A 72089-nucleotide genomic window follows, 5' to 3' on the forward strand; every position below is an offset into this window, starting at 1 on the left:
AAAAGAATATTTTCATGACCTCAGGTAGAGATTGATTCCTTAATGCCAGCAAATTCATCCATGAATATTTATTGAGTGCCTGCTATGTAACAAGCACTCTTTCAAGTGATCGAAATATATCAGTGAACAAAACAGAAAAATGCTTTTGTGGAGCTTACCTGCTAGCTGGTATAATTTGGCATTACTTTGTAGGCATATCTGTCTAGATGCATACAGGATAGTTTATTTTTTATTGGAATTCAGAAATTTCATCTGAAATTAAGTATACATCTTTTATTTTATGAATGAGTGAGCATGTTATATCTTAAGACAGGTTTTGGGCTTTTGGAAATTTTCTCCTAGTTATTTCCTTGATTGTTGATTTTACTCCATCGGCTCCATCCCCTCCTTCCTTTCCTTCTGGAATGCCTGTATTTTCCCCTCCATGTCTCTTACTTTTTCTTGCCCAAGTCTGTATATTTGCTGAAAAAGCAAAGAACTGTGCATGGCCAACTTGAGAGATTCTCCTAGAATGTTTTGCAGAAAGACAATGGATATTGTTTATCCAATCAGTGATTTGGTTTTGATGTTGTGTTTTACACCTTAGGGATTAAGGGATTCAAGAAAATACTCCTATCTCTTCCCACTCTTGGTTAAGAACCAACCAAGATTTCCCCATAAAATTTGCCCACTCTGTTTTATTGTTATTATTTCGAATAATTCTTATTTTCTTGCACATTGCTTTTCTTCAGTAGCAATCTGTTCATGTTTTAACACAACAGGATTTTCTCAGCTCTCACTGATGCTACGGATTTTTTTTTCTACGTTCTCCCATTTCTGCCCTGTTTCCTACTGGGCATTTGATCTGGTTTCTCATATTTGTTCCCTTTCTTCAAGCTCTGATATTTTCCACATTACTTGCTTCCTTTGTATGCTCATGGTTATGAGAGATGATTTGATAAGTCACTGTCCTTAGCTGATGTAGGTTCTCATGGAGTTCTGCCTCCTTCTCAGTGAACAGTAGATTGGGCGTCATCTTAGGAAGGTTATAAGGAATGGCACAGGTCAACCGGCCAGCCCATACTCTTAAGTAAGGTAAGACCCATGGAGACATGAGGCAGAGCTCTTTCCACAGGGGCCAAATACTGGAGGCTCCAAAGTGAGGGCCTCTCAGCATGGTTTCTTGAAAGCTTTCCTTCAAGGTAGGTTAGTTGCCTTCCACCTTACTCTGAACAGACACACAGGAATCCCAAATTTTAGAAAGAACTTTTGCTCTCTTTTGTGTGACAGGATTGTAGATTCTTACTGAAGGTTATCTTATTTGAATTTTTTGACACACAAAATTAGAGAGAATCGAAGATGTATTGCCATATTCCCAGAACCCTCCTGAGTGCAATGTTGAATCTTTTCTTCTTCTTCTTTCTTTCTTTCTTTATTTGGCTGGGTTGGGTCTTCGTTGCTGCACACGGGCTTTCTCTAGTTGCGGTGAGTGGGGCTACTCTTCGTTGCGGTGCGTGGACTTGTCATTTCTCATTGCGGTGGCTTCTCTTGTTACAGAGCACAGGCTCTAGGCACATGGGCTTTAGTAGTTGTGGCACGCAGGCTCAGCTGTTGTGGCTTGTGGGCTCTAGAGCGCAGGCTCAGTAGTCGTGGCGCACGGGCTTTGTTGCTCCACAGCATGTGGGATCTTCCCAGACCAGGGCTCAAACCTGTATCCCCTGCATTGGCAGGCGGATTCTAAACCACTGCACCACCAGGGAAGTCCTCCTGTTATTATTTTATAATGGACTTCCTTTTTGCTACGTGACCTTGTATGGTCCCAAGATAGATAGAAATATCAGGTGCAATCCTAGCACTGAGGATACAGTGATGATCAAGATATTCCTTGCTATCACTTGAGTTTAAGTTGAACAAGCATAATAACAAAAGAAACAATCAGTAAAATAAAAAGACAACTTATGGAACAGGAAAAAATATTTGCAAATCACCTATCTGATAAGGGGTAATATCCAAAATATATAAGGAACTCATACAACTCAATAGCAAAAAACAAAAACAAAAACAATCCCATTAAAAAGGACTTGGGCAAAGGACTTAAAAGACATTTTTCCCAAGAAAATATACAAATGGACAACAGGTAATGAAAAGATGCTCAACATCACTAATCATAAGGAGATGCAATGAGATAATACCTTACATCAATTGGGTTGGCTATTATCAAAAAGACAAGAGATAAGTGTTGACAGGATGTGAATAAAAGAAACCCTTGTGTACTGTTAGTGGGAATGTACATTAGTACAGCCACGATGGAAAACAGCATGGAGGTTCCTCAAAGATTAAAAAAGAAATAGAATTACCATATGATCCAGAAGTACCACTTCTGGGTATATATCTGAAGAAAATAAAATACTATCTCAAAAAGATATCTGCACCGCCACATTCATAGCAGCATTATTTACAATAGCCAAGAAATAAAAACAACCTAAATGTCCACTGACGAATGAATAAAGCAAATGGGTTTTTATTTCTATTCATTGGCCCAATTTTCTACCTTGCACCAATATCACGCTTTCATAATTACTATAGTTTTATAATAAGTCTTGATATTTGATATAGCAAGTCTTCCCACATTGGTCGAATTCTTTAAGAGTGTTGTGGTTATTTTCAGCAATTTACATTTCACTATAAATTTTTAATTAAACTTATCAAGTTCTACAAAATGGCCTGTTAGGATATTAATGAGATTGCATTGAATCTGTAGAAAAATTGGGGGAGATAATTAAATTCTTCAATTAAATTCTTAATATTATTGAGTTTTCCAATAGAAGAACATAGTTTATTCTTCCATTATTTAGATCTTCTTCAGTTTCTCTTAGGGATTCCTTCTGGTTTCCTGTGTAGAAGTTTCTCTATATCCTTTACTGGATTTATTCTTAGCTATGTGATTTTTCTCTCCTATTGTAAATGCTGTTTTAATAAAACCATGTCTATTTTATAAAGAAATACAGTGGAATTTTGTATATTGACTTTGTAATTTGCAATCTTTTTGTACTTACTAATTCTAATTATTTATCAATGGATTCTTTTGGATTTTTATACATATTCAGTCACTAATCCACAAATAATGATTATATTCGGTTGGCCAAAAAGTTCGTTTGGGTTTTCCGTAACAGCTTATGGAAAAACCCAAACGAACTTTTTGGCCAACCCAATATAATTTTTTTCTAACTCTCATGCTATATATTTCTTTTTCTTGCCTTAATACAAGTTATTAATGTAAAGAATCATTTCTAAATCCATATTCTCTTTCATGAGGGCTGTCTGTGGCTTTGTATGGCCATGTCCATCAGTGTTTCCTAACAAAAAACAATGGAATTATTCATCTGCAAAAGGAATTTGGATACACTTGGAAACAAGAGAACATTTTCTTACAGGAAAGATTTCCTTGTAGAAACAGTACCTACAGTGGAATCTAAGAATGGTTAATATGTAGAGGAGGGAAACAAAGAGGTTGACTATTCCAGACAAAGCAAGTGCTTGGAAGTGGGTGTAAGAAAAGAGAACTTTCATTTGAGGAACTGAAAGAATGCCAGTGTAGGACCATATTGAGGGACAGTTGGTGGGTCATGAGATGGGGCTGGGGAATTATTATCAGCAAGTTCATATGACTGAGCATCTCCTAAGCCAAGAATTTGAGTATATCCCTGGCCAGAGGTCTCCATTATTGGCTGGACATTTTAACACTCTGTTTATGTTGAATGATTTTTTCCTTATTTCTTGTGAAAAATATTGAAACAAAAATATAGGGATATACAATTATTTTAAAAGTTCACCTTATGCAGTAAGATACTATTCTTGTGACTGTAACAAGTGAAAAAATGCTTGAAAAATTCCCATGAAAAATCTTCATTCAAAAATTGTGCCAACTTGGTGCTTGACGTTACTAGTAAAAATTTAAGGGGACCGCCCATTAAACATGACTCAATTGAAGTAACTGAATTGTGAGTTATGAGTGAACATCAATAAGAGGACCAATAATTTCTGTAATAAGAGTGAATGAAAGAAGGCTATGTAAACCTCCCCTTTTAAATGTACACATCAGTGTCCATCCCCCCCTACAAAAATAGGAGGATATGGTCTGTTTGGAATTATGAAGAATAATTAATCTCATAACGTTAAAGTTTTTAAGTGAAACAAAGGGAAAAAAGTAAAGTGATTACATCAAGATTAGGGCCCAGAATAGATCTTCCTCAGGAAGGTTGTTTAAACAGATATCTGAAAGCTAAGAATTAATAAAAACAGGAAGTAAGATGAGTATTTTTACCATGCGGAAAAACATATGCGAAAGCTGAAGGGTGAGAGAAAGAGTGGCACATTGAAGCAGGGGGATAATTTCAGTGTGCCTGCTACTTGGCATGCAAAAAGGGAGGTAGAATGGTTGAAGATAGGATGGAAATATGCACTGAGATGGCACAAGAAGGCTTAAGAATTGGGTTATGGAGTATGAACTTCAACTTTTCATTCTAAAGTCAATGGGGAAATGCTATGAACTGATTTGTGTTTGGAAGATCACACTGGCCACAGTGTGGACAGTGAATTGGTAGGAAAGATCTTCAATGAGGCTGACCAGTGAACAAGTTATTCTGATGGTCTAGGCAAGAGATTATCTTGGTTAGGAGGCAAAGGGGATGGAGAAAAATAATCTGATTCATGAGATAACCAGGATGTAAATTAAAGAGAACTTGGTGACTGATTGGATGGGATCAGAGAGAGGTAAGAGAGAGGGAGAAGACAGAGATGAAGGCTTCTAGGTTCCTGGCTGGGGCAACAGAGTCATTTCTGTGACAGGGAACAGAAAACACAGATTGGGGGCATAGACTGCAGATCAGAGATAATGAACTTAGTTGGAGGCACTGAGTTTGAGGTGCCTGAAGGATGCTTAAATAGTGATGTCCAATAGACATTACCATGTCTGGAGTTCAGGATATTGGTTTTGCTTGTTTGGGTGATGCTATGGGAGCAATTAAGATTTCTCATGGTCACTATACAGAGGGGGAAGGACAGAGGGTCTACCTGGGTCACAGCGTTGATGAACTCCACTAGGAATATGAGAAATAAAGGACAGGGAGCCTCTCTACTAACTCCATCCTGTTGACATTTACTTGTGTTTAATCTCCTTAAGCTCCAAAATACAAATTTAAAAACTCTCCTTAGAGCTATCAGTTCTTCATGTATTGCCCATTTCACTCCTTCTCTTCACATACAAACTTCTCAAAATAGTGGTCTACACCCACTTTCTCCATTTCTTCCCAACTCACTCACTCCTCACTCTGCTGTATTCAGGACCCCATTCCTACCAACCCACCTCCACAGTTCTTCACAAGGTAACCAGTGACTTTTTATTTTCAGTCCTCATACTATTTGATCTCTAAGCAGCCTTCTGCACTGCTGTCCACTCTTCCCCCTCAATGTATTTTCTTCCTTTGGCTGTTGTAGCACTATCTCAACTGCATTTCCTCTTATTTCATTGGCTCTTCCAGTTGTTTTGAGCAATAATAATGAACACAATCATTCACTGGAGAATTGCTAGTATCTCATTTTATTTTTCACATCAAACTGAGGCTAAGGATGGTATGTGATGGAGCCCAGATTTGGACATAAGTCTGTTTCCTGATAGAGCCCCACATTTAAACAACCATTCTACACTGTCTCATTTGGGGGCGGGGGGCAGGAGAGCCATTATTAGCAGCCCGAGGGATAAGGAGTTGGCTTATTAGGGAGAGAAGTGTGAACTAAGGAGCAGCCGTAGTGCAGTGGCAGGAGCTCAGATTCAAGGTAAGTTAGGTCTTTGGTTCATCATCCTCAGTCAGTGCCCAAGTAGCCACGAGGCTGCAATTCGCCTACATTACCATAAGGGGGCAGCATCAAGAAGCGAGAGGCAGTGCCTGAGCACAGGGCTGGATCCCCTTGGATAGTGCGTCTGAGAGTGAGCAGGCGTATTCACGTCTGTGTGCTTTTAGGTGTGCGCCCACGCCTCCATTCCAGTAGCTCCTTTCTTCCAGTGCAGGTCATCCCTCACCTCCACTGCATTCCCCTTACCTCTAATCTCCTAAGGTGGCCTTAGACTAGTAACAGAGTGCAGCCCCCCGGGGTAGGAGTCTGGGTTCAGATTTACTTGGGCGCCTGAGCGGAGCGGTGTTCCCAGGGAGCCTGGAGTAGTTCACTGTTCATCATCCCTCACGCTCCCTAGGGCCCCCAGGGAAGCTATATAAGGGCAGCTGCCTGGGGCGGAAGCATTGTTGGTGAGTGTGCCAGGCTTAGTCCAGGGTGGGGAGGAAAGAGGAGGGGAGGGGAGGGGAGTCTTGCCTGGGCCCTGGGAAGTTCGCGGAGACCCAGGCAGGGAGGGTGCATTACCTGAGGAAGCCTGGTCTTTGCTCAGACAGCCTTGTTACTTGGAGATGTCTGCCAGCGGGCACTCTTCCTGATTACAACGTCTGGATCCCAGACCTGGTTCAGTGACCTTCCCAAAGAGGAGTTTCTTCAAACCACTGTGCGGCTCATTCCAAACTTTGTCTATCCCTTGTGCCAGGAAGGACTCCCCAGTTCCAGCTGCCCACCTTTCACTGAAAAAACAAGGCAAGGGGGATCAATTTAGTGGGAGAAAAATACTTGTGTGTGTGTGTGGTGGTGACTGGTAATGAAGAAACAAACTGAGAAGCTGGGCTGGAAAGTTACGTGGGAGCCACATTGGGAAGGGCTTTGAATGTAGACTGTGGAATTCCACCTCGATCTTGAAGGCTATGGGAGTCACCTGGAACTTGCTAAACAGGAGCCTGACATGTCCAGTTTTGCCATTTAGATGGCAACCATGTAGAAGGTGGATTGAAGTGTCTGGGTCTGGAAGCAGGGAGGTGAGTTAGGAAGTTCTTTTCATAATCAGAGCAGAGTGGGTGATATAATGAGGTTGGTAGGGAGGGAGGATGTGTTAAATAAAAGGAAAGGCACAGTTGATTACTTGGAAAAACAAAATCACAGTGGAAGAGAAAGAGCAGAGAAATCAAGATGGGACAAGCTTCCCTGACCAGGATGACTCGGGTGACCCATTGGTACCATTCAGAGGGGTCCTATTTGGGACAAGATGAATGTGAGGCCCTTAGGCTATCCAAGTAGAACTATGAAGAGGCAGCAGGTTATATGGGTTTGCATCTCAGGACAGAGGCTTAGAACAGAGTGGTCTGTGTAGAGAAAGGAAATTGAGCTTGGGGTGTTCTGTGCTCCCCAGGGAGGGTAGTGGAGGAAGGAGGATGTGTTGTGGATATCACAGAGCACTGGTGGCAACACAGACTGATTTTCTCTTCATGTCTCAGCTGTATCTCGTTTCCATGTCACAGCCCAGCCAAGCATAATCTGGGACTGACTCTCATGTGGGCCTTGAGAGATCCCAATGAAAGACTATATTCCATTCTTTGTTGGGGGCTGGAAATGATAGTCTTTCTTCACTCCTATCTCCCCACCTCCCAGAAGAGCAGAAAGCTTTTCCCCAATTTTTCTGATTAAAAAAAAAAAAAAAGTCACCTGGCGAGAAGGGATTTATTGTTTTTTAACCAGATTTCTGGACCCTTCCCCTGGAAAATCTGATTCTCTGGGCCTGGACTAGGACCTGGAGAGATAGTGTTTTCAATAACCACTTCAGATGGTTCTATCAAGGAATTTTAAGAAATGGTACTCAGGCTGAAACACAAACCTATCTCTTGAAATCTAGGCTCAGACTGACCCTCTGCTTCCCATCCTAAAATCAGATTAGAGTGAGTCTTAAAGGAAACCACAGACTGAACCTCAAACTCTGAACTCAGACAGACCCTAGCCCTAACACGCACTAGAAAAGCTGGGATCTGGAAGGATCTGTGTAAGCCTGGCAGTTGTGTTGTGGAAGTGGCCAAGAGCGGTGTCTGTGGTCAGAAACATCAGCTCTGGAAATGAAGAGCTGTTGCACATGTGTTCTGAGTGGGCTTCACACACTGAGATTAATGGGACCCCCAGGGAGGTATGTCTGTGAAGAATTAGAGCAGAAGGAGGCTGGAGTTCAGGATTACCAGAAGCACTTAGGCCTTGTTTGCTGCCCTCACTGTTTCAGTGTCCTTTCCTAATAAGTCCTTTCTCTCCTCTGAGCCATGACTGAGTGATGTTTCTCCTTTTCCCTTTCACAGACCCTGGACTTGGGATGCAGAAACCTTGATTCTTGGTTCCTGCCATGACGACACCAAATGGAACTCTGGTCTACCCAGCATACTTCCTGCTGGTGGGCATCCCTGGCCTGGCGCCTAATGTCCACTTTAGTCTGGCTTTCCCACTGTGTTGTATGTATGCCTTGGCCACCCTGGGCAACCTGGCCATTGTCCTCATCATCCGTGTGGAAAGGTGCCTGCATGAGCCCATGTACCTCTTTCTGGCCGTGCTTTCTAACATTGACCTAGTCCTCTCCTCCGTTACTATGCCCAAGATGGCCAGCCTCTTCCTGATGGGCGTCCAGAAAGTTGAGTTCAACGTCTGTCTGGCCCAGCTGTTCTTTATCCATGCTCTGTCAGCCATGGAGTCAGCTGTCCTGCTGGCCATGGCATTTGACCACGTTGTGGCCATCTGCCACCCACGGCGGCATGCTTCTGTGCTCACGGGGCCTACGGTCACCAAGATCTGACTAGCTGCCCTGACCAGAGGATTTGTATTCTTCTTCCCCCTGCCCTTCATCCTGAAGCAGTTGTCGTACTGCCAAACACACCCTGTCACACACTCCTTCCGTCTGCCCCAAGATATTATGAAGCTGTCCTGTACTGCCACCATGGTCAGTGTGGTGTACGGGCTCTTCATCATCCTCGCGGTCATGGACGTCGACTCTCTCTTCCCTGGCTTCCCCTGTATCCTCATTCTGAGGGCTGTGTTGGAGCTGTCCTCTCGGGGGGCAGCACTCAAGGCTTTCAACACCTGCATCTCCCATCTCTGTGCTGTGCTGGTCTTCTATGTGCCCCTCATCGGGCTCTCGGTGGTACACAGGCTGGGTGGTGCCACTTCCCTTCTCCATGTGATTACGGCTAATATCTGTCTATCTACTACTACCACCCATGGTTAACCCTATAGTCTATGGAGCCAAAACCAAGGAGATTCATTCACGGGTCCTCCATATGTTCTTACAGGATGGCAGATGAGCAGGATAACCTCTTCAGTGTCCTCAGTCTCCACCAAAGATGGCAGGATTTGGGTCCTGTTGAACATCTTGGAGATTGGAACATCCAACCCACTGGGATGTCTGCTCCCAGTTACTTAAATAGACCTTGAATTTCTGTCTCCAGGAATGTGTCAATACAGAAGGACTTATGACAGTTTGGACAGGACATCCTGGAGAATGATCACCCTGGTCTCTCCGCTATGGTGGCCTTGCTGTATTCCTCTCTCCCAACTAGAAAATACACCCAATACTGACATGAGAAGGCTGTAAATGACATACCTTATGATTCATTCCAGTCTTGATATATGATTTTAATTATTTTGCTTCCATGTATCCATGTCAGTGAATCTGTGTTAGCTATAAAGCTTCTTTCTTGGACCCCAAAGTGGTTACACAGCCCCATTTTTAGGGGTTAATGAAGGTATTTGGGTGATAGTAATTGGAGGGAGGGAGATGGTAGCAAGTGAAGAAACAGCTCACATGAAATGTTACTTTTCTGTATGCATGTGAGTGTATTTGTGTGGAATCTGCCAATGTCAATGTCATCTACATGGTTCTATTGGAGACTGTTTTTCCTTAAGGGTGATGTTTATCCTGGTTGTGGCTGTGAGTGTGTTTATGTGACTATATGTATTTTTAGTGTGTGCATGTGAGTACATAGAACATGTGCCAGTTGTGTTTTGGTCTGTGTGATAGTTGTGTCCTGGTGTGTATACACTACATACATAATGTCTCTGTACGTTTATTATGTTTATGTGGCCTCTGTTAGTTGGTATGTGACGTGCATCTATGTGAGAATGATGGACAATATCTTTATGTGTATCTGATGAGAATGCCGCCTCTTTTTTCCTTCGTATCTGTAATATGTAAATGTACAGTGTAAAATGTTACATATTTGTAACAATGTGGAATATATACTATGCATGAGTGTGTGGAATGTGTAGTGTTGGGATGCTGTGCCTTTTGGCATGTGTGGTGTTTATCTTTGGGCGTATATCTGTTGTGCATCGTATTTGTGATATGAAATCCATTTGTGTAATATATATGTCTTTAGTCATATGTAGGTGGAATATAATGTCTGAAGGATATGTGAGAAAAAAAGATATGTGTACAAGGGGGCGTGTGTGTGTATGCATTGTTTGTGATTATTGTGTTTTAGGGAGTATTTCCTTTGTGCACTGGGTATGGATTATATGACACAAGAGTGGGTATAACTTCTGTGTTCCTGGGCACTGACTGAAGAATGTGTGTGTATATCAGGGTGGAGGTAGGAAGTTGAAGTAATTTCCATATTTGGGAGCCATGACTCAAAGAGGCCCAGTTTCTTGGCCTGGGCTCAGCCTGGGATTATGTTTCAGTCTCTGGGACTGATAGGATAGCACAGTGGTTATCTTCTCAATAGGCAGACCACACCTTCTTCATCCTGACCACAAGGATTTCAGGTCCTTCTGTGACTTCTTCCCATCTTTCCTCCCACCCTTCAGGAGGTACTGACCTCCCTAAATTGCTGGCCTTCAATAGCAAATCACATATCTTCCCCTCTCCCTTGGCTTTCTTGCTAATCTACTAAACATGTTTAAGTGTCCTTGATTGTAGGGAGTTTCTTTTAATCCCTTTGGGGAATCAGTGAACAAGGATAGGGGTTGGGTGTGAAGGAGAGCAATAGGAGACATTGTGAAGACTCCGTCACCACCCCCCAGCGGTCTCTCCCCCCAGGTGGACTCACTTAACTTCCAGCTCTTGAAATTTGTTAGGTCAAAAACGTTCACATTGAAGAATTATAGGCAGAAAACAATGTACGCTCATTTGAGGCAGAAGAAAGAATACTGAAGTACGACTTACAAGGTTAAAATCCTGGAAATATCATAAAGTGACATACTGTATAACCTCTCTGGATTTTGTTTCCTCTTCTGTATAATGAGAAACTACAATAACAGTGATGTTGTAAAGCTTAAACCCTATGAACGTCCTTTGTAAACTTCAAAGTGTTGTAAACATGCAAGAAATGATCATATTCATGGTTGTCTCACTGTACAGCTTTAGGAAACACTGTCCACACCATGGTCCACGTGAATGGTGCTCCCGTAGTGTGCAGTGCATCACCAGTTTTGCCACATGTGGCTGTCCTGACTTATTGTTATTAAAACAACTCTTTGTCTCTTAATAAAGTGTTTTCACAAAGCTTCAGACAAGTTAACATTTATTTTCCTGTGCTGGTGTCTGATTTACAAATGATGCTCAAATTTACAAATGAAATTCAAAGACAGCACAACCTTGCCAAGAAATTCCTTTAGACATGGTAGATAACTGTATCAGGAAAAGAGACATTGTGGGGTTGGAATTAGATGCAATAGACGTTAGGATCACTAGCTTTAATATTTGGGCAAGTTACTTAGCCTACTGCACCTCAGTAATTTTTGGAAACTCTAAGTGCTGTAAAAAGGAGATATAATGTAGCTCCTGTTGGGTGGTTGTGGGGATTAAATAGGATAATAGGTGTGAAAACACATGGAAAATAGAAAGTAATCAATACACATTGGTGGCAACAGTTTTAATAACAAAACTGATAAAATGAGATATGTTTATTCCATTACAGGGAATTTTCAAAGTACAGCAGACTTCACCTTTCATAACGACCTGTTGTGTCAAGGCCAGGAGCTAGTCCCTTATCCAGGTTACAGTATCACTGGCTTTAGATTAACTCATGGCCTTCTTTCTCAGGAGATCTTGGGAAATCTCTGTTCCTCCAGAATCTCTTTACTTGGATAACTGTGGGTGACTGGGGTAATTGTTGCTTGTTGGAAAAGTCGGCTAATTGCCAGACTAAATTAAGGGCTTCCCCTAGGCTCCCGCAGAATCTGTGTTTCCCTCTGTCATAAAACTTAAAACTTTGTATTCCAACTGGATGTTTATCGCTCTGTCATAGAGCTTAGTTTTTTTTTTTTAATTTTTATTTATTTATTTATGGCTGTGTTGGGTCTTCATTTCTGTGCGAGGGCTTTCTCTAGTTGTGGCAAGCGGGGGCCAATCTTCATCGCGGTGCGCGGGCCTCTCACTATCACGGCCTCGCTTGTTGAGGAGCACAGGCTCCTGTCACGCAGGCTCAGTAGTTGTGGCTCATGGGCCCAGTTGCTCCGTGGCATGTGGGATCCTCCCAGACCAGGGCTCGAACCCGTGTGCCCTGCATTGGCAGGCAGACTCTCAACCACTGTGCCACCAGGGAAGCCTTAAATAGTTTTATGATAGCTGTTTATCTTCCATCATAGAACTGAAATATACATATACATAGCTGTCTGTCTCCCTTGAGGACAAGGACTAGTTTTCTTTGTCTCTGGGGCCTGACATATAATGTGCTCAATGGCTGTTTGGCTGGGACCCCTCGGAGAGAAGGAGAGGGTGAGTGAGTTCCGGTTTACCTAAGATAAATAAATTCACTTATCCCTCCCCAGCCCTCCCCTTCCCCACCCCATCCACGCTCATCTCTTTTTCCTGTCTCTATAAATTATAGTCCTTAGTTTGACCTGTGCTACTTTATAAAGTCAACAAAGTACTTTCCCCACCCATTAATGATCAATTATGATCTAAAACCAACATTATACTATAGATAATATTTGGTTAATTATTCCCCACTATGGAGGCAGGATCCTTCTGTATTCTCTACTCAACGCCCTGTGAATCTTGAAGTTTTCTAGTCTGGCTGGTGGAAACAGTCACTCTCCTTGGCCCTATGTGAACACTGGGTGGTGGTGCTACCTCTAATCTTTCCAGGTGGCTCTGTCCCAGCTTTAGGTAGCTTGTTCACATGCATGTGGGCTCAGTACTCAGCTGGAATCTTGCAGAGGGCCCTCTACATGTCTCTGGAGTTCTCTCTCTGTGTAGATCTCTCACCTCCAATACCTGGTCTTCAAATTCTAGCTAGCTGGAGCTTCGGGACTCTCAGCTCCACGTCCCTAACTTAAGGTGTCCTCTGGATTCTGCCTGGGTTCTCCTTCCCTGGGCTGCAGCAGGGAACCTCTCTCAAGGCAGTAAGTTGGGGAAACCCCAGGTTTACCTCATTTGTTTCCTATGCTGCAGAGCTCATTGTCCTTCATTGCCTGATATCCAGTATCTTGCAAACTATAGTTTTATGTATATTGTCCATTTTAGGTTCCTTCAGGTGGATGTTACTTCCTGTTATTCTGTCTTGGCCAGAAGTAGAAGTCCCTGGGGTCTTTTTAAGTCTTTTTAAGTCTTCACACTGTCTAAGTCTAGGGGAGGTTGAAGGAGGCAGCAGAGATGGCTCCAGGGTGATGGCAGTGAGTGTCAGGCTGCAGGTTTACAGGTACTTGGAGATCATGTAATCACTAGTTTTGATGCGGTCTGAGTTGGAATGGCCTGATTTGACATTGTCTAATTTTGCATAGTTTAAATCAGCATGCCCTGTGTTGTGAATTTAAACTTGTAGTTGTGAAACTGATGAGTAAAACATAAGGAGAAACCAACTAAATTTTACTTTGTTTTATTAATAGACTTTTAAAAAACATTTAAATATGCGAGGTATTTCGTTTTACATTCAAACTGTTCTCTAACTCTCTAAAATGTTCTCTCACTATTTTTGCCCTTAAGAGAGAAACAGATGGCATTAGTCTTATATGGCTGGGGTTGGAGGTAGGGGAGGGTTAAGGCAACATCCTCCTTCCTCAACAAGAAGCTCAGGAACTCAAGGCCAGGGAGTGGAAGGCAGAGGCATGGTCCCCAGGGATCCCTGTTATGCGTTAGCTAGAGACAGTCCCCAGAGCTTGGGGAACAAAGAAGATGCAGCCCTAGAGCTCTGGGGAAAGGCAGGTGGGTCCATTGGGATCCAGGCCCAGCAAGGACCCAAGCAGGCACCACCAATGGAAAGAAGGTCAGAGAAAGCTTCAGGAAGGCGATGAGTTGGCACTTAATCTTGGGGTCCCCCTGGAAGTATATCCTGCTTTTCCTCTGGTTGAGTTTGATCAGCCTGGTAAGAAACTTGGAGAAAGCTCCTCGCAAAGGCCATGGCCACACACATGAGTTTCTTCTAGCCTTTCCTCACTCATTCACCCTGTCTAACCTCACATGGGAGCTGGCAGAAATATCCCAGCTGGCACAGGGCCCATCTGGGGAGGATTCTAGAGACCCCTCTACCCACTGCCCCTCCTTCCCCATACTCCAAGCGCACCTTCCCAGAACACAGAAGCCAAGAAGGACACCAGTCCCACAGTTGGCTACGAGGGGTACCTGCTGATAGACCCTCTGGCAGCACCCTGCCCCCCAGCAGGGAGAAGCCCAAGGAGGAAAGAGGTATGACAGAATAAATAAGCCTGACGTGGGAGGCTCAAAGGAGGGGGCGGAGACAGAGAGAGGGCTACTCTTCAGTGCAGCCTGCCAGACTGCTTCTGGAAGTGTCCTGGAGAAAAGGGCACACGTTCCTTCAGCACAGTTGAGGTGAGTGCAGGAGACTGGGGGTGAGTCCGGGTGTGTGGGTTTCTTGCAGCTAGGGGTCCCTCATTAGACCTGCTGAGTGAATGAGAAACCAGGCCTGGAAGAACCAGAAGTCCAGGGGTAGGACCGGGGATGTAAAGGAGGCCCCTGACTCAAAGGACAGACAGACTTAGCAATTTCTATGTTCGTGTGGTGAAGGGAAGCATGGGTGGTGTTGGATGTTTCCTTTGCAGTTTCCAAGAAATTTTCTAGTGATCGGTTTACTGGGGTGCCCATCTAGAGCCTGGTGGGAATTGGCCTAAATGAAAGTGATGGGGGCAGAGAACAGATGGGGCTGGGACTGAGCTAGAGTTTGATTGGGGTTCAGTGTGAGAACACAGCCAGTCCCACTCAGGTCGTTAGTGTGGTCAAAGCTCACTTTGTGATCAGGGGTCAGAGTATAGCTCTGTTTGGGTTGTGGGCTCTGAATGGGGTCCAGGCTCATATTGTACTTTGCATCAGGAGTCAGCCTGTGGCTGAAATTGGGACTTAGCAATCTTCCCGGGGCTCTGATCCTGACCCAGTCTGTGTCTAGGATCAGGGTTCAGTCTTCAGCCCATTTAAAAAGTGGATTTTGTGTCCACACTGCGACTTCCCCTGCCTTGCACTCGTTTAAACTCCCACCCGCCTCCTCCCACTGAACCACTTGCACCTTTTCAAACAGGATGTGTTCTCTTTCTCTCTGGGTCTTTGCGTTAGCCAGAATGCACTTTTGAAAACAAATTCGATCAGGTCTATTGCTTAACTTCCCCCAAGTCACTCAGAATTAAATCAAAGCTCCTTGCCATGTCCTGCATCCCCTACATGATTTGGCCCCTGCCCTCCTCTCTGACCTCATCTCTTACAACTCTCCTGTGCACTTGATACTTGGGACACCTTGACCTTCTTCCTTCTGGGAACCCCCAAAGCAGAAGACCTTTTTCTCTTGCCTCCTTTGCCTGAAACACTCTTTGCCTCGATCTTAGAATGGCTGGTGTTTTCTCATCACCCAGCTCTCAGCTCATATATCACTGCCTCAGAGAGGCCTTCACTGACCCGCTGTCTCAAATAAGGGTGCCCTGCCTCTGTCCTTTTCTATCCATCACTCTGTCTTATCTTCAGTGCACTTATCTTTACCTGAAATGTTCTTGCTTATTTGTTTACCTTCTGTTATGGCTCTCCTAGTGCTTGAGCTCCATGAGAGCAGTGATCTTTTCTGTTTTATCCACTGTTTTATCTCCAGTTTTGGGCACATAGTAGGCGCCCAATGTGTTTTGTCGTCTCACTGAATGCTGCTGTCCCCATGCCCCCAACCCTGCCTGGTTAACTGTGACTGGCCCTGCAAGTCTTGGCTCAGATGTCACCTCCTCAGGGAAGCCCTCTGAGCCTGATGACTTGGTGAGCTATTGTCTGCTTTGTTCCCGAGGCTTTTGTACTTACCCCTGTCCTAGCATTTATCACAACATGTTATGATAGCTGCGTATTTGTCTTAATGTCTCCCCACCACTGGAGGGCTGAACCATGACTTGTTTACTCTGTATTTCAGTATCTCCAGCGCTTAGCACGGAGTCTGACATAGTTGTTCAGTCGATAGTTTTTGAAAAAAAAAAAGAAATCAGTGTATCAATCAAAGTCCCAGATCAGGCTTTTTCACTGCATGTAGGCAACACTCAGAGAAGCTCAGAAGGGCCCTGATAACTAGGTCAAACCTTGAAGGTGTGTGGGAATCTTATTGGCTCTGGTTCTACCTGGGATATGGATGAGCAGGGCCCTGGACCCCTGGAGCTTGCCTGGGGGTGATTTTGGAGGGCCAGGCTGACTTGAGTGAGGAGAGTGGGAATGGGAGCCCCACACTGCTTTTTGTGAGTCAGAAATTGCAATCTCTCATCTTTCCAATCTCCTCGTGGCCATTCTAAAAAGAATGGCCAAGGTCCTATAAGGGTTCATCTGCATTATCAAATCCAAGCAAGGTATGAGGGACAGAAGATGCAGATGATTTGGGGTGGATATGATTCTGGGGCCAGCACCCTCATGGAGTGTTAAGAGAAGGGCTCCCTCTCCATGAATTGAGTGATGAGCTCTGATCATCCTCGCCAGCCACAGCGTCACCCCTGAGGTCTGCCTTCCCTCTCTGGGCCTGGGAGTAAGAGCCAGAGGTTCCCAGGTATTCCTGGGCTTCCCTCCAAGGACATTTTCTTCCAGGTGTTCCCACAGAGGCTGGCAGGGGCACCAGAGGCCCCTACCCCACTGCTCTAGGCATGGAACAGTCTGTGTGTTTAGCCACTGAACCTAAGTGGGGAGAGCTGGTCAGGTGTTCTGAGTCTTAGAGAGGCCTTCTGGACCAAATTTTGGATTCTTTGGAGATTAACATTGAAATAATCCTTAAAAACCATTGGTTTATTCAAAAGGAAACTGGGAAAGGGGCAGGGCAGTAGCTTGGCCTATTGGAAAGCACATGGATTTGATGCTGAGAGCTCTAACTAACCCTCAACATCCTTATCTGTCAAATGGGATTAATGTTACCTGCCTGACAGGTTGATGAGAGGCCTGTATTGTTTGAGAAGAAAGTACTCAGTAGAGGATAAACCTTTTTACTTTCCACTGTGGGCCCTTCCCAAGTCACAGCCAGAGGAGTTGGGGCTGAAAAGGGGAGAGCGCCCAAGTCCCAGTCCAGGAGGGTCCTCCTTACTGCCCTCTTGGTTTCCCTTCCAAGAGTCTAGCTGGGCCAGTTGTCCTACTTTCCAAGCCCTTCTTCTACCCTGCCTCTTGGGCAGATTTTATTTGTTTTCAGAAGGTGCAACACAATTAAAGCCGGTTAAAGGGGAAAATGTACGGGTGTTGGAATTGAACAGTCTAGGTCAAGTATCTCTTTTACCAGTCAACTACTAAACCCTCTGGGAATATTATTTAACTTCTTGGGGACTCAGTTTTCGCACCTATAATGTAGAAATGATACATAGAAGTCCTATTATGCAGAATTGCTCCTGGGTTAGATAATATTTATATAGTGTCTGGCATTTTGTAGGCATTCAGTGATTTCTGTTATAGTCATAAAAACAATAGAATCAATGCTGGCAGTGACCTCATTGTTCTTATGGGTCTGTATCCCTGACTGCTTTTCCACGCGTCTCTGAGATGGAAGGCATTCAGAGAGCTCTGGGAAAGAATGTGAGGATGGGCTGGTATGGGGGCTGAGCTGGCACTGGGGGACAGAGTCCTAGAGGCTAGGGGGAAGGAATGGAGAGGACTGAAGACTTCAATGTAGATTTCTACTCTGTATCACTGGAGGCTCCTTATCCCCCATCCTCAAGAAAGGGCTAAGATGTTCTTCACAGTTCTCCAAGAAACATTCCTGAGACTTGCTAAAATACTGTGACTTTTGAGAGAAAATCTCAAGCACAGGGCTACTCCCTGGGGGCTAAGGCAGTGCAGGCTTTCTAAAAAAGAAAAAGACCCCTTTCTTTGTTTATTTTTCCTTGATTATGTTTTGTTTTCAAAATAGAGTGATTTAGCTCCAGTTTCCTTCAGTGCTTCCAAATGTTATCTGAGTGTGTGCTATGGTTCTAATTGTTAACAGCTGCTCAGGCTGGCAGTCAGTTGGCAGGACTGTGGGAGGTTAGGGTGCTTCAGGGCTGGACAGTCTGAAGGGTGATGCTTGGGTCCTCCGGTTGGCTCCCCTCTCTATTCCTTCATTTCTCTCCTGCTGCCACCTTCTGAGGTCCATCCTGATTTGACCTCCAGTGAGAACAGCCCACTTCATGCTGTGGAGGTGACTCCCTTCCAGGCCAGCTGAATCTCAGTGCTTCAACTTTGTGCTTCAGTGCTTCAGTATCTTCATCTCAGTGCTTAGTCTTTGCCATTGTGAGAGACTGGCTGCTAGTTAGTATGTGTGTGTGTATAAGTGTGTGCTTGGGGCGAAGCGGCAGTTAAGGTGATAGATGGAGAGGGGATAGAAAGTTTTTGGAAACTTCAGACATTTTCAGAGACCTTATTCCCCATTTTTATGGAAACATGAAAAAAAGTGCTTTGTACACTGTGATGCTGTTTTATGACATCTTTTGACATTCCTGACCTCATTAATTTTGCAGCAGCACAATGAGGTTATTAATGTCCTCTGCGTTTACTGAGACCCGAGACTCTCATTTCTAGTCCCAGGGTTCTGCTCAACACATCACTTTACCCTCCTAGGTAATAGGGTTGAATGTGCCAACCCATGACTCTTCCGCAGTATGTTTCCTAAGGCAGCACATTTTTATCCTGGGAATTGCCCAGGTTTACCTTGTCTGTCCATGTAAAATTTCTGGATGGTATTGATATCTGACCCTCTGGAGCACTAGAGCCTTTTTGCTAATGTCTCCAGTCAGGGATCCTAGGTCACTCCCTCTCTTGGGCACAGACTATGCTGCATGCCCACTTTGCATTTATTTAGAGCCAAGGCTTTGCACTTGCCCTGTTCTCCACATGCCCATTCTCATGCCCTCTGGCTCCCTGGGTAAGAAAGGTCTTTTCTGTTTGACTCTAAAGTTTCTTGTTCTGAACTTATTACCACCCTGCCCTGACCTTCCAAACAGTCTTCATTTCTTCTCAAAAATCTCTATAGTTCAGACAAATGGCAGTCTTTCTTACCCCCTTGGCTGTGCTACCCTTGTTAGACACTTATTGAGGAATTCTTCTTTTGATAAAACTCCTTTTTATTTTCAACAAACATTAACTAAACACTAATTAATCAATATGATAGGGTCCCTGACATTAAGGAATTAATAATTTAGTGGGAAATAAACATAGCAATAATTCCAGTTCAGGATGGTAAATGCATAAAAAGAGCCCTAAACAAAGTTCTTTGGGAGTACAGAGCAGGAAACATTTAATCATACCCAAGGGAAAGAGGCTTAGGAAAGTGCATAGGAAAGAGACAGTAAACCAGGATGTGGAAGATAAGATTTTGCCCAGTGAGAACTTAAGGAGGGAGATCTGGGAGGACCATGACAAAGGGAAGAGAAGTAAAAAAGACAAGCAGACACAGAGGCATGGGATCAATGCTACATTTATGAAATGGCATGTATTCCAGTGTGCCTGGAGCATAGGGACCATGGTGAAGAGTGGTGAGAGAGAAACTAGGGCCAAATGCTGAAAGACAGAGCTTTGTCCCGCCCTAGTAGTTTAGTCTTTATTCCAGAATTAATTTGGAGCTTACAAAGGTATTTTTTAAACAATAAATGGTGACCTGATTTCATGTGGGTAGAAGATTATTGGGATTGTGCTGATGACAAAGTTAACACTAGGGTCATGGCCATGAGAATCAGAGTATTTAGCTCATGTGTCTGTTTAGGCCACCTTAATAGAAAAAAAGAAACACTACAGGAAAACAGTTAACAACAACAGATATAATTTTTCGCATATTTACTTTGTTCCAGGCATTGTGTTAAAAGCATTACACTCATCTCATTTAATCCTCACATTGACTTCTATTAGGCAGTGACTGTTATCCTCATTTTAGCAATAAAGAAACTGAGGCTTACAAAGATTAAATGATTTGCCCCACATCACACAGCTAACAAAGTTGTTGACTGGGATTTGAACCCAGGATCGACTTTAGAGCTCATACTCTTAACGTTAAGCTATACAATACTGCCTCTGGAAGACTTTGATCTTCAGACATGGAGAGTTTGATGTGCTTGAGAGACAACTCAGTGGACTCTTTTAGTGACTAGAATTATGAATCTGATCACAAAAGATAATTCAGGCCTTCCCAAGTAGATTTGGGCATCAATAGTTTATACGTAAATAATGGGTTTACTGAAGGAGATGAGATGGCCTGGGGAGAGTGTATAGAGAGAGAAGAGATCTGAGGATAAAATTCTGAGAGCATTATCATTTAAAAGTATGCTTAAGGGTCAAGTGGAGGAGGCTGAGGACCCAGAAAGAACCAAGAACTAGTGATCAGAGAGAGATGAGGAGAAGCAGAAGGAACAAGGAGAAGTTTTAAGAAGGAGGGAACTGATCACAGTGTCATATGCTACAGAGAGGTCAGTACAGAAGACTTAAGTGACACTGAAGACTTTGGCCTCTTAGCTGAAGTTCTTGGTTAAGTATGGCTCCTTATATCTTCTCCCTCCAGTTGTTTAAATTAAACTCTGTCACTCTCTGTTCTAAAACTCATGCTCCCAGTGTTTTCTCCTTTGTGTCTGGTCTGAGGGAACCTCTGGGTGACAGCTCAACAGTGGAACAAAGACCATCAACACATCCTGAGTCCAGTGAATGGTGTAAGCCCCTCCTGATGCTGCCCATGAGCTCTTCTGTGCATTCAACTGTTGTCTGGTAGCCCATGCAGAAGCCCCTACCCCAGTTGTCAAGGGCCAGATCTTAAGAACCTAACCCTTCTTTTTTTCTTACCAAGATAAAATTATCTTAAATATACCCTAGCAATAAGTGTCACTATTTTCACAATGGGAAGAGGAGACAGCTATGTATATATATATATATAGAGAGAGAGAGGGAATACATACACATGTATAGTGAGTGTAAATACAATTATATAATCTAATAAATAGTAGGAGCATGTGAATATTTGTGAATGGAGGAAAGGAAAAAAGGGAGGAAGTTAGTTAACTCCCTAATTGTTTCAACAGAGAGATATGATCTGAGAAAACTCAAATCTGACATTTCCCACCTCAGCAATCTCTACTTATATCCATCACTTTAATAGCCAGATTCAAGGATATTGGAACCCTGGTATAGGATTGATTGTTCCTTCAGTGCTTTTAATGCCATCATCTTTCAGGTTTAGTCCTCTGTGTCAATCCCACTCTCTTAAGCTTGGTGGGTCCCCTAGAAACAGAGCTTGAGGTAGAAATTCTTGTTTAAAGGATATATTGTCATGAGAAGATGAGTGAGGGAAGTAGGATAGAGCAGGGAAAGAAAATTATGTGAGGCTGTGGTCTCAACTGGAGACCAGCTTCAGCTGTGGTTCCTCAAGAAGCTCTGAAGCACACATTACATCACAGCTTTGGTCCCACCTGAAGACAAGGAGGCTGGCCTTTTGTATCTTTGTGTCAGGCACTCATTGACTTCTAGATGTGCTCTGGTGGGGATAACATAACTTCCTGGGTGAAGTGCCTCTCATTTGATCAAGGAAAATTTTCTGTAGAAAGGGAGAACTCTGAGCCTTTAGTACTCAACACCCACTGCAAATGGGATATAGATGCATTGGCTTGGTGAAGGGAATCTGAGTGGGACACCATTGGCATTCATTGCAGTCATTGTTCCTTTTATGATATAAACTGGGCAATCTGAGCAAGTGGAAGACTTTGGGTGGACATTTGGGCAAGAGTGAAATGTAGAGTTAGAGTTCAGGATGAAGTTAGTGTCTTTTTTTTTTAATTAAATTAAGGGTTATCATAATAAAATAGGTGTTATGAAGTTTTACATTAAGTTTTAAATAACAACGAGAATTAAGTCTTAGGTTAATGTTAAAGTTAGGGTTAAGGCTAGAATTGGCGAGATCATTAGGATTAGTGATAAGGTTAGATTTCAGCATTAATCTATGTTACTAGAGTATCGCTACATTGGACTGGGCTTAGTCTTAAAGATAGTCTAATGATATAATTAGAATTACAGTGGGTATTAAGCATAGGGGAGCATAAGGTAGGATAAGATAGAAGCCATGGGAATTTTTATCATCTAAGTCTGATGTGTACTTAGTCAATAACCTGTCCTTGGTGAACTAAAAGATTTAAAATGCTTAGAACTTTTACTTTAGTATTTCATTTGTTTTCAGAATTAACTTTAGAGGTGGGGTTAGTAAGAAAGACTGGATGAGTGCTCATTTGGGCCTTGAGTTATGAAAGATAGTTAGGTTGAGTTTAGAATAGAATCAGAGTTTGGATAGGCAATGAAGTTAGAGTTCTGGTCAGAGAATAGGACATCAGGGTGGAGGAAAAGAAAAATGGCAGTGGAATTCTGGAGGATCTGACAATGGCTTATATTTGTATTCCAGCCCCTACCTGCCTGGCAGTGGTCGCAGCTCAGCTTCTTCACTATGGTGGATCCCAGTGGCAACGAATCCAGTGCCACATATTTCATTCTAATAGGCCTTCCAGGATTGGAAGAAGCTCAGTTCTGGTTGGCCTTCCCGTTGTGCTCCCTCTACTTCATCGCCGTGCTAGGTAACTTGACAATCATCTACATTGTGCGGACGGAGCATAGCCTACACGAACCCATGTATATCTTTCTTTGCATGCTTTCTGGCCTTGATGTCCTCATCTCCACCTCATCCATGCCCAAAATGATGGCCATCTTCTGGTTCAATTCCACTACCATACAGTTTGATGCTTGTCTGCTACAGATGTTTGCCATCCACTCCCTATCTGGCATGGAGTCCACGGTGCTGCTGGCCATGGCCTTTGACCGCTATGTGGCAATCTGCCACCCACTACGCCATGCCACTGTGCTAACATTGCCTCGTGTTACCAAGATCGGCATGGCTGCTGTGGTACGGGGTGTTGCACTTATGGCACCCCTGCCTTTCTTCATCAAACATCTGCCCTTCTGCCGCTCCAATATCCTTTCCCATTCCTACTGCCTACACCAAGATGTCATGAAGCTGGCCTGTGCTGACATCCGCGTCAATGTCATCTATGGCCTCATTGTCATCATCTCTGCCATTGGCCTGGACTCACTTCTCATCTCCTTGTCGTATCTGCTTATCCTCAAGACTGTGTTGGGCTTGACACATGAAGCCCAGGCAAAGGCATTTGGTACTTGTATCTCTCATGTGTGTGCTGTTTTCATATTCTATGTACCTTTCATTGGGTTGTCTATGGTGCACCGGTTTGACAAGCGGCATGACTCCCTTCTGCCTGTCATCATGGCCAACACCTATCTGCTTGTTCCTCCCGTGCTCAACCCTATTGTCTACGGAGTGAAGACAAAGGAGATCCGGCAGCGCATCCTTCGTCTTTTACATGTGACCACCCACACTTCGGATCCCTAGGTGTCAGGGATCAAACTTCTTTTTCACGGGAAGTCCTTCAATTCAGATTTTAATATCAACATTTTGGAAGACAGTATTAGGAAAAAAATTCTTAATGAAAGCACAACTGATCCTTCAAAGATGAAACTGATTGGAGAATCTCCATGTGAGTGGGGGCAGCAGAACTGTATACTCCCAATCTTTATTTTTCAATATTATTTTACCCTTTAGTTCTTTGAGGTAGTTGTGGTTGGAGGATTATTACTTCCCACTTAACAATTCAGTCCAATTGTCAAGTCCAAAAAATTCATATGGTTGCTTGCACTGATAGTTTATAGCATTCTGAGATAAGGGTGATATTTCTAAAAGACATTTACCAATGGCTTAAGCAAGGCAAAAATAAAATAAATACAAGAATATAATACAATTAGATAATATGGCTTAAAACCGTGATTTCCTCTTCAGAATCCCCTACCATTTTGGATCTTAGGAAAGGAGACATACCTGGATTTCCCTCTTCAAAATGACCACAGAGAAAAAATAATTTCTTTTCTTCTGAGTAGCAATGCTTAAGAAAAGATTGAAAGTAAATTCACAAAAAGATTATATTTATCTACATTAATGAAAGATGATATACTGTATTCTGAGCATTTTCATAGACAGTGAAAATTTTTCCTTAATTTCCAATTTTCTTATCAACCTTTTGATTCAGGCAGGAATATGATTAGTTACCCCCATTGTACCAATGGGGGAACTGATGTTCAACGAGATCACACAGGCTCAAAAAAAATTGTCTTTTGATGCCCAATCCCATATTGTGAGGAGGGAATGTTAGACTAGTGGGATAGTGAGTTAGACATTCCAGAGTCTTGCATTTTCTAGGGGAGGTATTGAAGTTCCTTTCTCACTCATCCAGTACTGTATTTAGGAATTTCCTGTTAATGTTGCTGATGGCTTTAATCTCAATAGTTCCCGGCCTATTTGCCATTGTACTTGTGTAGTAGCAACAGGAGTATGTTTGGGTAATTCCCAAACAGTGGCTAGTTTGGGAAATAGTATAATTAGCAGTAGGGACATTCACTGGATATCTGGAGAGACACTACATGGAGAGATGCAGCTGAGAAAACCTAGAAGCTCATGGCAGAAAGAGCAGGGTTGGTTACAGACCAGGGAGTCAAGAGCAGGAAGCATTGTGAGACTGAGTAGGGCCAGTGGCCCAGGTGGCTAGCCAGGAAACAAGGCTAAGTCAAACATAGGTCCACAGAAAGTGAATAGAGTATATAAGTGAACACCATGTATTCCCAGGGCTCTGAGCTACCCTTCAGGGAATGCCCACAGCATCAAAGCTCAGAGAACAAGACCATAGGAGAGCCCAATAAAGACGGCATCCCTGATAGCTGTACTTAGCATGAGTATGGTTCCAGAGGCCCACCCAGGAGCCCTACAAGCCAAGCACAGCACTCCCAGAAGAAGCAGAATGGGAAGGAGGGATGTGGGCACTATAGGAGTACAGTAGGAATGAATGGGGGAGGAATGAGATCTCCACCCAAAAGAGAGGTAGGTAGTGTGATAAGCAGGTAGTATAGTAGAGAACATGGCACATGGCCGGCCAGACTTTTCCAGCTATAACTAGTAGCACAGAACTACTTGGTACAGAGGATATGGAAAGAGCATATCTAATTTCTTGGACTGGAATCCAGAAGATGAGAATTGTGAGCAGTATGGAATCGCTATGTCCAGCTGAGTGGTGGCCAGCAGAACATGGGACATAAACTAGAGTCAGTGCTGGCTTTGGTCACATTGAAATGTTTGGAGGGTCATCCCAGTTCCTGATAGTGCCCTGACATTGAAATCGAAAGAAAGAAACAGAATGAAAGAGAGAAAAGAGAGAGAAAGAGACAGATTTTTTTTCATATGAGGAAACCAGTATATGATCACTGTAAACAAAAATCTTAGACACTCTGAAAATATAAAAGAAATAAAAATATAATAAAAACTCCAATAAACTTGTCACCTTAAAAGAAAAAAATTATTGTTGGCATTTTGGTGTTTATCCTTCCAGATTTTTAATGAGTGTTTGTGTACATGCTTCTGTATGCACATAAGATGAATGTGTGTATCTGTATTATATTGTCTGAAATCCCATTGGAGACATAGATAGGTGGATAATAAAGAGATAAATCAGACAGACACATATATTTTTCTTTTTCTGGGGATGCTGCCACTATCTTAGATTTCAAAAGGGATTCCAAGTTTATGATAGTTTATATGCTCAGGATAAAGTTTCATGGTTTTGATCCTAAATGGAGTAACCATTTGGTGGATGTAAATACAAACACACATACACACACACATACACATACACATCACCACCACCACCACCTTCTTATGTTTCTCAATAAGTACTAAATGCAAGATACAGAGACAAAACTATATCTGGTCATTTACTTCATAAATACTTACTGGGTCATGCAGAAAAGCCTGGAGTTAAGAACTAGGATAAGAGGAAAAGGCTGCCTCTTCTAGGAGATTTGGTTGGAAGTTAGGGTATGTTTAAAGACCTTCATCATATACATTTTACATGGGCATCATTTTACCTTCCCCATTTCCTTCATTTGGATATTCTCGTCTCTGGCCCCACCATCTCAGCTATTTGGACCTTTTTGGGGCCCTAGAGAAGTCTGCATAATATGAAATTTCAGTTTGTAAGTCCCTTACTCATTTTTTTTAGGTTTTACCTAGAAATGATTCATAAACATGTCTTGTGTTCTCAATTCTGACTAGCTATTCTCTAGTCAAGATACTCCCCTGTTGCTTGGACAATTGTCAAAACCTCCACACCGGTCTCCTTGCCTTAACCATCTTTTGCATCAGTCCTAAATCCCACATAGCTTATAGGAGTTTTTCCAAGCACAACTCTGATTAACTTCCTTGCTTAAAAATCATCAGAGATCTTTTATTACTTCCCATAAAAATTCGCACTTCTCAGAATGAAAGTAGCCTCCTTTCCCCTTTTATACCTGTTCCCATCTTACTTTTCAAGTATAATATCTCTAATTTTTCCACATACCATATTATTCAGCTACTTTACTTGGTGTCTCTCATTGATTTTATGTACTTTTAAAGCCTCTGTTTCACTCTATTTCTGTTGTCTGATTTGATTTTTGCCATTTTTCTTTTTAGTAACACATTATTAAATGAAGCTGTTTATGATTTGTCAGGCCAAAAGAAGTATTCCCTCTTCAGTGTTCCCGGACTTCTTGAAAGATCTTTAGAACTGGACCATTTCCAGTTCAGAAAAGTTTGAGTGAGACCTCTGAGTTGTATCTATTTAAGATAATAAGGTATCTTATATCACTCCTTTAATTACATTGAGATAAGACTCCCTTGGATGCAATGGACATACATGTGAAAGGTCATTGCCTTCCACTATGTCTGGCCTTCTTTTTTTTTTTTTTTTTTGGCCTTCTTGACATAGGCAGATCTGAACTTGGGAAAGGATTATATTATAACATTGGTTTAGAATTTCAGAGTTGATACTCATTGTTCATCTCTTAAACAAAGTACTTTCAAACTTCTTGCCCACTCCCCTGGCAACTCAGCTTTTCATCTTAGATTTGATCCAAAGGGAATGAAGCTGATGCAGAACTTGCCATTTCCCTTCCTAAGGGAGCCAACAAGGATGTAGGGCTTTTAACTCTAACAAAGTTGAAGAATGAGGGTATGGATAATCTGGAGGAGATCTGAAATGGTGTTATAGAATAGGATGCAATTGTCAGTGTCAGACTTCATCACGGAATCTGTCAAGCAAGAGGGTCTCTTGGAGAAAAGGACATTCCTGAGAGGGGTTACAAGAAGAGTTAGTGCTGAGGTGGGTGGTACCATATCACATGATCAACACACTTATTTATTCACTTGTTCAATAAAACTGTATGAAAAAATTAAAAATGCCTTTTTCATGTGTTTTTTCCCTAGATTTTCCTCTTTATTAATTCATAATTTGCCTAGAAAAAACCTATATATTTTTTCAAGATGAAATAAAAACATTCTCCCCTTTGTAGAGGTTTGTCCGATCATCCCAGGACAGTTCTGGCAAGAACGGATTTGCAGTCCCTAGTAATCTCTTGCACTGAACTTTATTATGGTATGTATAAGTCTACAGTCTAATTGTGTATTTACATGCCTTTATCCTGGCACAAGATTGTGAGTTTCTATAAAGAAATGACCGTATTTAATATATTTCTCAGTGTTTAATCCTCAGCACTGCTTCTAGTACAAAGTAAATGGTGAACATCCATTTGTATCATGAAGAAGCCTGATGGTCTTCCCACTGTATTAGCATAGACTAGGAATTTTCAGTGTTTGCTGAGGGTAGCAGGTTCCTATGAGGCTATAGAAAGTGCCTTTTATGGTACCCAGATCCTGCGATATTTCATAATTACCTCAGCCTTGGTCTTTCCCCCTCAGGACCCTGAACATGGCCTCCCTGATGGGCTTGGACTTGACACTGTAGATGATGGGGTTGAGCACAGGGGGCACCAACAGGTACACATAGGCAACAAGGGCATGTACAATGGGGCGCAGGTGCCTCTCAAAACAGTGGATCATGGACATGGTGATACCTGGAATAAAGAAGACAAAGACAGCCAGGATATGGGAGACACAGGTGTTGAGGGCCCGGATGCGCTCCCTTGGAGAGGCCAGCCCCAGGACCATGGGCAGGATGAGAGTGTAGGACAGGACAATGAGCAGGGAATCTATGCCCCCAGTGGACAGTACCACATAGAACCCAAAGCATATGTTGATGGTGATCTCATTGCAGGCTCTTCTCATCACATCAGGCTGGAAAAAGAATGAGTGAGACAGGACGTTATTGCCAGGGCAGAAGTTTTGAGCAAGGTAGCATGGGTCACAATGGCCAGCCCCATCCTGAAGATGACATTGTTTGTGAGGACAGCTGCATATCGCAGGGGGTTGGAGATGGCCACAAAGTGGTCAAATGACATGGCCAGGAGCACTGGCCAGTCCTCACTCCACCATGGAGAAAGAGTGGAGGAAGAACATTTGGACCAAGCAGGCATTGAAGTCAATGAGCTAATGGTCAAACGAGAGCACAGCCAGGGTGGTGGACATTGTGGACAAGGTGAGGCCCACATCGGTGACCACCAGTATGGACAGGAAGTAGTACATGGGCTGGTGCAGGTTGGGGGTCCTCCTCACAGCCAAGAGGATCAGGCAGTTTCCAGTGAGGGCTAGGCTGCAGTGTACATGGAGGAGAAGGGGATGGAGATCCAGCCATGAACAGCCTCCAGCCCTGATGCCAATCATCAGGAAAGCAGGTGGCTGGAAGAAGGAGATGTTGGCAAAGGACCAGGAAGGGGGCATACTTGTGGGACAGATGAGGTCTCCAGAAAGATGTGATCTCTTTAATCTGGGCAGACACTTAGAGGATCCAGGATGATAGGAAAGAAAAATCTAGTATTGAATCCAAATTCTAAAAATCAATTCCATAACTGGTTGTACCATTCACCAATATGTTTAAAACCTAATAATGATAACAATTTAAATCTTCACTGACTCCCTATTATATTATATTCCATATACGATGCTAATGCATTTGCCTAGATTTTCTCATTTTATTATAAAAATCATAAATTTCTTTTTAAGGCTGTTCCCTCTCATCCACAGTATTGGACCCTAAGAGTCATGTCACTATTACATAATCTTATCTATCCTGCAAAAGTTCATCATCCTTAACATTGAGCTCTGGTATGAGCTGATGAAATGAAATTTCTCTGCAGGAAACAGTGATTAGAGTTCAAAGAAACTGGTCATTGTCTACTTGTTGACCAAATTGAGGATGTGTTATTTCCACGTGCATAGGGAGAAAAGGAGAATATCTGTTTGGAGAGAGATAAGGATAATTGAATCAGGTATGCAGAAAGAGGCAAAGATGAGAGTTCCTGTAGTCCCATAGAGAGAGTGTCTGAAAGAGTGAGAAGCTCCTTTTTTTCCCCCATGGAGATGGCTTTGCACTTCCTGAAACCAGGTCTTCCTGAGGTCACATATTTTTCTTGCTCTTGATTTTGTATGATACATTTTTGAGTATAATAAATCAATTGCTTTGCACTTAAGCATTTTTGACTGAATTTCTCCATCTCGGAATCAACAGAGACTTTGGACAAGGCCATCTTCCCCCTCCTATTATACAGATGAGGAAACTGAGACTCAGCTCTAGTGGCTGACTTCTGAATGAACAGCTCATATATTATAGTCCTGGATATTGAATCTGAGTCTCTCTCATTCCAAATCCAATATTCTTTTCTGTGACCTCTTCTTTAAATGAGACAAAGTATGTGAAAAATTGTCTTTAGTGCAAAGCACCACAGACATGATTTTTGTTGTTATTGTCTAACATGTTGTATTTCTCTAAATCTTTCACTGTATATTATTCCTTTAATCTTCACGATTATCCTGTGATGTAGACCCTGAAGGGATTACTATCCCTACTTTAGGGATGATGTAACTGAGGTTCAGGGAAGAGACTGGTTTACTTTACTCCTCTGCTTAAAACCCTTCAATCATTCCCCAGTGCACTCTGATAAAATGCTTGTGATATGATAACATATGATGATAATGACCCATCATTTTTAAAAAAAAATTTTTATTGGAGTATAGTTGATTTACAATATTGTGTTAGTTTCAGGTGTACAGCAAAGTGAATCAGTTATACATATACATATATCCACTCTTTTTTTTTTTGGATTCTTTTCCCATATAGGCTATTACAGAGTATTGAGTAGAGTTCCCTGTGCTATTAGGGTTCTTATTAGTTATCTATTTTATATACAATAGTGTGTATATGTCAGTGCCAATCTCCCAGTTTATCCCTCCCAACCCCTATCATCTTGTATCTGCCTAACTCTCCACCCCTATCATATAACGGACTACCGCTTGCTCAGTATTCTTTAACCACACTGACCTTATTTCAGTTTATTAAAAAAGCCAAGTTACTTCTTCTCTTTGGGGCTTTTCTGTTCATCCAATATCCCTCTCTTTGCTTTTCTCATGGCTGGCTCCTCAGTCTTTAGATCTTAAATATCATTTTCTCAGAGACCATTTGGGATGACCCTCACTAAGGAGGTGCCCAGAGCCACATACCCTACCCATTATCCTCACGCCACACATTCTTAGTTTCCTTTATACCATTCTACACACTTTATAATTTTATGATTGCTTCTTTCCTTGAAATCTTTTGTTCTCTCTTGCTAGACTGTATGGGCCATGAATACAGCAGCCACATGGTTTTATTTGCTGACGCATAACTCTTGCATAGTGCAGTGCCTGGAACAGAGCAGATTCTCAAATATTTGCTTGTTTGAATAAATAAACGACAGAATCAATAATCAAATCTACATACTCATGAAAGGAGAAGGAGTAAAAGAAAATTTCTGTTTCCTTATCCTCCAGATAGTAGGATCAGTGGTTGATTTTGAAGAGGAGTGTGGTTGAGGTCTTATCCCAGACAATAATGCATCATAGAATCAGAAACATATTTGATTTATGGATGACTGGGCACAGAAGAAATTTCCAATGAAGTGTTTGGTTAAATGTCTAAAAAAATGAATTCGTAACAGGTCAACAATGAATCTCAAGTATTTGGGTCTATCCATACTCTGCTTTGAGAAGTGTGATGGGGGCTCTCACAGACATATGTGTACTTACAATCTTACCATTGGATGATCTGCATAGAATTAAAGCTAATGGATATCTTTTCATCAACTCATTCTATCTACCCAATATGCCTTACATCTGTGCTCTCCTTCCCATTTTTCAGCCCCTAATTCAATTGTTCATAATCTCATCATTTCTCTTATGGTTTCTTAGGGTGGCTGCTTGGCTGGTATCATTTCTCTCTACATACACCACCACTTCCCTCCTCTTGCAGATTTCTCGAAGTGCTTTAATCAGCTCAGTTTTCCTAAGGCACCACATTGAGATTGGCATATCCCTGCTCCACTGAACTTCTTAATCATTCTCTAAGCCAGTCCATCAGCACATTCAGCTGAAGCTCTGTACTGTCACTTGGATGTACATTCCTTCAAGGCTCTAGCATCTCTGGGGCAACTGCAAGGGCAGAGACCCTTGGTTTTCTCTCCATGGTTTGTAATTGCTGGAGTAAAACTATCATACAGCATGAAACAGATAAGATGCATTTCAACGTATTTTAATGTAGAGAATTAGAGAAGCGATTTCTGGACCCAGCTATGCCACTGTATCATTGAGTTGTGCTGGTTATATAAGACACATATTAGAAATTAGTCAAGTTTTGATGAACAATGAATTCCCTCAACTCTGAAACAACATCGTGAGATAGACCTTTCTCCATGTATATCAGTGAATACACTGAGGCTTGGAGAAGTCAAGTGTCTAGTGAGGAGAGAGCGTAAAATGATCTAATCTTGGTTCTGTTTGCCACAAAATACCTTGTCCTTCCAAATCTGTTTGTCACAGATTGCACCCTGGTGCCAGGCTTACTAAAAATTTGTCAGTTTCTCCTTATGGCGCTCAATTTCCTCATCTGTAAAAGGGAACGGGGCTAGATTATCCGTCTTTCTAATTCTGGCATTCTATGATTGCAAGATCCAGTGTTCCTGAAATAGAGTTATTTTTTACTTTCCCACCTCTTTACTTTATTCTGTTTTTTTCCCCTCCTCTGAATACCCTTCCCCTAAGGTTTTCGTGCTCCTAACCTTTTGTTTTTGCTAAACAACCCTCCCCCATGCCCAACCATTTTTTTCTTCCCTGCTGTTTGTTCATTCATGTCTCTTAGAAACCCCATTCAATCATTCAGTCATTTACATGGTAATTTCTGATTTCTCTCTCCTCTCAGCTAGCTTGAGCTTCCCAAGAGCAGTAATTCTGATTTATATTGATAAGGTTCCATTCAGCACAATGTATGGTATATCTTGGGAATTTGGTTGTTTTGATGAATGAATGAATGAATGAAAATTTTACTAGAGCGATTTGCAGACTATGCTTGTGTATTGCCAAGCATGAACATTTCTATTTTTCTAGAATGGCAGCCCAGAAGGGATTTTGTATCCTTAACCATTACCAATTCAGAGCATCAATATAGGCGTCGTTCTTAGAAATAGAGTCTGGGACTCTGAGCCCTTCTCTGAGCTAATCAGAAGCCTCAGCAAGAGATTCCCCTTGATCGCTCCCTTATGCAGAATATGAAACTACCACTGAGGATACACAATACCCCCTGTCTCCGTATTTCTCTGCTACCTCTGCCTTAGGTCATTTATTTCTATTTGACTCTTATTTTGGAGGACGAGAGGAGGAGGTAAAAGAGGTGCCCTCCAGGACTCTGGGCATAGAGAAGGGTCTGAGTCTCTGCCCTGGCTACTCATCCTGGCTGCTTCCCCAGGCTGTTTTGTTGTACCATATCCTATAGAAGCCCAGGAAGACCCTGCAGCCAAGACACTCCCCTTTTATGCTGCTGCAGGGAAATGCAGCCCATCTCCAGGGACATCAGGCTTTGTGTCACAGAGAAATTACTCTCTGTTGAGCTTCACCCCTGGGATGGGAGCATGTGATGAGAGGGTAAGGAAGATGGAGGAGGCTAAAGGGAGCTCTCAGGAGAAAAGAAAACCCAGGGAGATTAGAGCCATAAGCCATCAGGACTCTCTGGAATGTAGAGACTCTTTGGTTATCTAGCCCAGCCCTCTCTAAGACATGCTTTCAAAAGGTTCACTGACATGCTTCAGTGACCCATCTATACTGTTCACCTCATTTTTAAAAAGAGTATCTTTCTATTTGCTGGAAAGAGGCAGAGTTAGTCAACATGGGGGTGAGACTACTTGTGACTAATAGCTAGATGGAACACTCAGTAGGTCATGAGAAAAGAAGCAATGGCTATGTCACAGAAGGAAAGATGCTTTTCACCAAAAGGGCTTTCAAGAACTGAAGGAACATGATGTTTGGACATAGATATTGAGATAACTAACCAAGGTTTTGGAAACCAGGAAGTGGTAAGTACTCTGAATACCCTGGTAAGACATACGCACATCACAGAGTGGGAGGTAAAGTCCTCAAATATTAGGCCACCTGACACATCAGTGAAGTTCTTATAGGTTTAGTGTTCTGTGTCCTGTCAGCATACCTTCTCCAAGGTAAAGGGCACGTTATTGCACCTTGTCCTTCCTACTGTCAGCAAAGAGGCACAGCACCTGTTAGTCTTCCTTGGATTTTAGAGAGGGCACATATACACTTAGGAATAATTCAACAGGTGTGTAGCAGGCTGTCAGTTTTGAGAGGGCCAAGAACAAGAGAGGGCTTTGCAGCAGGTTTAGTCTGTGATGCAAGAATCTATGTCACTTGGGCCATATAACTTGGTAAAACCATGATGCCTGTTGTATCTGCGGTAGATAAATATGTGTGAAGTCTCCATAAAGCCCTAATAGGAGAGGTGCAGCACAGACTCCTAGGATTCTGGAGCAAGGCCGTGCTGTCTCCAGCAGAGTCCTTTCTGTTCAAAAGACAAATATAGGAATGTTACTGGACCCTAATAGGAATTAAACACTTGATCATGGGACATCAAGTGACTATGTGACTAATATTGCCTATTTTATATGGCTATTGTCAGGCCTACCCATGTCATAAGGGTGAGTACAGACAGTACTATGAATTATACTGGTACAAGTTTAGCAGACACAAGTGAGTCACATAAACAGGTGGCCTAGACTTCCTGTCACCTGTCTCTTTTGCATCAATGCCTCTTCCTCAGCTGTACCTACAGTCTCATGGGGATTTCCCTATGTCTAACTGATGGAGGAGGAAGTAAGCTGGGCCTGATTCACGGCTGGAGTGGCTTAATATGTAGGTAGAAGTAAAACAAATAATGCTGCCTCACTACAGTTTTATTCAGAGGTGGTCCTGAAGAATAGTGAGGAGGCCTGGAAGAAGAAATATTGGAAGACCGAAAACAAAAAAGTCTGGGGAAGATATGTGAATGGCTATATGAGAATGTAACTAAAATGTGAAAATCTCTGTCTCACATTAATGCTCACCAGAGAGTCTCCATCCTAAAGGAAGCGCTGAACAACCAGGTAAACAAGATGACGGGATGACACGTCCAGTGCCCAACAAGCTTCTGTCCCTCCTCACCCCAGTGCCTGCATGATGGGCCCTTGAACTGAGTGACCAGGGTGACAGAGATGGAGGTAAGCTACAGTCCAATGAAATAAACTCACTTTCCCCAAGGCAAATCTAGTTACTGCCGCTGCTGAATGTCTGACTTGTTAACATTAGAGACCAACACAAATAAATTGCTTATAAAGGTGGCGCCTTCCTTAAGGAAAAGGTCTGGGTTGCTTGCTGTTGGGTAAGTAGACTGAACCTGCAGAATTCTGACCATGAAAGGGTGGAATCTAGAATGGGTGGTAAAGGAGGGAAATTATGAATATTAATTTTACCTTGGGACCAGTCAGAGTAATGGGACCTCTAGATTGTTCCTCTATACGTTAGTTGTAAATCTTTTTCCTTTCTTTTTCTTTCTGAAATTGCCACCACCATGAAGGATGAGTGATGGATGCAGTTAACTTAGTGTAAAGCTGTGATCAGAGTCATGTCAGGTGAAGAGTGTGGTGTACACCGTGTACCCCTCCCATAACCCTCAGCACTCCCTTTTCTATCCCGACAGCATCCTCCTGCATCCCAATTATGAGTCCCCACTTGGAGGGTTTCTTTCCATCACACAGGGGCAGACATGAAGTGCTAGGAAGCAGCTCTCAGCCAATGACAAATGGAGAGTAAATATCTCACCTTCCTGGCTCCACAGTGGTGATAACTCTGAAACATAGTCTACACTGTGTTTCCAAATTACTCCTTGAGTTTTCACTCCATTTATTCACACAGGTAACACGTTCAATCACTCACCCTTACTGGTTTTCTTACTTCCCTCTCTCTCTATTTTAACAATACTTCCTGGAGAAACCTCTCGAATAAACTACTTGTAATTAAGTCTTGTCTCAAAATTTGCTTCTGGGAGAAATCAACCTAAGAGTCTTATGTACAGTCCTAAGAGTTTTAGACTTTAGGAAGAAGACATTTTCCAAACTGCGTGCCATTTAACTTCTCAATTTTCCTCTTTTATCCACCTTGATTTCCTCTGTCTAAGAGTAGTCTCCCAAACTTTGACCAGTGGTCATGGGGATATTTTCTTTAAATTTCATCACAAACTATAAAAAATAGGGGAAGAAATGAAACTTTAGGAACTATATTTGCTTAAAGAAATGTACTTTAGTTTATTTTGGATTTCAAGAAAGAGAACCTTGTTATTTCTTTTCCTCATTTTACTATCTTATCCCTCTTGTGGTAGAATGAAGGAAGTATTATTATCCCCATTTTTCAAATGCAGAAACTAGTACTCTGACTTGAGAAAGTGTTTTTCAAAAGAACACAGGGAAGAAAATAATATCAAGGTCGGTATTAGAATCTAAGTCTTCTGATGTCTAGTCTAATATTCTTTCCATCTGTTCACAGCCTATTTCAACTTAATAAAAAACTCTAAAGTTTCAGCAGACCTAGAATACTGAGTTCTCTTCTGGGTGTGGTTCTGCCCTCTTAGTCTTTGGAAAATTCACTTTGGCAAATCATCACCAAGCACAAATTCTCTGCTGGGCCTGTACTTCTAGGAGACAAATAAGAAAAAAAAAAATCCTTGATATGGGAGTCACTGTAATTTCATTATTACTAGAATATAAAGTCGAAGATAGTAAGTGCTGTATAAACGTACAAAGATCTCTTTAAGATCTCACTTCAAAATCCCATTTGCTCTTTAGAGTGGAACATGACCCACTGGAAGCAGCACCATACTTGTACCCAGGAAGAGACCCAACTCCCTTCGCATATACTATATTTTTAACAGCCCTGCCTTCTACTCCAGCCTCATCTTTTGCCACTTCTCTTCTCTAATCGCACTAAACCATTTGTTCTTCCAAGAAAGCAAACTTACTGTTTCCTCCATTTGCAGTATCCTCTCCTACTCTTTCTCCACTTGCCCCAAACTACTCCGTATTCCCGCATCTGCATAATATACTCTATTTTTCAAAGGATCTAACCCAGGCAGAGCCTCCAGAAAACTCATAAACCGGACAGTTCTACTGTTTTTTTTTTTTTCTTACACATCCCTGTGCTTACCCTGCATCAATAACTTATTACTTGTCATCATAGTTGCCTACTTATTTTTCTCTCTACTCAAATAGGCTATGAGGTTCTCAAAGGCAAAACTTTGAGTCTGGTTCATTTCTGAGGTCTCAGAAATTAGCCAGAGATCAAACATTGGTTCTGATGAATAAATGAGTGATTAATACAATGAAAACTTTTATTGGTATTTACTATACGTTGTACATTACTTTCCATACTTTGAGCCATATAACAACATTATAAGATAGACACTAGAATATTCCCATTGTAGAGAAAGCCAAAGCACACTGAGGTAAATAACTTGCTCCTCTGCTTACCCAGAATTCTGCACAAACCTTTAACAATGAGCTTATTACACTGTATTAAACACTTTCCTATTTGGGTTATTTTTTTTTTTTTTTTTGGTTGCATTGGGTCTTCGTTGCTGCCTGCGGGCTTTCTCTAGTTGTGGTGAGCAGAGGCTACTCTTCATTGCGGTGCCCGGGCTTCTCATTGCGGTGGCTTCTCTTGTTGCGGAGCACAGGCTCTAGGCGTGCAGGCTTCAGTAGCTGTGGCACATGGGCTCAGTATTGTGGCTCGCGGGCTCTAGAGCGCAGGCTCAGTAGTTGTGGGCTCTAGAGCGCAGGCTCAGTAGTTGTGGTGCACAGGCTTAGTTGCTCCGCGGCATGTGGGATCTTCCTGGACCAGGGATTGAACCCATGTCCCCTGTATCGGCAGGCGGATTCTTAACTGCTGTGCCACCAGGGAAGTCCCCCTTGGGTATTTTTCATATATATTCAAAGGTGAGATGTTTGAAGGGCAAGACCATTTATAAATCATTTCTGTGTTCCTGGTACTTAGCATAGGACCTGAAAAAAGTTAGCATTGAGAAAATATATGTGAAATAAATGAAAGAATAAATAAATGAAAGTCTCTCATAATTATCTATCACCTTTTTTCCCAGATGCCCAAAACGAAGCTATGGGTGGGACTTGATCTATCCAGAAGTTTATTTTTTTCATTTACCAAACTCTTTTCAGGGCCCCAATCCTGCAGGCATCCTGCATCATCAACTTTGACCTTTCCCCCTCAGGACCCTGAGCATGGCCTCCCTGATGGGCTTGGACTTGACACTGTAGATGATGGGGTTGAGCACAGGGGGCACCAACAGGTACACATAAGCAACAAAGGCACGTACAATGGGGGGCAGGTGCCTCCCCAAATGGTGGATCATGGACATGGTGATACCTGGAATAAAGAAGACAAAGACGGCCAGGATATGGGAGACACAGGTGTTGAGGGCCTGATGCGCTCCCTGGGAGAGGCCAGCCCCAGGACCGTGGGCAGGATGAGAGTGTAGGACAGGACAATGAGCAGGGAATCTATGCCCCCAGGGGACAGTACCACATAGAACCCATAGAGGATGTTTACGGTGATTTCAGCACAGGTTCTTCTCATCACATCAGGATGGAAACAGAATGAATGGGATAAGAGGGTCTTATTAGGGCAGAAGTTCAGACATTTAAGTAGGAATGGCGCTGGGAAGAGAGACAGGGTAGCACAGGCCAGAATGGCCAGCCCAATCCTGATGATGACATTGTTTGTGAGGACAGCTGCATAGCACAGGGGGTTGGAGATGGCCACAAAGCAGTCAAAAGACATGGCCAGGAGCACTGAGGACTCCACCCCAGAGAAGAAGTGGAAGAAGAACATCTGGCCCAGACAGGCATTGAAGCTGATGAGCCGATGGTCAAACCAGAGCCCAGCCAGCATGGTGGGCATTGTGGACAAGGTGAGGCCCACACCGATGAGGGCCAGCAAGGACAGGAAGTAGTACATGGGCTGGTACAGGCTGGGGGTCCTCCTCACAGCCGAGAGGATCAGCTAGTTTCCAGTGAGGGCCGCAGTGTACATGGGGGAGAAGGGGATGGAGATCCAGCCGTGAATGGCCTCCAGCCCTGACGCCAATCATTAGGAAAGCAGGTGGCTGGAAGAAGGAGATGTTGGCAAAGGACCGGGAAGGGAGCATCCTTGGGGCACAGATGAGTTCTTCAGAAAGAGGGGACCTCTTCTATCTGGGCAGAAAAATAAGACAAGACAAAAACATTGGAAAAACACCAGCTCTGATATTAGGTGACATGGGTTCACACACAACAGCAAATATGAAATGTGAAAGAGATTGAAAAATGTACTCCATCTAAAAGAAAACTAGAGAATAAGTATAATTTAAACCCACAGACTACAAAAGTAGCATTTCATATGTGAAATGCTGATCTCTTCACATATTGAAGAAAGCAGTGCTTTCTTTAAAAATGTGAGATGATCGTAAAGAGTCTAATAAAAAACACTCTATTTTTAAACAAGAAGCAGTGGCCTCATGGAAATAAATTGCAAACATACTGTGGAAGCCTGAAGGGTTGACAGCATGGGCTTATTATAACTGTTTTTCTTGGATTTTCCTTTAAATCTCGATACAAAACAAAACAAGTAAATAAGCAAACAAAAAACTCTTTAAAGGTAGGTTAATAAAAGAATGTAAGGGAAACAGCCTCACAAATATCTTTTAGCAGAGATGAAAAAATCCACCAAAAATAGGTCAGAGAACTACAAGGAGCTTTAGTCTGAATCCTGGGGTCGACAGTTATGTCATATCTAGCCAACATAATCAACTCACTCTGAAAGTAGGACTGACCTCTCTTTTTTTCTTTATTTTAGGAAGGTGACAAGCATTGTGCCTCTGGAGCAGAGGATTGTGCATATTCTGGTCGAAGCCTTTTAAAGAAAATACAGTGAAGTAAAGTTGCTGACAGTGTAGTTCTGGAGTCCTCCATCCCTTCTCTCTCAGACACTATTTCTAAGCACATATCCAAACCGGATGGAACTCACTCCATTCAAAAACAAATAACAAACAGAGAAGTTCCAACACAGAACTTCTGCAGACATATTTTGTAAACAATTATAAGGGATAAGACAAGTTAAAGATATGTAAAAATACTCTTAGAGATAAGGAATTATTCAAAAGAGAGAGGAAAATTCTTTATAAAATTTTTTGAAATAAAGAAATCATGAAAAAAAAGAAAAGAAAAAAAAAGAAATCATCAACCAAATTAATTTTTTTGATATTAGAGTATAAAATGGGTTGATAATAAATAAGGAAAATGAATATCAGATGCCGAGAGAACTTGACACTTCCCCTCATCTACTCCCTCTCTGCAGAGACTACGAGGACAGCTCTCCCTGGAAATGTGGACTTGGATTCCACTTCTTCTCTGAGTTGTAAGCTTCCTGACCCTCAGGAAGGTAGCCTCCTTGAGACCCTCTTCTCAAGATGGCACTACTGTCTCCTATTGTTCAAGACTGGTTATTTCTCTTTCTTCTGCCTGACTTCCAGACCTTTCCCACTGTTACCTCCCCCTGGATGGTGGAGGGTGAGGTGCTGGTGGTCACCCATCCTGGAAGTGGAGAAGAGGGTGTGTTGAGGGCCCAGGTTACTCAACCTGGCTGTTGTCCCCAGCTGTTCTGCCACTCCGCATCCTGCAAGAGCCCAGGATGTCTTTGAGATGTTTAGCTGCAGTGCCTATCTCCAGGGAAGGCCAGGCCTGAGCCACAGAGGAGTCACTCCACTCAGATGCCTGAGGAGTGAACAAGTTGGGGCTAGCTTTTGGAACCAGGAAGTGGTTGGAGGAACCAAACAATAAGGGGGAAAATGAGACAGACTCATAGATTCTACAATACCCCACCAAGTTTAAATGATCTTCAAAGACTATCAGCTTCAACAGCCCGTTTGCATTTGAAACCCTTCCAAGACAATATTCCTGAAGACAGCCTCCTCTTAGCCAGGCCCCAGGATGAATCTGGCAGGAGCAGCCAGTTTTTGTAGAGGGTGGGGGCTATGGAGTGATGTGTTGGGAGCCTAGTAGTGTTGGCCTAACCCAGGCAGAGGGAATCAGGGAAGGCTTCCTAGAGCAAGTGGGGAGAGGGCAGACTTCTGAAAGGTCCACAGACCCTGTTCTAAACTCTCAGGTCTCATTCTGGGACAGACTCTATGACTCTAGGCTTGTAGCTCCAGACTGGGGCTAGCACAGACTCTGCCCACACTCCTATCCTGGGGCTGAACTGCTGAATCCAACAGGTTCAAAAAGGAGGGAACTTTGTGGAAAGTATATGAACTGCAGAGCCATTAAGAACCGGTTCAGTGCTTCCCTGGTGGCGCAGTGGTTAAGAATCCGCCTGCCAATGCAGGGGACACAGGTTCGAGTCCTGGTCTGGGGAAGATCCCACATGCCGGTGGAGCAACTAAGCCTGTGTGCCACAACTACTGAGCCTGAGCTCTAGAGCCTTCGAGCCACAGCTACTGAAGCCCGTGTGCCTAGAGCCTGTGCTCCGCAACAAGAGAAGCCACCACAATGAGAAGCCCGCGCACAGCAACGAAGACCCAACACAGCCATAAAGAAAGAAAGAAAAGAAAGAAAGAAAGAAAGAAAGAAAGAAAGAAAGAAAGAAAGAAAGAAAGAAAGAAAGAAAGAAAGAAGAAAGAAGGAAGGAAGGAAGGAAGGAAGGAAGGAAGGAAGGAAGGAAGGAAGGAAGGAAGGAAGGAAGAAAGAAAGAAAGAAAGAAAGAAAGAAAGAAAGAAAGAAAGAAAGAAAGAAAGAAAGAAAGAAAGAAAGAAAGAACTGGTTCAAGTTCTTCTCTGTTTCTTGCTCAGTTTCTCACCACATACAAGTTCTATGTCCCTTCTTTCTCACTTTCTTGAGAGCTCTACTCCAAAATAGCTCTGACCTCAGCTTTTCCCTATATCAATTTGGACTACAGTCATTCACCTGGAGCTGCTTTCTATGAACACATTTGACTTTTCTCCTCTTTGATTTTGGCTGCCCTCTCCCACCTGAACTGGGCCCAGTCTGTCTCCCTTTCTCCTCCAGAGGTGATCAGTAAACTTAGGAAAAATTACTCAACTTTGAAATCTTACGTCCAAAGTCATGGTCATTAGCCTGAGCTGAGACTATAGCAGTACTCCATAATTTTCCTTTCAGTTTTTAAATTGTCACCATTCTTCTCAAGCTGTTTATCCAACCTGCCATCTTACTCTCAGTAGCTAATTTGTTACTGCTCCTAACTTCACAGTGAGAAACAAAGGCCATCAAGTGTGCCATCTCTAAGAGTCTTAGCCAGCCCATCTGCTCTCTTACCTGCTTCCACTCCTACAGCCACACCCTGTCAGAGAGACCATTCTAAAGCGTGTGTGTTTCATGTCAACCCCATCTCCATCCTTTTAACCACTTCTTTGTTGGCTGCCCGTCACTTACAGCAAAAAATTCTGAATGCCATAGCAGAACCTGAGATACTTTAAGATTTTTTTAAAAATCTTTTTGAGCAGTTGTAGATTCATAAGTAGTTGTAAGACTTAATACAGAGATCCCATGTATCTTTCACTCAATTCCCCCCAAATTAATATCTTGCAAAACAATAGTACAATATCAAAATAAGGATATCGGCATTGCTACAGTCATGATACTTAAAATTTCCATCATCACAAGGCTCCCTCATTTTTTTCTTTTATGGCCTCTCCTACTTCCCTCCTTCCCCATCCCCTTTTTAATCCCTAGCAATCACTAGTGTGTTTTTTATCTCTATAATTTTGTCAATGCAAGATTGTTATATAAATGAAGTGATACAGTATATAATCTTTTGGGATTTTTTTCCCACTCAGCATAATTATTTGGAGATTTATCCAGCTTATTCCATGTATTAATAGTTCATGCCTTTTTAAAATTGAAGCATAATTGATTTACAATATTGTATTAGTTTCGATGTCTGACATAGTGATTCGATATTTTTATACATTACAAAATGATCACCATGATAAATCTAGTTACCATCTGTCACCGTACAATGTTATTGCAGTATTACTGACTATATTCCCTATGCTGTACATGACATCCTCATGGCTTATTTATTTTATAACTAGAAGTTTATACCTCTTAATCTCTCTTACTTATTTCACTCATCCCTCCACGCCTCTCCACTCTGGCAAGCACCAGTTTGTTCTCTGTATCTATGACTCTGTTTCTGTTTGTTTGTTTTGTTTTTTAGATTTCACATATAAGTGAAGTTATATAGTATTTGTCTTTTTCTGTATGACTATTTCACTTAGCATGATATCCTCCAGGTCCACCCATGTTATTGCAAATGGCAAGACTTCATTCTTTTTTATGGCTGAGTAATATTCCATTGTATATATATATATATATATATATATATATATACATATACATATATATATATGTGTATATATATATATATCCCACATCTTCTTTATCCATTCATTTATCAATGGACACTTAGGCTGCTTCCATGTCTTGGTTATTATAAATAATGCAGCAATGAACATAGGGGTGCATACATCTTTTCAAATTAGTGTTTTTGTTTTCTTCAGAATAAAAACACAGAAGTGGAATTGCTGGATCATTTGGTAATTTTATTTTTAATGTTTTGAGTAACTCCCATACTGTTTTCCATAGTGGCTGCACCAATTTACATTCCCACCAACAGTGCAAGAGGATTCCCTTTTCTACACATCTTTGTCAACAGTTGCTATTTGTTGTTTTTGTTGATAGCCATTCTGACTGGTGTTAAGTGGTAGTTCTTTGTGGTTTCAAGTTGCTTTTCCCTGATTATTAGTGATGTTGAGCATCTTTTCGTGTGTCTGTTGACCATCTGTATTTCTTTTGAAAACTGTTTATTCAGGTTCTCTGCCCATTTTTTAATAAGGTTGTTTGTTTGTTTGTTTGTTTTTATGTTGAGTATATGAGTTCTTTGTATATTTTGGATATTAGCCCATTATCAGTTACATCATTTGCAAATATCTTCTCACCATTAAGTAGGCTGCCTTTTGAGTTTGTTGATAGTTTCCTTTGATGTACAAAGGAAAGCTTTTTAGTTTGATGTAGTTTTATTTGTTTATTTTTGCTTTTGTTGCTCTTGACTGAAAAGACATATCCAAAAATTATTCCTAAGACTTATGTCAAAGAGTGTACTGCCTATGTTTCTTCTAGACATTTTATAGTTTTAGGTCTTACATTTAAGTCTTCAATCCATTTTGAGTTTATTTTTGTATATGGTGTGAGAAAGTAGTCCAGTATGATTCTTTTGCATACAGCTGTCCAGTTTTCCCAACACCATTTATTGAAGAGGCTGTCTTTTCTCCATTGTATAGTCTTGCCTCCTTTGTCATAGATTAATTGCCCATTTAAGTGTGGGTTTATTTCTGGGCTCTCTATTTTGTTCTATGATCTATGTGTCTGTTTCTGTGCCAGTACCATACTGTTTTGATTACTGTAGCTTTGTAGTGTAGTTTGAAATTAGGACGTCTGATACCTCCAGCTTTGTTCTTCTTTCTCAAGATTCTTTTAGTTATTGGGGGGTCTTTCTTGTGTTTGCATACAAATTTTAGAATTATTTGTTCTAGTACTGTGAAAAATGTCACTGGCATTTTGATAGGAATTGTGTTGAATCTGTAGGTTGCCTTTGGTATATAGCCATTTTAACAATATTTATTCTTCCAATTCATGAACACATATATCTCCATTTGTTTGTCATCTTCAATTTCTTTCATCAGTCTTATGGTTTTCCAAGTAAAGGTCTGTTACTGTACTTCCTTGGTTAGATTTATTCCTAGGTTATTTTATTCTTTTTGATGTAATTGTAAGTGGGATTATTTCCTTAATTTCTGCTGGGACTCAGAGCATGGGGATTTTGTGTGTGCTCTTTAAGAGCAGAGTATCTGTTTCCTACAGCCCTCTACCTCTTCCATATGCAAATCCCACTGGCCTTCAAAGCTAGATGTTCCAGGGTTTCATCTTTCTGATGCAAGACCCCTGAACTGGAGAGCTTGATGTAGGACTTGGGTATTTTTGGGGGGGGGGGGAAGAACCTCTGCTATTGTGATTATCCTTCTATTTGTGCATTGTCTTCCCAGGGGTGTGAGTCTTGACTACACTGTGTCTCTGCCCCTCCTACCCATCTTATTGCGGTTTCTTCTTTATATCTTTAGTTGTGGAAAATCTTTTCTGCTAGTCCTCAGGTCATTCTCATAAATAGTTGCTCTGTAAATAGTTGTAATTTTGGTCTACCCATGGGAAGAAGTAAGCTCAGGGTCTTCTTCCTATTCCATCATCTTCAATAGTTTATTCTTTTTAAGTGCTGAACAGTATTGTAGGGCATGTTAAACTCTTTGTTTAACCATTCACCTGTTGAAGAACATATGTGTTGTTTCCAGTTTTTGGCTATTATTTTAAAGTTACTATAAACATTTGTGTACAAGCTTTCAGTGCAAATAATTCATTTCTCTGAGATAAATACCAGAGTGCAAATGTTCAGCCATATGTCAGTTGCATGTTTAGTTTTTTTAGAAACTACCAAAATGTTTTTCAGAATGGCTGGCTACACTATTTCACACTTCATCAGCAATGTATTAAGTATCCAATTTCCCCAATTTCCCCTAGCATTTGATGTTTTCATATTTGTAAAAAGTGTTAGCCATTCTAGTAGATGTGTATTGATATCTCACCATGGTTTTAATTTTCATTTCCTACTGGCTAATAACTTTGAACATCTTTTCATGTGTTTATTTGCATCTAGGTATCTTTTCCCACGAAATATCACTTTATGTTTTTTGCCAATTTTTAATTAGTTTTTTTTCTAGTTGAATTTTCAGAGTTTTTTATAAGCTTCATACTAGGCCTTTTTCGGATATGCAATTTGCATACATATTCTCACACTCCGTATAGTGTCTTTTTAGCCTTTTAACTGAGTCTTTGACATAGCAGCAATTTTTAATTTTAGTGAAGCTTAATTTATCAATTTTTCCTTAAATGAATTATGTTTTTGGTCAAGACTAAGAAGGCTTTGCCCTAAATCCTGAAGATTTTCTTTTATGTTTTTCTAAGAGTTTTATGGATTTATGCTTTCATCTAAAAAATTTTACATTTAGGTCAGTGATTGACTTTGAGTTAATTTATGAATGTATTGAGATATAATTAACAAATAAAACTGCAATATATTTAAAATGTACAATGTGATGATTATATATACATATACATTGTGAAAGAATTGGATTCCCACCATGCAGTTAATTAACAAATTAACTCAAATATCAATTTTTTTTTTTTGGCTGAGAACACTTAAGTTATACCTTCTTAGCACGTTTCAATTATACAATATAGTATTATTAACTACAGTCATCATGTTATACATTAGATCCTCAGAACTTACTCATCTTATAACTAAGAGTTTGTATTCTTTTACCAATGTTTCCCTATTTGCACCTCCCCAACCCCAGCCTCTGACAACCACCTTTCTACTCTCTGTTTCTTTGAGTTTGACTTTTTTTCTTCTTGATTCCACATATAAGTGATAATATGCCCTATTTGTCTATCTCTGTCTGAATTATTTCATTTAGCATAATTCCTTCCAGTTTCATCCATCTTGTCACAAATGTCAGGATTTCTTTCTTTGTAAAGGCTGAGTAACATTCCATATATTATATATATATAATATGTATATGTAATATACATGTATATCACATTTTCTCTATCCAGTCATCCACTGACAGGTACTTAGGTTGTTTCCATACATTGGCTATTGTGAATAATGCTGCAATCAATATGGGAGTGCAGATATCTCTTTGAGGTAATGATTGCTTATGGCATTTTTATTTTTAATTTCTTGAGTAATCTCCATACTGTTTTCCATAGTGGCTGCACCAATTTACAGTCCCACTAACAGTGCACAAATGTTCCTTTTTCTCTACATCCTTGCCAACATTTGTTATCTCTTTTCCTTTGGATAATATCTGACATACACTACAATATCCACTGTTGTTTATTTTTGTATCCTCTTCATTGTTTTACAGAGCCTAGAACATTGTAATTTATCCTCGAATGTTTAACGTTAAATGACGTTAAAAAATAGACATTGGACATGAATTCTGGCACCAGTTGGGAGAATTCATGGTGATCATTATTGGAAAGAATCTCAGATATGTTGATTCTGGTAATCTCTGGTCCTAAATGTGTATTGAGAGTAAATCTTTTCTTCTAATAATAAAAAAAGCCTGAGGAAATCTCTATCCCCCAAAACAAACAAACAAACTTATGTTCTGTCCTTATTTCTTGTCAGTCCAGTGTGAGATAAATGATGTGCTGCTCAGAGATGGGGGCTACATGCAATTACTGGGGAGTGATGGGAGCTGTCCTGCTTATGGGGCAACCTCAGACACTTTGGCTCTCATGGGGAATTGGCTACCTAAACTGGTGCTGTCCACTGTCCAGGCCAACATAAACATGGCTGGGAACAAGGCAGTGCTTTTATGGTCCTCAGTCCCTGGAGACCCTTTTTCACTGGGAAAGATACTCTCACTACAGTGAGCACTTGCCTGAGACCCAGAGGTCTCTCATGGCAGGGGCTGCCTGGAACTACCTCTACGAGTTGGCTCAGCTCCCCAAGCACCCAGAGGCCCTCCTCTTGGAAGCCCTTCCAGATCATTGGGAAACAAAATGCAAACACTCTCCCAGGACCCTGGTCTGTGTGAACAAGCAATAAGCAATGGTCCTAACTCCCCTTTAGTTTGTCACCTTCTAGGATGCAATCACATTTTCCAGGGACAGCTTTGAAAACTATGGCCTTTCTGTTGATCTTCCTCCTGTAGTGCATAAAATCAGTCATTTCAATCCAATTTGAATCCCATTTAAGTCCCACCTCCCCAATCTACTACACTCCCTTCCTTTATCCCATCTCCCAATCTTAATCCTGGTACTGGTGTAAGAGAGAGAGAGGAAAAAAAGCCCAGGTCCTAAACTCCGAGCTCCCAGGCTAATGTGATCAGATGAGTGTTTAAAACAATCTGCGTGTCTTGCTTGCCCAAGGCGGAAATCCACATTTCTATCCCCTCAATGTCCCTGAGAGGCAGGAATTATTATCCACCTCCTCCCTGATGATGATGATAATAATAATAATAAGCATTTATTGAGTTCATACTATGTATTAAATATTGCACTAAGCGTTGTGCATGGATAATTGCACATAATCCTCACAAAATCACTGAGGGGTCGATTCTATCGTTGCTCCTAATAAACAGAAGAGGGAAACGAACCTCACAGGGAGTGAATTGACTTGACGAGTCAGAATGGTTTGCTCTCTTTGTTGAAGGGGCTTCCTTTCAGAGAGCCCATGAATATCTCCTGGGTGGAAAAGCATCAGTCTTTGAGAGAAGTTTTGATTTTTGGAAAGAGCTATAATTGGCAGAATCAGGGAGTAGGAGATCAAGTTGATAAATACTGTGTTTGGGTAAATAGCATGTGTGACCTCAGGGAAGGGGGCTGGTTTTCTTATGTGGGTTAGAAAGCAGTTCCCAAGGAGACCCTGGAGAGCTTCAGACTTGCAGGACCTTTAGAATTGTTCCTGGCTTCTTAATGTTCAGAGCACATAATATTTAGGATGGAGATGGGATTTAGAGTTTATCTAATTTAATCATCAAGTTTACAAACTTCGTTCAAAGAGATGTGATGTGATTTAGACAAGGTCACCGCTTAGTGGCAGAAGAGGGGTTCTGATCTCCTAAATCTCAGCCCAAGGATCTGCCCTCCTCTCAATATGGGGATTAAGTATCTTCCTCTTTGGGATACTTTTTAAAAAAACCTTAATAATATATTTTCTTTAACCCAGTGTATCCAAAATGCAATCATTTCAATATGTTCTTGTTATTAAATTGATGGTGATATGTTTTATATTCTTTCTTTGGTAATTATTTATCATAGCAAAACATACATAAAATTTACCATTCTAACAAATTTTTTTAGGTGTACAATACAGTGAGATTAAGTATATTCACATTGTTGTGCAACCATCACCACTATCCATTTCTAGAACTTTTTCATCATCCCAAACTTAGTACCCATTAAACAATAGCCCCTCATTCTCCCTTGCCCCTAGCCCCTGGTAACTTCTATTCTACTTTCTGTCTCAATGAATTTTTAGTACCTTATATAAGTGGAATCACACAATATGTGTCATTTTGTGTCTAGCTTGTTTCACTTAGCATCATGTTTTCAGGATTCATCCATGTTGTAGAACGTATCATTATTTTGTTCTTTTTTACGGCTGAATAATATTCCATTGTATGTATATACTAATTTTGTTTATCCATTCATATGTTGAAGAACACTTGGGTTATTTCCACATTTTTGGCTATTGTGAATAGTGTTGCTATGAATATAACTCTTTGGACTACTTTTAAAATAGTGAAAATCTTAGGGCAGAGGGAGGGGTAGGGGAGACAGCAATAGACTGTGAATAAATTGTATTACAGTGAACAGTGAGGAATTTGGGAGCACGAGATACACACTTTATTAAATTGTCATCCTCTTAGGTATATGGCAATAGCCAGGAGGGTATGATTTGAGGTAGAGTAATGCACAGGAAAATAAAAGAGGATGGAAGTTGTGAGGAGAGACATAGGTGGTTCAATCTCATAAAATGAGGCTCCTGACCTCATTATTTGGGGTGAGGCCTAATACCTGAATCTCCACTTTTGCAGAGCATGAGCACCCCTTTGTTTCTTTAGGGAAATCATCCATTTCTTCCATTTTGTCTCTTTCTCTCAGCCCTGGTCTTCTTGCATTGATTAGCTGCAAGACTTTGGAGCCTATTCTACTGCCTCTGGGCAGGGAATCACAACTGGATGCTCACAGATACATATGTTAGGAAGACCCTTCTCCAGGAGAGAGGTCAAGAGTCCGAGGTTCCTTCCTCCTAAGAAAGAGCTCACAGGTTGGAGTCTCCACCATGGTTTATCCACCCTAATCCCCCACCTAAGATTTGTTCAGTGAAGCTACTGAGGGAACACATAGGCCCAATGATTGCCTTCAGATTTTAGCTTCTCATCAGACCTTCTCAACTATACAATGGGAATAGCCCATCTTGAGAAAAGATGCATTCAGATTTCTGCACTGGTGGGAAAGAAGACCAGGGAACCTCTCACATCTCCAAATCTGAGTTTATGGGATTCTATAAACATGAAAGAAATAGGTATTACACTTAGCAAAATTTAAAATAAAATTTATAATATCTTATACCTTAGTTGAAACTCAGACATTGGAAATGTTTGACAGATACGGAATACACTTAAAAAAAGGGAGACATGATGGAGAAGATATATTCTCCCTTAATCTGGAAAGAAGCAGGCTGTAGAACATGAAGGGTCACATGAAGAGTCACCTAGATTTGTTGCTCACAACAGGGCAGGGTTACCTCTCAATACAGATACAGTCATTCACCTCATAAGGCGCACAGCAGAGAGAAAACAGGATTTACACAGGCTGAGGAAATAAATGACAGATGTTAAACAGGAAGCAATATAGCATGGGCATTAAATAACTGTATTTGGTTATGAAATTTAATTTCAGATCATGGCACAGCACCCACAAACTGTGTGACTTAGTTTTCTTGTTAATGTAAACCTCATTTCTCTCACTGATAACGGGGGTCAAAAATAGTACCTACCTCATAGGTAGGGATATTTCGTTAGAATAAATTTTCAAAAGTGAGATTACAGCATTACAGCATGTAACATTTATTTATTTATTTATTTATTGACCACTCCACACAGCATGTGGGATCTTTAGTTCCCTGACCAGGGATTGAACCTGTGCCCCCTGCAGTGGAAGCGCAGAGTCTTAACCACTGGACCGCCAGGGAATTCCCTAAAGCATGTAACTTTTAAAAAGTTTTTGCTATATTTTGCCAATTACACCATCAGCTGTGATGCTCAAGGATATGTGTTTCAACACAAACTCTTTCATTGTGAATTTTCATTAATAAAAACTGTAATTTAATAGGCAAAAATGTCATGTAATTATTGTTTTACTATAGGGTTCTTGGATTACTAGTCAGAACAATTTTTCCCTTGATTCAAAGCCAATTGTACTTTTTGTCACTCTTCTTTATGTTCTTTTACTATTGATTTATTTTATTATTTAAGCTTTATATATAATAAGGATGTCAATAGTATTTTTACCTGTGGAAAAGAATTACGGTAGCCTCAACACTTTCACCCCAAGCAGAGGAAGTGTTTGGAAGCCAACCAGAGAAAAGCACTGATGTGTTTATGGGCAAATGGGATTAAGCTAACATTAGGAAATCATTATATCAAGCCATTAAGGATAAAAGTGCCGTGGTAAGGGTCACCTGCCTCCCACAGCCTGAAACTCCTTGTCACAACTGATCTTAAACATAGCTAGCACCCGAGTTCTGATCTGTTTGGTCTTGGCACCATAAATGATGGGATTGATCACAGGAGGCAGAAGTAGATAGACATCACCCATGAGAGCATGCACAGTGGGATCAAGGCTGTTTCCAAAGCGGTGCACCACTGAGAGGCCAATGAGAGGCACATAGAAGGCCAGCACCACACCAATGTGTGACACACAGGTTCCAAAGGCCTTGGCCCGTTCTGACTTGGAAGGCAGCTGCAGAACTGTTCGTAGAATCAGAAAATAGGACAAAGAGATGAACAGGGCATCCACACCCATGACCACCAGAATGGCAGTAAGACCATAGACCACATTGGGCAATGTGTCTGCATAGGCCAACTTCATTACATCCTGGTGCACACAATAGGAATGTGAGAGCACGTTGGATTGGCAGAAGGCTAGCCGTTTGATGAGCAGAGGCAGTGGGATGAAAAAGAGGGATCCACGGGCCACGGCCACCATGCCAATCCGGGCTGTCATTCTATTGTTGAGCACTGCGGCATGGCGCAGTGGGTGGCAGATGGCTATATAGCGGTCAAAAGCCATGGCCAGCAGGATGGTGGACTCAATGGCTGAGAGAGCATGAATAAAGAACATCTGGGTCACACAGGCGTCAAAAGTAATCTCCCGGGAATCAAACCAGAAGAGGGCTAGGATCTTGGGCATGGTGGATGTGGACAAGGCCAGGTCGATGGCTGCCAGCATGCAGAGAAAGAGGTACATGGGAACGTGCAGGCTGCGCTCCATCTTTACGATGAAGACCACGATGCAGTTTCCAAACACTGCCACGGCATACATAGAAAGCAGGGGGAAGCCGATCCAGAAATGAGCTTCCTCTAGTCCTGGGATACCAATAAGCACAAAGGTGGTATGTGTGAAGTTGCAGGCACTCATAGCTGGCACGGAGAAGGGGGCACTGGAGCAGGTGAGGTCACACTGGCAGCCTGCTAGCCTGTTAGGATAAGGAGTACAGTCAGAGAGGCTGGCCCTGGAGACCTGGCAACTGAATGCACCTTAGCTCTCCCCCTTTACTCTCTCTTCCTGCTTCTCCAAGTCATTTGGGCTCTCTCATAAGAACGCTCTTTGAAGCCTCCTGCCAAAGAGGAAAGTGACAGCTCAAATTCATTTATCAGTCACTACTCTCTAAATCCATTTACATTTGTAAAAGGGAACCTGGAGAGAACGATGCTTATCTCAAAATCTATCCTTCCCAAGTTCCCTGGACTCCTTATCCTGGCCCATACCTTCACTGTCTGCATACGGGGCTGCCCTTTTCTCAGCTAGGTGCTAAGGGATACCTTACCAGGAAACTCTTCCTGAGAGGCTGTGTTTTCCTTCTACCCTTCCTTTCCCTACCCTTCCCTTCCCTTCCCTTCAATCATTCATCGGATCTGTAAGCATTTACTTATAGGACTTATTATATATGGAGGCTATTTGATAGATGCTGATGATACAGAGTCAAAGACACACCTTTTGTCCTTCAGATGCCCTGTCTAGGGTGAAAGATAGACAAGTAACCCAAATATTAGAATCTTGGGATAAGTGTTAGCAAAAGATGTGCATTTAATGCATGGGAGGGTGAAAGGCACGATCAGAGGAACCTTCCTGAAAAAAGATGGTCCTTCTGTTTAGTCTTGAAACATGAGTAAAAATTAAGCAGACAGAGAAAGGAATAAAAGGTGTTCCAAACAGTGGGAATAGGGAGGTTTTTGGTTTTGTTTTGTTTGCAGATCTTCAGGATTCCAGGTCCCCAGGTCTAAGGTCAGTGGAAGAGGAAAGAAACACAATTGTGATTAAAAATAAAAATAAAAACAAAAAAACACAAAATAAAAACTAAGAAAAAAAAGGCCAAAATCAATCTCTTAAGGTAACAAGGAAACTTATCTGGGGTCATCAAATGAAAGGCAGTAGCTCCCTCCAATGACTTCCCGGGAGATGGAGGTGCTGGCAGGATCCTAGCTGCCAGGCATGGTCTCTGTGAAGGCTCTTCTCTCTGTTCCTGGCTGATGGGTTCCTCCACACTTAAAAGCTGCCTCTAAGGCCACTCTCACTGCCACAAAGAGAACTTGATTGAGTCCTAATACTCCTAGAGCTTTATCTTTCTTGGAACCTCTGCTGACCATTCATGTTACGCGAGACATTTCTGTTTTAGGAAGCCCGGTGTTGTTCTGCCTCACCCTGTTCTCTGACCTATCATCAAACTGTATCCCTGATAGGCTCCCTAGGTGCCCTGGTATTTAGAGCTAATTGTCTCTAAAGAGCTAAGGGCTTAGCTTCAAGAAGAGTTTCTGAATCTTGAGAATAAACTCTGCAGGTGTCTTCATCAGTGGTATTCAGGTTAACCTGTTCACCCCCCCAGGATTCTTCTTCACTCCTAACCTGGGTCCTTTCTGCTACTGGGACATGCTCTTCTATTTGGCCTTAGTGGAGAGAGTTTGGAAAACATAGGTCTTAGAATATAATATGATAAAATGAAAACTAAAATTTTAAATTGGATTATCCTCATCTTGGATAAGCAAGGAAGAACAGATCCAAGGTTCAAAGGTCAGAAAATCCACACCTCTGTTTACTCTTTGTTCTTCTCCATTCTCAGAGCATGTGTCAAGATATTACAGCTACCTTCCTTGGCAAATATTAGATCCCAGATTTGGCCCAATCAGCTGCTGTCAGAGAATGAAAAGCCTTTTTCAGATGCAGATGCTTACGGGCATGGAGGGTAGCAAGGGGAGCACAGTAACACACTTCCCCTTTCTCAGGGCCTCTGATGCTACTGCATTAGCACCGGCAGACAGAAGGGTCTCTGCTTGTCTCAGAGTCAGATACCTCCCTGACTCTTCTCTCCGCAGGGCCCCTTTTCTGCTTTGCTGGTAACAGCCTAAGACTTGGGGCCATCATGACATCCCCCCAGTTACCTATCCCAGAAGACCTCATGTTTCCCTCCTATGTGCTCTGGCTTTCTGCCTAAAGTGACCCCTGGCCAGACCCAGTTTCAGCTTCAATTTGGGTCTGAATGTGGTTGTTGCATTTACTCTCACTTGCCTTTCTGGATGTCAGCTAATTCTCTGGAACATTTCGTCTTGGCCCATGAAGGTATGTGTGGGATGCAAGGGCTTCCCCTTCCCCTGCCATGAGACACTTTGTGGGGTCTTCGAGGTCCCTTAGGATGGCAGGGACCTTGGTCTGCTTGACCCCAGTGAGGATGCACTCACTTGAATATGGTACAGTCCTGCTGAGATGCAGCTGAATCTGACTTTTCCTTTCAAGCACAGGTTTATTTATAACTCTGCCCATGAAGCCCATGGGGACAGGCTAGGGGAATATAGACTGAGGGTCCAGACAGGGGACACTATCTCCATGGCCACTTGTATGTCACTCCCACAGGCTTCCCACTGTTTCAGTCTGGTGGGTGGGGGGGAGATCACCAGGGGCCCACCGCCTCTGCCATGACTCCCGCACTTACACATATAGGGCTCTAGACAATCTATTTCCGCTCTTCCAAGTAACTCAAACTCCAGTTAGTCACAGTGGTTAGCGCTTTTCCTCATCAGCCACTTTGCTAAACACAACGTGGGTAAATAGTTAGGTCCTTGGGCTCTAGGAGTTCACAACCTCTTTACTGAGATGGGTACACAAAAATGTAGTCCCATAATTCAAAATAAGGTCACGCACCTCTTGAGCTTTTCTTTTCCCAGCTTTTCTTTCAGTTGATGACACAGACTTTGAGGTAGGGAAGCCACTTTTCATTGCACCTGGGTCACAGATAAAGAATACATGACATAAAGGCTCTTTGCTTAGATCACATAGTTAATGAATTATAATATTGGTCTGAGAACCAGGTATTCTGACTCTTTATTCATTCACATTCAACAAATATTTATCAGGGGCCCACAATGTAATAAGAAAAATAGACGCCACACACACAAATCCCCAACCTCATGCAGTATTCTGGTTAGGGGGACAGACAATAAATGGAGTTGATATAAAAAGTGAAATAGGATGTTAGGTAGTCTTATGGAGAAAAATAAAGGGAAGAAGGGAGCAGATAAATATCCAGGGGGTAGTTGAAATTTTAAATGAAGCTCCTGCACAACATTATGTGCAGAAGGCCACACATAATGAAAACATTTCAGAAGCCTGAGGGAGTGAGAGATAGATTTATGGAGATATTTGATGAAGACCATTCCAGGAAGAAGGAACAGAAACTGCAAGTAAAGTTCCTGAGAAGGGAATGTATCTGGTGGGCCAGTGTGCCTGAGCAGAGGGAACCAGGGCAAGAATAGTAGGCAGATAGAATCGGAGAGGTAATGGGGAATTGAATAATATAGGGCCTTATAGGACTTACAGGGCTTTTAAGGATTTTCACTGGGACTCTCGGTTCAAGTAACTGCAACAGTGGTCATGTATCCACCACTGTTCTGGTTTTTAGGGAAGTCTCCAATTCATGGTGAGCTTGTCCACTTGGGTCACAGATGACATTTACTCTGCAACACCCATTCCCCAAGTGGCCGAATTACACACTCACTTCCTAGGAATGGAAACTTACAAGTTCCTAGGATTGTTGGACAGTGGGGCTTTTCACACGTTAGTGGGTGGTAGGTGTGCTGGGGGAGAAACCTCTGTAGAAGTAGTGAGGACATCTTGACTGTCCAGTTCTTAAGACTGAAGTTCCATCTCCTTCTCATGTTTAGGACTCTGGGTACCCCATCTTTCTTCTCTAGCCCAAGCCCCTCTTTCTCTTTCTCTCCTCCCTTTCTCCATGACCCATCTTATGTCATGTGTGGAAAAAAACAAGCAAAAATCCAGTCTGTAAGTCCACATCATCTGCACTTTTTTTACTTATGTCCAATGGTGACTAAGACATGGTCCCTGGTCTTGAGAAGTGGGCAGAGTCTGCTGTGGGGAGAATGGTTACAGGAGAGTCTAAAAAGGGCTGTCATGAGGAAGGTGCTGTAGGAGCACCTCAAAAGGACACCAGACAGACTTGAGAAGTCGTGAAAACATCTCTGAAGGAAAGTCAGTTCTATTCTAAGTCAGGAGAAGGGAGAGAGTGAGGGTGCTGTAGGTGGAGGTGACAGCTTGTGCAAAGACTTGAAAGTGAGATAGAGCAATCAGGGCTAAGGAAATGCAAGTTGTTTCTTGTGCCTGGAGCATAGAGAGGAAGCAATGAACCTCTTCATTGGTAAATAGAGCCACGCCATCCAGAGATGTTATGATTTTTCTATCTGGCAGGCCTTGTTTTAGGGTCTGGAAGACAACATAAATGAAACAAAGAGTTCTTATTCTCAAAGAACTTACCTTGTAATGGGGAAACTAGACAAGAAATAAACAGGTATGTAATAGGTTGGGGAGAGGGTGAAAGTGCTAGAAATTAAAACAAGGTAGGTAAGGAAGAGAGAGTAAATGCAGGCAGGAATTGAGGGCGAGGTGTTGTTGTCATTATTATTTTTTATAATATAAAGGGCCCTGTAGTAAGGGGACACATGAGCAGAGCCTGCATGATAAGAGGCAGTAAGCCACGGGGGCATCTGGAGGAAGGACATCCCAAGTAAGGAGAACTGCAAGTGCAAAGTCTGAAGATGAAGCATGCTTGGTGAGTTTAAGGGAATATTTGGAGGCTAGTGTGGGTGGAGTAGAGTGAATAAAGGGGAGAGTAGTTGGAGATGAAGTTGAGATGATGGAGAGGAGCAAGAACACATAAATCCTTACAAGATATTATAATGACTGTGAATGTTCCCTGGGGGCTTCTGGAACATGCTGTGCAGAGGAAGTGACATGATTTGTCTTGTGTATTAAAATAATCCATCTAACTACGGTGGGGATTATTTTACTTTACTGTACTTTACTGTAATTTTACTTTACTTTACTTTACTGTACTGTAAAGCAAAAGTGGATTAAAGGAAGATCCACCAGGAGACTATAATATTTCAAGTTCAAGATGATGATGGCTTGGATCATAGGGGTAGCAGTTGAGGTAGTAGAAAGTAGTTGTACTCCAGATAGCAACATCTGGAATACCTGGAAGAAAGAGTCATCAGCATTTGCTAAAAGGTTGGATGTGGAATGGGAGAGACAGACAGGTGTCAGAAATAACTCCAAGTGTTCTATCACAGCAACTTGAAAGGCAGAGTTTCTGAGTCATGGAAGACTGTGGTTGAGAATGTTTTTTCCTTGATGTGAATATTAGGATATGGTTTTGGACATGATGAGTCTAAGATGATTGTTAGATGTTCAAGTGAAGATAGTGATGCACAGGCAGTAAGATATGAGTCTGGACTGTAGATATTAATTTGGGATTTACCAGCATATAGATGGTATTTAAAGACACGATGCTAGATAAGATGACCAAAAATGAGAATATAACAAAGAATAAGACAGGTCTGAGAACAAAGTCCTGAGACATTCCAACATATAAAGATCAGGAAGATAAAGACTAGCAATAATTGAGACTAAAAATATTACTGTCAAATATGCTGAGGATTTTGTCATCATCCTAATTATTAAGTAGCCGGTACTGTAGTCACTTAAATTCCCTGTAGATATGAATGACTACTTCTTCTTCCTTGCTGGATCTGAAACCAGCTATAGGGTCCACCATTACTGAGTGACACTAATGTATTATTGAAATATGCACTTTAAAATTTCTAGAATTATTGGATATACCCAGCTTGGAAAAAATAATTAACTTGCTGGATTAAGCCATTACATAAAAATATGCTACAAGTTAAAACAATTCTAAGTAAATAACACAAGTTATAATTCCTTTGCAATTCTAGTCACTTTTCAGTTTCTGCTGGGGCAGAATGTTGACAGAGGGCAGAAAGAAATTTTAGAATATGCTTAGTTGGGAAAGAACATCAGGTAGAAATACATTTGTGAGGTTTGAAGATTTTGTTTTGGGCTTTTCTTCCATAAATTGGTTGAAAATTTCTAGAGAACAGAGTTTTGTTTTTTTGTTTGTTTGACTAAATTATGTCCCCCAGTACAAGTTAATTAATTCATGTATAAATGTATATTATATAGTTTATATTATATATAATATACATATATGTTTATATTATATATAAATATAGTCTAGATATATAAATATATATATAGTTTATATTATGTACAGCAATACAGCATTAAAGTTAAGAGTGGGGGGACCGTGGAGTCAGTTTGCATGTGGATGTGAAATATGGCTTTGCCACTTACTAGCTGTTTAAGTAAGTTACTAAACATTTTTGTGCTTCAACTTTCCCATTGATAGTAAAAGTAACTACCTTATAATGTTGTTTTGAATATAAAAATGTGTTAATATATGTAAAAAACAGAACCATGACTGGTCAAAGGAAATAATAAATGTTAGTTACAACTATTATTACAGTTAGAAAATACTACCTATTTCTCAAAAAGGAGTCACTTTTTCATACTGTGTCATTCTAACTGCCGTGAATGTTTAAAGTAAAAAGAGAAAGACTACTGGCAGGATAAACAAGCATAAGCAGGATAAACTCTTTAGAACAAGCAGTGATCAGAGGAGAAATTCTAGACAGGCTGTTTGTTCCTCCCATTCTTATGTCTCTTGTCTCCTCACTTGTAAAATACAGAGGTCAGCCAAGCTGATTTTCTAAATATATTTCATCTTTGATTTTAAATATTTGCACACTTAGCTTCAACAAACACCAGATTTACTTTTCTATTGATAGTATGACCTGACATAGACTGTCTCTAGAATTCTATGATTCTATGTGCCTTGGGAATGGAGAATTTTTATCACAGCTCTGCGTATCTGTTTTGTCTTCACACTATAGATGATGGGGTTCATGACCGGGGGGATCAGCAGGTAGGTGTTAGCAATCATACAATGTACATATGCTGGGGCTTGTTTCCCAAATCTGTGAACAAAGGAGAGACTGATCAAAGGAATATAGAAAATAGCAATAGCCCCAATATGGGAGATACAGGTGCTGAAGTCTTTCTTCCTCTCTTCTGGGGATGTGATGCTGAGGATAGTCTTAATGATCAAAACATAAGAAAGGGGGATGAGAATTGAGTCCACACCAACAGTAGAGGTCATGGCAGTCAGCCCAACTGCATTGTTGATCCTGGTGTCTGTGCATGACAGCTTCATCACATGAGGGTGGAAGCAGTAAGAGTAGTGGAGCACGTGGCTGTGGCAGAAGGACAGTCTCATAAGAAGTGCTACCATTGGTGTCAGCATTAGTGTCCCCCTGATGACAATTGCCACTCCAATTTGAATTATTCTGGAGTCAGTTAAAATGGTGGCATAACTGATGGGATTACAGATGGCGACAAAACGATCAAAAGCCATGGCCAACAGCACTGACAATTCCATGACAGTGAAGAGTTTAACAAAGAACATCTGTGACAAGTAGGCAGTAAAGCTGATCTCCCTGGCATTGAACCAGAATATACCCAAAATGGTGACCACAGTGTATACGGACAAGCCAAGGTCAGTGGTGGACAGCATGGAGAGGAAATAATACATGGGCTCATGAAGGCTGGGCTGAATGACAATGACAAATGGAATCAGGCTGTTTCTTGAGAGAGCTGTTACATACAGAAAACAGAAGGGAATGGAGATGCAGCTGTGGAAGGTTTCCAGCCCAGGAACACCAGTTAGCAGGAAAATAACGGAAGAGGATGTGATATTCTGGAAGTGGGACATGCTGGATTAAAAGTACAGAATTCCAAGATGAAATTCTGGAATAACCAAAAAAACCTACATTTAAAAAATTAACCCAATTACAAATAATTTTATTCAACCAAAAACTAACCACAGATGAATGTCTATATACTATGTAAGTATGAATGACTTATTTAAAATGATAAAATAATTGTAAGATTTCGACGGTTGTAGTAGGTCTTCTTTTTTTTTTTTTTTGTATTTTCCCCAGCCCATGATTTTTCTTCCCTGGGGCCCTTTGCTGGTAGCTAGGTTTATACTATGTGATCTTTTCCTCTAGCCAAAGATGACCGGACTAAGAAAAGACGCTTTACCCAAGATTGGCCAATCATATTCCATCCTCTTTGGAATGTTTTTCTGTATAGTTGGCATCAGAGAAAAATAGATTGGGGCTTTGGAGCAGCAGTATTACATTGGCCATGAGAACAGAAAACAGTGAAGCTTACAGACAATTTGGGAAGCCAGAAAATATTGAGAAAGAGATACTTACAATGCAAAGCAACACATATGAAGTGATAATAAATGGCTTAGGCATCAGTGCAGTCATGAGCAGGTGCCTACAGTATCTAACCTTTCAAGTGACTCTTGCAGTACAGCATCTGGAATTGCATTTGAGAGAGATGGAGAGTTGGAACTCAGACCTATCACCTACAGAGGGCTCTGCCCCCACTTGTTATAGTGTGCTGCCGTGTTCAAATATATTTCTTTCTTCAATCTGCTTGAAGACTAGCTTTTCTCCATTAGCAAAGAACAGATTTTCTCCGTTTTGTTAAGACATACTTCTCAGGAGACACCTAATAGAATGTTATTGTTTTGCTTTGGAAGAGAATATAAAACTTTGTTGCAAACATTATATATATTTTTTCATAGAGTAGAGAATTGCAGACTGGGTAAATGGGTCTGTATGAGTTGGAAGAGGGGGTCTGGGGAAAAACAGAGATTAGTTTATTAGATTATTCCAAGGCTTTTAGAATGGCATATGTTGAAAGTGCTGAGTCTGAATGAACTTGTACTTACAAGAATGAACTTGTAGCCAATGTTAAGGTTCCTCAGGGGAACCTAAGTGTTTCCAGACCTCACAAGTTCACCCAAAGTGCAAACTCAAGAATTCCCTAAATAAATCTCTTAGTTTTAACAATCGGAAATTTTTAATTCAAATTAACGGAAAATTAGAGAAAAAAAGAGTGTTAAGTTACATGAGTTGACCAAATCAGTGAACTATGACTTTCGAGTTTCCAGTTTAGAATAATGAGAGTGTCCTCAGAGAACCAATCAAATTACTGTCAAATGTATTATCAAACCTCATAATGGAAATGAGAGTTAACAATAAAGGGAACATTTGTTTAAAAAGGGAATTTTTTTGGACACTACTTCCAATGATTGTTTATTGAGTGTCGTGAATTTGACAAACGTTGTATAGAAACGAAGTAGATATGGTCTTGCCCAACTGGCATGCATTTCACAATTAACTCTGAAAATTTGAAAGATTAACAAGTTCTATTAGTACTTTTCATAAATAGATTGATTTCTGAAAAACATTTTTATGGCTTTTACTTTTAAAAAGTATGTCTTGATCAGAAAGATAAACTAAAAACCTATTAAATGAATGATACTTATAATAATTTAAAAGAATGTGTTCACCTCTCATTTTCCACAAGTCTTTGACCTGTTTATTTATTATTAATTCACAGAACCTGGGATTCAGTTTTTCAAGTTAACAACTTCCTGGGGTTACTGGGAAGCAGAGTAATCATGAAAAAGGGATCACTTCAATTCTATGTACAAAAGGTTTGGGGTATTTGGAGAAGGCTTTCCAAGAAAATCAGTGCTTGAAAGATTTCTATGTTTTGTGTATGTCAAGATGAAGTATTCCAAGGCTTTTAGAGTGGCATATGTGAAAATGTTAAGCCAGAATGAACTTGTAATATCTCTTCTTTTGCTCTTGCCTTACACTCTCAGAGACATTTTCTGAGCACCTACTCTGTGCACAGTGCTGTGTTAGAAGCTAAGACATAATACAAACAAAACCCCTCTTAAAGAGTTTATAATCAAGTAAGAGAGAATGAATGTTGCTGTTTATAAATAACTCCACTATCCAGTGTATTATGATGAATAATAAAAACAGTTATGAGAGTGCAGAAGGCCTCTGTCAATTAATTCTGCCTACCACAGTGATTTTCATGGTGATATGCAATGATTGAGTTGTAATTTTTGTCATTGAGTTCTAGGAAATTTTATAAGATCAGTTTAAAAAAATAAATTGCTATCTGAACAATTTCTCTTTCACCCTAACATCTTCATGGTTCCCCTTACATTATTTCATTAATTCAATTTATTCACTGCTCGTTTTCATTCTTCTTATCATTTTTTTCCCTTCCCTTTCACAGTGCAGGTTGAACTGATCTGTGCTGAGCCTGGCAGAAGAGAACTCCCTTGAATTCCTTCTTTTTCATTGGTCTACAACCATAAATCCCTGCACCCTCTCATCATCCATGCTGGGCTCAGACACAGAGGTTTCCTTATTCCTTTCATAGCCAATAACCCCACCTAAGCACTTGATCATCCATCATAAACACTTCATTCATTCCAACATCAAACTGGGAGCTCACTGTGTATTGTGGCAGCACTAAGGGTACGAAGCAAGTAAAATAACAGTGGTTTGGTGCCTGAGGAAACCAGAGAGGTTGTCAGGACCTCATCTTTATAAGGCTGAAAACCTTATCTTTAATGAGTCCAGGGACTCCTCTGAAAATAAAAAATTACCAATTTTGAACACCTACTACATGCCAGGCACTATATTCGGCAAGGTGTGTATCAGAGGAATCAGAGACGAAGAAATGCCACTAGTTGTAGAGTGCACAAGGGTAAGATGCTTTAGATAAGACAGAAATTAGTGTGGAGTGACAGATTCTGAGTGCGTGTATACATGAATGTGTTTGGCTGTGTGTCAAGAGGAATTAGTCCCAAGAAATCTTAACAGAGTAGATGAATTTTAACTGTGTAAAGTTTTGATGGGTGGGTGTGAGTTCACAAGGATGGAAAGCAGGAAAGAGGTATTCTTGACATACGTAACAAGGGAGCAGAGGCTGAATGGAATAATGACACAATACAGTTTGTTGGCTGACTACAAGAAAATCAATATGCTGAGCCTTAAATGTGAAGCTGGGTGCTGTGGGAAATGAAGCAAGAGAAGGCGGTGGGGGGAAGGACATTGAAATCTTGAATTCCATGGAAAGGATAAGGGACATGGATTTTAGTTTCAGAGCATCAAAAGCCAGGCATTTCCAGATATTTTATGAATAAGTAAATAAATCATTCTTCATCTCTTCTAATGTAACACCAACAAAATTCCTTTCCTTTGTTAGCATCTTATTTAGTACCATTGACTCCTTTTCTGCAGTCTACAATACTCAAGTTTTACCCCAATCTATTAATGAAAGCTTCCCACACATTTATATCAATGTTGTCAACACATTCAATGCAACCCCAAGACATATTGAACATCTTTCATAATTGGCCACTGTGCTTAGCTAGTGAGAGAAATAAAACATAAACCCTGTTTCTCTCTCAATTTCCTGCCATATCTTTTATAATAACAAAATTGTTCTTTGAAGGACAGTCTGCTTTTGTTTATTATTTCTTCACCTTCAGTAACAATCTGCATTCTTTCCCTAATGACTCTCAGAAATTTCTCCAACTGATGTCACCAATGACATTCTAAATACCAAGTGCAAAGGTTTATTTTCACATTTGTTTTCCTCTCCTTTATCTCAAATTGTCTCAGTGTTGACTACCTCCACTTTGAAACTTTCTCCTTTGTTAGCTTCGATGGTAGTGATTCTGTGAGATTTCCCCCCCTGTTTATCAAATAATATTTTTGTTCTCTGTCTTGTAATTTTGCTGTTCTTTAGGAGTCTGTTTTTCTTCCAAGGAGTTCCTTTTCTTTCTTGCTCTCCATGTATTCTCCTTGGGATATAGTAGTTATTCCCATGGCTTTAAATAGCACTTATATCCAGATGACTTGCAAACCTTAAATCTAATTATGGCCTCTCCTGAGTTCTGTATTTCAAAAGTTAATAGAATCTTTGAAGCTGTGGCAAGATTTCTAGGCTTAAACTTGAAGGCAGTAATGAATCATGGAACTAGAGTGAGGAGATCAAATTGATGATTTAGAAAAAGAACTGGCAGCAGTTTGGAGAACAAATCAAAGCTCACTGCTTAGTGCCAGTGGATAAAATGTGAATAAACTATTTTATCTATACATGAGGGATATCTCTACTCATACATCCTCAGACACCTCAACCTCAGTAAGAGCCACAAAGACCTCACTCCCCATCCCATTCCAAACATGGCTCTCTCTCCAATGCTTCATTTATCAGTAAATGACATCAAATTCTAGCAAGTCATCTGCTTAGAATTGTCTCCCTCATGCACACACACCACACACTCTTCTCCCTCTCTCTCTCATCTTCAACATACAAATCGTCATTAAATTTGTATTGATTCTACTTCGGAAATGTCAAAAACTGGAGCCTCAGGAGGTCTATATATGAAGGCTAAGTAATACCAGTCTGGTTGGTAGTGGGACCTCGAAGCTGTATTTCATTGCAATTGTCTTAAATTGAGAACACAAAACTGTTCATATCAACAAATAAAGGAGGACTAATGGATATTATTAGGAGGAAGCACAAAAGTTCCCCCAAGTTACTCTTTTTTGCAGCCATCACAATCGAATCTGTTCAATCCCTGCACATCATCCCCATGCATCCTCTCCAATCGCTGCACAACCTTCATTTTCTCTTGTGAGAAATGAGCTATAGTCTCTCCACTAATTTTCCTGTCCACTTAGATCACAGTGATGCTCTTTCATTGCACTGCCATGAGCTGTAGCTTGTGGCTACTTCTTTAACTGCTGAATTAGACCATTATCAGTATTGTCCAAGTCATTGCCAATGGCATGGCTATTGTGTGAATGATCTGAGTTTAGATCCTTGCTCAAACACCAACTAGTTTTGAGATCTTGTATGGCGGCAATAACAAAAAATATTATAACAACAGCTACCATTTAGTAACTTGTTCTGTGAATGTTACTTTGCCAAGCACTCTATAACATTTTATCTTTTCATTCTTACTACAACACCATGTGTCAAGTATTATTAAATTCACTTTTCTGATAACGAAACTAAGTATCAGAGAAGTTATGAAACATATACAGGATCACATACAACTAGTGAATAGCAGAGCTGGGATTCTAGACCTATTTCTTTTTAATTCCAATGCTCATGCACTGAAACCTACAAGTAATGTAAACTTTCTTTGATTCAGTTTCCTTATCTATGAGACAAAATAGGCACTGTGTCTAGTACAGTACCTGGCATGCAGTAGATGTTCAAAATTGGTATTTTTCCATTTTTAATAAGAATCACTGGGCTTAGAAATGAGGTTTTCAGCCCCTGAAGACCTCTTTGGTTTTCTTGAGCACCAAACCACTGACCGGGATAAATATATTAGCAACTGATTAAGTCATTTGACTAATGAGCAACAGGGTATCCCACCCACACCTGTCAGAACAAAATGCCCCTTCTCTATAGATTCCCCGAGAATAAATAATTCTACAAATTCTACCATCTGCCTCAGCCCACCATCCCATTATCTAATCTAATTCTGCACAGGGTGAGGAAACTCTTCTCTGTGGGTAAGAAAGTTTGGTTTGTCTAGAGTTGAGCTTTTTCATTGAATAAAACGATTTTACTTACAGGACCTGTGCAGCAATTTTTCTGTCCCTCTCAGGCTGACCCAGAACGCTGAGGAGGCTTTCGATCCAGGGGAGGGCCAAGCTTATGTGAAAACTTCTCGCCCGCCTGGTTGGAGACAGTCACAGAGCTGAGAGGTCAGTTTCCGGCAGTGGTGTCATTCACTGTGTCTCCAGGGTACAGAGGTTCCCACAAGACTTATTTTGCCTCATACAGTATTTTCGTATCTTCCATTATGCAATTGCTTTCTGTGGCTGTGTGCTTTATAAGCTGATGTAATTTTTTGTCCTGAGCCTTTTCATTGAAGGATTTTTTATAAGAACAGTTTGGAGATAGAAGACACACACCATAAATTCCCCCATTTAAACTGTACTTTTTTTTTTTTTAAGATTACATATATATGTATTAGCATACAGTATTTATTTTTCTCTTTCTGACTCACTTCACTCTGTATGACAGTCTCTAGGTCCACCCACCTCACTACAAATAACTCAATTTCCTTTCTTTTTATGGCTGAGTAATATTCCATTGTATATATGTGCTTGAGGACACTGGGAGGGGGAAGGGTAAGCTGGGACGAAGTGAGAGAGTGGCATGGACTTATATATACTACCAAATGTAAAATAGATAGCTAGTGGGAAGCAGCCGCATAGCACAGGGAGATCAGCTCTGTGCTTTGTGACCACCTAGAGGGGTGGGATAGGGAGGGTGGGAGGGAGATGCAAGAGGGAGGAGATATGGGGATATATGTATATGTATAGCTGATTCACTTTGTTATAAAGCAGAAACTAACACACCATTGTAAGGCAATTATACTCCAATAAGGATGTTAAAAAAAAATAAAGTGTACTATTTAATAGGTTCTAGTAAATTCACAGAGTTGTGCAACAACAATAATCACAGTCTAATTTTAGAAAATTTTCATCACCCCAGAAAGAAACCCCATGCCCATTTGCAATCACCATGAAGAGGATTTTTTAAAATGAAATTTTATAGCTGATTGCTAAAAGGCCTCTGCTATTGGGAGTGTAAATCATACTCCACCCCATAACCCTAGTATCTATCATTAACAGCAGTCCTGTTTCATTAACCTATCTGTGTTTTTAGCAGCCTCGTCTTTCAACTAAGAAAAAATTATTTATTTATCTATACATTTCATAAAAGTGTCCTGTATTCCAAACATCATGCAAAGTGCTGGAGGTAAAAAAAAAAATAATACAACAATAGTTCTTACTGTCCAGCATCTCCTAACAGACAGGTTAACCAATAATTACCAATACCAATAACAAATGATAAGTTTTTCTCAGAGACTGAACCAAGTGTTGGTAAATGTAGTAATCTCAGTTCATCACTTAAGTGTGCAGAAAATAAAGTTTATTTACCTTTTCATAATTCAGCCTGTATTCTGTTTTGAAGTCCCAGTCCACTAGATGGAAGAAAAGTAATCACAATAATTTGGAGTTCTCCCTACTTGTGTTCAAATTTGGAGGATTTTTTTTATTGGAGTATAGTTGCTTTACAATGTTGTGCTAGTTTCTGCTGTACAACGAAGTGAATCAGCTATATGTATACATATATCCCTTCCCTCTTGGACCTCCCTCCCACCCCCACCCATCCCACCCATCTAGGTCATCACAGAGCACCAGGCTGAGCTCCCTGTGCTATATAGCAGCTTCCCACTAGCTATCTATTTTACACATGGTAGTGTATATATGTCAATTCTTATCTCCCAATTCGTCCCTCCCTCCCTTTTCCCACCATGTCCACATGTCCACTCTCTACATCTGTGTCTCTATTCCTGCCCTGCAAATAGGTTCATCTGTACCATTTTTACACATCTGAGTACATCTGATGTGAGGTGAATACTGTCTTCTTTAGTCTTTAGTAAATAGTACCCACAGATTTCTATGGGCTATCCATCTTGTCTACTTATGGTACCTTTAGATCTTCAGATATTTCCACCATTTCTGGACCACTGTTGGGTAGATGGGTCTTAGAGTCATCCTTGATTTCTACCTCTTACACTCTGTATACAAACCATTGGCAAATCATGCCAATAACTTTGAAAATATAACCAGAATTTAATCACTCTCCATCACCTCCAAAAATGTCTTCCTTATCCAGGTCACAATTATCTCTCACTTGGATAATTTCAGTAGTTTCCTAACCATTCTCCCTGCTTCCATCCCCACCAGCAAGTCTGTTTTGCCACAGAAAATGTCTTGTCCTGAAGTATTTTATTTTTTATAATGTAGCAAAACAAAAACAGCAATATTTGATTATGCATTCTTTGTCCAAGATATAATGCCAAATGTTTGTGGTAGGCAAAATAAGGCCCCCAAAGATGACTGTGTCCTAATGCCTGGAACTTGTGAATATGTTACCTTTACATGACAGAAGGGACTTTGCAGATGTGATGAAAGCTGAATCCCTGGAGATGGGAGATTATCCTGGGTTATCTGGGTAGGTCCAGTCTAATCGTATGAGTCCTGAAAAGTGGAGATAGAGAGATGGCAGCATGAGAAGGACTTGACCCACTGTTGCTGGCTTTGAAGGCGGCAGAGGGATACAGTAAGCTAACGAAGGTGGGCAGCTTCTAGAAGGAGAAAAGGCAAGGGTATTGATTCTGCCCTAGACCTCTCTTAGACCCTCTAGAAAAGGATACAGCCTTGATGATGCCTTGACTTTATCTCAGTGAGACATGTCAGACTTTTGACCTACACAACTATAAGATAATAAATTTGGTAGAAGGATCCATTATTACTTTGATTTATGCAGTTAGCAAGGATTATAGGGTTTAAGTAACATACTTAGGTCTCTCAGTTAATAAGTGGCACAACCAGTATTCAAAGCCTGGGCTATTGGAGACCCTTTCAGGTTTCAAACACATTCCCTAGAGAATTTTCACATGACCATTCAATCACCACTGATTCCAATTCAAGATGTTCTAAACCCACAGCATGCATGATTGCTTGTGTGCCAGGCTGGATGTTAGCACGTCACTTGTGTAAGCTTATATTATGCATATGAAGTTTTGTTGTGTTGTGTCGCCTCACAGTGAACTCCTTGGGACCTTTGAAAACATTTTCTCTACCAGGCTGGGCAAATTCTAGGGCAGTGACTGCTTTCCCACTGGTCTCAGAAACTACCTGACAATGAACACAGTTACTTTTCCCCTGGACAAAAGAATGTTACTTTTCTCTCAAGGTAGTAGAGTTACCATAGTAGTATCATGTGCATTCTGTGCCAGGGTTTGGCACATGCGCATGGAATTGGTGTGCGTACTGGTGAAGGATTGATCCACATACAGGTGCACATACTTTCAAAATATGGCCCTTCTCACTGCCCTGCTCTCACACCAGCCTAGCAGAAGAGCAGCTGGTAATTGTATCCAACCTGAAAAACCTGAGCAAAATGTCTCTCAAGAAAATCAATTGCAACAGGAATATTCTGTTATTGATACATCAATATCAATAACATTGGACCTGAGAAACATACCACAGTCTGTGATGTCATTGGATTCCATACTAATGTTCCTCAAACTTGTTAATCCAAACAGAAAAAGTAGAATTAAAAACAAGAAAACTATGCCTTAGGTACTTGCAATAAATATTACTTTTGAGTATCAACATTTTACTACAGTAAACAGTAAAATATTCTTACCTATCAAATCAGCAAATTTTTTAAAACATAATACACAGTGTTGTGTTGCTGTGTTAGGGCATACTAAGCACTATTTTACAATATTTGTATAAACTTTATGGAAGTGAATCTTCCAGCACATCATTGTTTTAAAATGTCAAAAAAAAAATGTTCATAATATTCCATTTCTGGAAATTTATTCAAAGGAAAAGTATCAGATGCCAGCCACGTTATATGTAGGGGAACATTTATTGCAGCATTATTCACTAGTAAAAAATGTAAGCAATTCTCAATGCTGCAGAAATAAAGTATTTATATCCAGTCATAGGATGCTATAGAACCTTTGAAATTCATGCATGTAGCAGCTGTTGTGGATGGTCATCCTGAATCAGGAAATGGAAAAGCAGGAATCAGGGCTGTGGGTTTTATAAGTCAGTAAACAGTACAGGTTCTGAAAGAAACAGAAAGTCTGAGACAGAAGCAAGAGGCCAGAGGCAAACCAGGTAATCTAGAGTTAATGTATCCAAATTGTAGAAATAAACTTAAAAACAAGCAAACAATAATAACAGCAGCAAAACCTGGTTGCTACCTCAATGATTGTTCTGTTTGAGCCACTGTTCACAAAAAATATTAAGGTCCTACAATGCCTACTGGCCCTACATGGTCTGGTGAAAATCCGATTCTCCTCTTCCCCTCGATTCAAGCCTGTCGAATTAGTAGCAGTTCTCCTCCCTTGATGACTTGGCCAACATTAACCATTCGATTTTAGTGGATAAAGAAATGTATCAATAGCTCTTCCTAGATTCTCTTTTTTAAAATTAATTTTTATTGGAGTATAGTTGCTTTACAATGTTGTGTTAGCCTCTACTGCACAGCAAAATGAATCAGCCAGACATATACATATATCCCCTCCATTTAGGACACTACTATTCCTATTATTCCTATTTATTTCATTCCTCTCTGCTCCCACCATGCCTTGTACGTGTTTCCTTCAACATTCTTTATTCATTCTTTAGAAAAGTATTGTATGCACAATATGTGTTATTGAACAAGATCTGATTGTAACATTGTCCCAGATATTACAGACTCTAGTGGAGGATATAATTTAAGAATGTGGGAAATCACGATATCATGTTATAATTACTCTAAAAGGGGAAATAATAGAGATCTTTGCTACTAAAAAACTAACAGTGAGACAGGCTGGGATCTGGGACTTGGGACCCTTTGCTGCAGAGCATTCACCTGGACAAATTTCTCCTCAAGCAACAGAATACAAAGAAACTATAAGGGACTAAAAATAACTGCATGCACAGGCGGGGTCAATTATGAACAATAAGATACAAAAAGGCCACAAACCAACTGTCACTTTCTGAGGTGCCAGGAGTAAAAGCACGGCACTGCCCATGATCCCTGCACACAGTACCACCATGGGGGTGGGCAGACCACCTAAGCACCCCCTCTGGCCCAACTCACTCATCCACCCCTACCCTCGCCCCATTTAAGCAACCAGCTCGCTGCTCCCTCCTCGGGGAGTGAGCAAAGGAACCTGTTACTTGTTTTTGCGCCCTCCTGCTGCAGCATGAGTCCCAGTAAAGCCTTGCCTGAATTTCCCATCTGGCCTCTTATCAGTTTCTATTGATTAAGGAGTCCAAGAACCCTGGCTGGTAACAATAGTACTGGCATCACCTGGAAGCTTGTTAGAAATGCAGAGTATCAGATGAATCAAAATCTGCATTTTTGCAAGATACTTAAGAGAGTCATGTGACACTCACATTTAAGAAGCACTGATGTAGATCACATAGGTGTTGGCACAACCTAGCCCCATGTGATCAAGGGAGGCTAACCAAATATAATTGTTAAAACAAGATTTTAGGAAATGAGGATTTTCCCCAAGGGAGTTAGGGGTGAGAGCAGGAGAGTAGGGGGTAGAGAGAGGTGAGGAGAGGAGATGATAGAAGGTTGAAGAAATGTTGCAGACATAGGCAACAGCTGTGGTGTTTTATCCCATAGGCAGGCTGAGCACAATATTAGGGCACCACGAAGCAGGAGAGCTAAGAAACAAACCCCAAACAAAACCAAATCAAAGCAAAATTTTTAAAAAACCCACAATATTCAGCCTCCATTAATTTATCTTCAAGTTTGAAATCAGAGCATCTAAGAAAAAAAGCTATTTTAACACAAATGTAAATTTTATGTTGGCGAGTCGAGGTCAAGATGGCAGAATAGAAGGACCTGGGGTTCACCTCTCCCCACAAGTACCTCAAGAATACATCTACAAGTGGATCAATTCGCACAGAGCACCTGCTGAGCACTAGCAGAGGACCTCGGACACCTAAAAGGACAAGAAAAGATCTCAGTGTAACCAGGTAGGATGAAGGAGAGAAAGGGAAGAAAAAGAAAAGAGGAAATGGGATGGGACCCACACCCCTGGCGGGGAGCTGAAGGAGAGGAGAGCTTACCGCACCTGGGAAGGCCCCCTCACTGGTGGTGAGATATGCTGAAATAGAAGGGGGGGGGCTTCAGGGACTAGTGGAAGAAAATGAAGCAGCCGGCTGTGGCAGGCAGGACAGAGCTAGATTTGCACTAACGGTCTGTGCCACAGCCCTGGGTGCCCCAGCCTGAGATGGGTGTTCACCAATGCTGGTGTGCGCTGGGTGCTGAAGTGTGGGGTTAGGAGAGCGGACCCGGGGAAAGGACTGATGTTGACTGCATGGAGAGGACTGAAGGGATGGAAGTGAGGAGCTCAACTGTGCAGAGACAGCCTGAGGGGGTGGGAATGAGGAGCTCCACAGCTGGTAATGCTCCTGGAAGAGGGGCGGTTTGCCTTGGAAGTGAGGCACCATTGTTGAGTGGCACACAAGGAGCAGGGCCA

At 41.3% G+C, this 72089-nt stretch overlaps 4 protein-coding genes and 2 pseudogenes across 4 annotated transcripts; 2 read left to right on the plus strand and 4 right to left on the minus strand.

Moving 5' to 3' along the window:
- The first annotated feature begins 8200 nt into the window (after positions 1-8200).
- On the plus strand, positions 8201-9179 carry OR51D1 (olfactory receptor family 51 subfamily D member 1). Its single transcript, XM_068556554.1, is given in 2 exon segments — positions 8201-9070; positions 9072-9179. Coding segments are annotated over 2 exon segments (978 nt in total).
- Positions 9180-14593: 5414 nt separating this feature from the next.
- On the plus strand, positions 14594-23654 carry LOC137771857 (olfactory receptor 51E1). Its single transcript, XM_068555579.1, has 2 exons — positions 14594-14647; positions 22659-23654. The coding sequence occupies exon 2, from the start codon at positions 22701-22703 to the stop codon at positions 23652-23654; it is 954 nt and encodes a 317-aa protein (XP_068411680.1). The 5' UTR covers positions 14594-14647; positions 22659-22700.
- A 4422-nt stretch (positions 23655-28076) lies between these two features.
- On the minus strand, positions 28077-29069 carry LOC137772398 (olfactory receptor 51I2-like; annotated as a pseudogene).
- An 8827-nt stretch (positions 29070-37896) lies between these two features.
- On the minus strand, positions 37897-38904 carry LOC137772006 (olfactory receptor 51I2-like; annotated as a pseudogene).
- A 12163-nt stretch (positions 38905-51067) lies between these two features.
- LOC137771891 (olfactory receptor 51E2) lies at positions 51068-52030 on the minus strand. Its single transcript, XM_068555658.1, has one exon. The coding sequence runs from the start codon at positions 52028-52030 to the stop codon at positions 51068-51070; it is 963 nt and encodes a 320-aa protein (XP_068411759.1).
- A 6829-nt stretch (positions 52031-58859) lies between these two features.
- On the minus strand, positions 58860-59804 carry LOC137772014 (olfactory receptor 51F2-like). The gene has a single exon (XM_068555876.1). It carries the CDS (start codon positions 59802-59804, stop codon positions 58860-58862), a length of 945 nt encoding a protein of 314 aa, XP_068411977.1.
- Between the last annotated feature and the right edge of the window lie 12285 nt (positions 59805-72089).

Source organism: Eschrichtius robustus, chromosome 11, assembly GCF_028021215.1.
Source record: "Eschrichtius robustus isolate mEscRob2 chromosome 11, mEscRob2.pri, whole genome shotgun sequence".
Classification (NCBI taxonomy): domain Eukaryota; kingdom Metazoa; phylum Chordata; class Mammalia; order Artiodactyla; family Eschrichtiidae; genus Eschrichtius; species Eschrichtius robustus.

Coding starts and splice junctions, on each gene's coding strand:
- LOC137771857 (XM_068555579.1), top strand. CDS start 22,701: ATGGTGGATCCCAGTGGCAACGAATCCAGTGCCACATATTTCATTCTA.
- LOC137771891 (XM_068555658.1), bottom strand. CDS start 52,030: ATGAGTGCCTGCAACTTCACACATACCACCTTTGTGCTTATTGGTATC.
- LOC137772014 (XM_068555876.1), bottom strand. CDS start 59,804: ATGTCCCACTTCCAGAATATCACATCCTCTTCCGTTATTTTCCTGCTA.